This window comes from Anopheles arabiensis, chromosome 3, assembly GCF_016920715.1.
Source record: "Anopheles arabiensis isolate DONGOLA chromosome 3, AaraD3, whole genome shotgun sequence".
NCBI classification, from domain to species: Eukaryota; Metazoa; Arthropoda; class Insecta; order Diptera; family Culicidae; genus Anopheles; species Anopheles arabiensis.
The window spans coordinates 12,836,770-12,908,858 of NC_053518.1; the positions used below are offsets into that span (position 1 = coordinate 12,836,770).

The 72,089-nt window shown below is 43.2% G+C and overlaps 1 protein-coding gene across 2 annotated transcripts; it reads right to left on the bottom strand.

Moving 5' to 3' along the window:
* Nucleotides 1-478: 478 nt before the first annotated feature.
* On the bottom strand, nucleotides 479-52,623 carry LOC120904044 (T-box protein H15-like). Of its 2 annotated transcripts, XM_040313765.1 has the most exons (7): nucleotides 51,730-52,623; nucleotides 41,913-42,115; nucleotides 41,709-41,839; nucleotides 16,595-16,880; nucleotides 6,131-6,375; nucleotides 5,927-5,938; nucleotides 479-1,338 (listed from the first exon to the last, which is right to left on the bottom strand). In XM_040313765.1, exons 1-7 carry the CDS (start codon nucleotides 51,905-51,907, stop codon nucleotides 819-821), a joined length of 1,575 nt encoding a protein of 524 aa, XP_040169699.1. In that variant the 5' UTR covers nucleotides 51,908-52,623; the 3' UTR covers nucleotides 479-818. The 2 variants fall into 2 exon arrangements, with proteins under 2 accessions (XP_040169699.1, XP_040169700.1); XM_040313766.1 differs by lacking the exon at nucleotides 5,927-5,938.
* Nucleotides 52,624-72,089: the final 19,466 nt, after the last annotated feature.

Sequence of the window (72,089 nt, forward strand, 5' to 3'; positions counted from 1 at the left end):
CTAATTAACTAACTCATAGATTCTTTTCATCAAAAAGACAGTTGATAATTTCTAATACTATCAATCAATTGTTTAACAAAAAAGGACATAAATCATAAGTACTTATATTCTTTCGTTATATATTCCTTTGAGTTTTCTCCTATCACATCATATTTTATAGTAACATTTCTTACTTCAGCTGTTCCCTTTCAGTAAAAGATATTTAAAGAGATAAAATTACGGCTTGATACATAAAATTAATTAAACAAATGAAATTAAATTAAATCAATTAAAAAAATTTAAAAAAGGCATCAAAACAAATTAATTAAACATTGCATTTTGAACGCAACTAGCCATTCTAAGAATAATGTACGAAAATCTCATTTGAAGCAACTTTTACTTACCATCTTGTTATACCAAACACCTTTTTTCTTTCACGTTTATACAAATTTATTACATTAAAAACCAAGTTTAGCATGTAGAGTGTCATGGTGATATTTATTTACTGTCTTATAATCACAACTGCATCGCTTTTTTACAATAGTGTAGAACAATTATTGCGTAAATAATAAATATATCATGTGGTCGTAAAATGATTATGTCTTATAAACACATAACACATACAACATAAAATTACATTTTTAATCAATGCTGCCAATAAAAGAATTAGGTAAAATGCTATCGGTGGCTAAAATAAATAACAAGGTGTGATATGAAAAGTGCACTCAGTTCAATAGCACTTTGATGTCATAGAAACACCTATATACAACAACGATTACTCCATATCTACAAGAAAACCATTCCACTTAGATCTTGTAAACTCCTGCTAACGTACAGCACTAGCGTGGTGGTGTCCTGCAGCCTGACCCTGTTGGCTGCTGTTGGGCATGCTGTGGAGGTATCTGATAGGGACTGAACCGATTGCCCAGCTGCCGGGATCGCATCTCGCTCGGTGACGGTGAGCCAGAGCTGGGCGACGGGCTCGAGGCAGGCTGTCCTTGTGGTGGTGGCGTACGAGGGCTTTGGCCAGCGGCTGCCGCTACGGCCAGCGAAGCCGTTTGCTGTAGAAAGCCGGCTGGAATCTGTGGTGGCCACTGGCCGCCGGTGGCTTGCCAGAGTCCAAGATTAAGCGCACCGAGGCTGGCGGGAGGTCGTTGATACATCTGGGGCAGCAGCAGCTCGCTGTACGGTGATCGGCCCCACAGCTGCAGATGCTGACGAGCCTTTTCGAACAGCGCCGCCTGGGCAGAGCCGTCCGGATCTTGACTCGAAGCGAACTGAGCCATCGTCATCGGATCGGGGAACAGGCGCATCGGTGAACGGAGATGTTGCTCAAGTAGGAGGGCGTCCATTGGGTCCCTGTGAATTAAATTAAAAGTGCAAGGAATTTTACGATAATTAATTCATAGTAGGTGAGATTACAGACAGCAAGACTTGTTATGTTTTTTATATTAAATAAGTGAACAACATTTTCATAACTACAACTGATATGTCACTTTCTTGTTCCTAAAATCGAGCTCATCACATCAGAAGACCCTGTGACCAGATATTCGTTCCTGCAACGATGTAACAATTTCTCTGCAGAGTAATTTTAGGCTTCAGACACACCCACGGCCAAACCCCAGAAATCGTCTTTTCGCATCATAATCATCATCATCATCATCTTTTTGCAAGCTAATGTGCTCTGCGGAACGAGAACGATGCTGAGCGAGAAGGAGCGAAAGTACCGCGGTACCACCGTGGCCAACAAAGGACTTGTTCCGGCAACACCGATCCATTATTAAATAACTATAAACTTCGCTTCATTTTCAATTTCACACGACCATAAACCAATTCACGTGATCAGTTTGACTACGACGGTACGGCGATCGATTTTGATTTTTCTCTCAAGCATAGCCCGCAAGAAAAAGGCAGGATGATCATCATCAGGTGGAAAAAATAGGCTGGAACGGGAGGGGGAAAAACGTAGCAGTCTGAGTCAACCGTACCGTCAGGACCATCATCGTGTTCAAGAGCCTAACGTTGGGGCTGAATTGCGGCTTGTTCTGTGGAGGAAAACTACCCCTTTCAATGCTCTCTCCACCAGCAGAGTGAACGCCGTGCCACCAACTTGAAACTGGTGGCTCCGGGAAGGCTCGCAACGATCTCATTCACGGCTCGATCCCAAACTCACTCCGGCCAAGAACGGCCCACCCCAACCCAAGCACGTTACGGAAGGGTGAAGAAGAGCGAAAACTTCGGCAGTCACGAAACAGGATTCCCCCAGACCCAACAGTCTTTCCTGCCAATGCCACCATCCCAATCTGAATGACCGTTGAAAAGCAGCGAAACAAGGGAGGAGAGAAGCCATGAACATGAAACGACACTCGCCGAGCCGCGATCGCACGATCTGCCGCCCTGTAATTTACCGAATGCCGCTCTGGTGATGATATTAGCCTGAAGGGCTGTTCGCTCCTTTTTTTGTTGTTGCTGCTTCGATCGTCCGCTCCGGGTGCCGGTGCATGCTTGCCCAGTGGATAAGCACGGCGGTGATGCCGGTGAAGGACTTTTGGCGAAACACGGCGACTTCAGCAACAGGTCGCAGCGGCCGCCGAAGATTCCTTCACACCTCGCGTACAACAAATTAGAGCCTTCAATTATTAGCTGCTATCATCGGGTGTAATTATGAAAAATCTGACCAATTGTACCATGCTTTACATTTTGCCTTTGTGCTCTTCCGCGTGCTTTTCTCTCTTTCTCTTTGTGTTTGTGCTCTTTCTTGCGCATTGCGCTTTTGCAGCAGTCCGGCGGCTGAAGGATGCAACTGAACAGAGTGTTGCTTTTAAAATGTTATGCTATGTCCCCCCACCTCGAGAACCCTTTGCAGAAATTGGGGGTCCCATTCTAGATTGACAGGTCTTCAAAAGTGAGTGAGAAGAAAGGAAAACATACTTCGCTTTGGCATAAAGCCGGTATTCATGGAATCAGAACAGCGACGGTAAACCGATCAGTGTCTTCAGTCCTTTCCAATCATTGACCTACCTCTGCATTTCTTTATTATTTTTTCCCTTCAACTTTGGGATTCATCTTATCGAGATGCACTTTAACCTCTAATCATCTTCCGGTTTCACGCCTCACATGCCTCACTCAATTGGGGTAGCAACGGGATGGGGATCAGTGACTGTGGCCGACAGCCTACTGTGACTCCCGATCGGTCGATCGGTCCTTTAATTAAAGCAAAGTGGGTTTGCCGATACTGCCGAAAACTGCCGCCTTTGGCTTATTGAACTTATTTGACCTTTTTCGAGGGTTGGTCTCATGGAAAAAATGTCCATAGAAGCTGATGAAAAATTATGCCTTTGCCTTATTTTGAATTAAAGGCGAATAAAATTGTATTTTGGAGAACAATTATGTACAACGACTTAAATTAGTTCTGTGATTTCATGAATCGTCTGCAGCAAAAGCGCAAAGACAACTATTTAATTAACCAAACTAACGAATGTTGGAAATCAATTCGTTTATGTTTATGGATCCAGACTCTTTTGGGCATTGCCGATAGTATATTTTTTAAGACGTTTGTGTGTTTAATTTAATAAAAACACGCCCAGAGCCCAATTGAGGACTCATAGGAAAAAAAAAAACTATTTAGTTTGGGCATTCTCCTGACACGTACCTAGGATTCAATTTCTACATTATAATTAAATTTAAAAGGTAGGAATTTTGGTATTTTCTGTTCTTACATTTTGTTGACAGTTGCATATCGATTGCTTCCAAAACTTTAAGAATCTCATAAGCCGTAAGATGTATTTTAAGTGTCTCGCTGAGGAATTTTCTTGTTGGTGTGTCCTGCTTGAATGCTTGTAGTATTTCCTGCAGCATCAGAACATAAATATTTTGCTACTATACTACAAAGCAAAACTTTTCTAACATGCTTACGTCGCTTGAGGTCTTGTGATTGAGTTATTGTGGCTTCCTTAATCTAGATACTGACTATTCTTAGATTGGGTCCGATTGAACCATGCTGATGGCCAGTTGATGAGTTTCTGTCGCGTCTTCCAGACACTACAATACTTGATACTACACTGCTGTAATATGCCTCTAGTTATTGTACGACATAATTGTGGAATTTTTTTTATTCTTTAGTGATTTTCAACCAAACAAAAATCCTTCTTAACATTCAAGAAAGGATACCCAATCAAATTTTCCCACAAATTCATGTTCATCTTCATCTGACTGACGTTACAAGAGCCTTTAAGCGATCAAATCAGTAAAGTTTTGATTATTGCCTTATCCAAACTTTTGATTATGTACGTATAAAACAATTTTAAAATTTTAAATTTTGTATCCCATTTGTATATTTCTCTATCTCTGTATTTTTTGATAATCTTCTGGATTCCTCCCTATCAATCTCCCACGACCGCTTATCAAAATGTGTTTAACTTTGTGTTTAACTTTAAACATGTGAATTCCTTCGCTGGCAGCAAAATCATGATCGATGTGTTGCCTCAAAAGCTATGCATCTAATGTGTTGCCGTTTGACGAGTAGCAGGTGAATAGAAACAAAACCTCAGGACAACAGGCCCGAAGACACATACACACCGGATTGAATGGCTGGAAACATCAATCTTCCTTCCCAAAGAATGTGCTAACGGTCAAGTGCGGTTTTAAGTATGCTTTTATTTTCCCTTTTTTCCCTACTTTTCAGCTCAAAATGAAAGAAACTCTCAAAAACTGCAATTCTTGCTCTCTCTATCAGGGCTGCGTCTCGCTGTCTGTTGCAGCCGAGACTCGATTGAAACCCTTCGAAGGAGTGCACGCTCAGGCCACTCTTCCCGCCGACTGGCGGACATCCTTCCGTCGGTCGGACAGTCATAAATTATTACCGCCCGGCACGTTACGCTTTAGCGGCTCGAAGTTCATCAATTTCGTGTAAATTACTACGCAGCCCGCAGCTCTTGCGCTCTCGTGGGCATCTCTCGCCCTGCCGGTCGATTCCCCAAGCCGCACTTATTTTTGCTGAACGCTGGAAGGTGTTGTAAGGATTTTATCAATCATTACGCACATCGAAGGGTTTTGCGACCGAGGTTCGCTTTAATTCTCGCCGCGTCCTTTGACGCAACGCAAAACCGCACCGTCCGGCGGGGCTACGAAAAAAGGGCGCACAATCAACGCCCTCCGAAACTGCGAAACCTATGGCCAAAGCCTTCCATCGTTCCCTTCTGCTGCTTCTTTCCAGCAGTACGTAGGATGGGGCGGGGAGGAAGGGGCACACGCGCAAGGAAAGCCCAAGCTTCGCGTCGTCGACGACGTCTTGGCTGGGTGCCCGGAGGCCAGCGCAGCACAGTTGTCAGAATAATTACGACCACTTTTAACAGTCATTTAGCTCCGTTTTGCCTTCCTCCAGACTGTATTTCTTCAGCGTTTCCAAAGCGCTTTTTTATTTTTGCGCAACGCCTTCATACGATTTGTGCACCGCGAACGCTTTATGGAGGTGCCGAATGTGCCGCTCTGTAATCAACACTTTAGTGAAACGAAAACGAAACCAAGGCATCGAAACGGAGGTCCAGGCTCACACACACACAGAAGAACGGGCTGAGAAAAACGTCGTCATTTTATTTCTCATCTCAATCTCGCACTGGGTGGGTAAGGATCGGGTCAGTGCTATGGGGAGGAGACAGTACCCTCAAGGCAAACTGGTCGCAAGACGTTGTTGAGTTGACGAAGGGAGAAAAAATGAAAACCCAGCCACAAAACAGTGAGTCAATACACGGGGCTGCGTAAAGAGTTGTGCGAACTGCGGAAGGGTTGGGTACAAACAAAAGATCATTTAAGTAAAGGCTTTATCAATCATTTGGACTCGATGAAGATGCATTGACAAATTATCGATACGCAAATACGGCATCAATAATAATTTCAAAACAAACTGCATTTGTCCTTGTTGTTCAGCTTCGGCAGCTACAATACTTACATGCCAGAGTAGCTGAAAGTATAAAGGGGACTTAGTTAAGAAGACTTAATTTTGCTCCCCAAGAACCTGCCTCGGAGGTAACACACAATACTGGTTTCCACTATCAAGAGTGTAATAACTTTAAAAATCATTCAAAAGCTGTTTCTCACACAACTACACTCAAAATACACTCCATAATTGAGTTTTTAGTAACTTTTTACATACCTATCAAAATCGGTCAACCGTGACGAGTCCCGGAATCCTTTCGCGAACGGATTGGAATCGATCTTTAGCTTCGTTATCAGCTGGTTCTGGTAGGCCGTGACGGCGGTGAATACCGTCTCCGGGAAAACGTACGTTTTGTGGTCCACTTCCTGCAGCTCCTTGGGTGAGTTGGGAATGTTTTGCCCGGGGACGAGACGAACCAAATGTATGCGGGGTTGATAGCGATGCATCGAGTTCAGTACAATCTACAGCGAGAAAGCAAGACAAATGAGAAATGTTAGAGAAGAGTTTTTTTGAGGTTTACTCAAAATAGTCTTATAACGCTAACGCTAACAGAACGCTAAGGAAGGAAACAATTTTGAATTATTCGTGTTTGGTCCTTCTGCTCATTACTTTTCATTTCTAAAATAATTGAACATTTTCTGGAATTTTCAGCTGGAAGCTGGAACTATAATCAAAAACAGAACAATATGATTTTGCTTAAATGGTTTTGCTTAATTTTATATTACTTTAAATGAATTTCATGTTCGTAGCCTTCAATAATTTCATTTTTCTTGTGTATTTATCTAACCTTTTCAATACATTGGATTACAATACATGAAAAACTATATTTCTTAATAAATTATAGCAAACATACATGAACATCTTTCAAATCAACATTTCTGACTCGTTTCTTGCGAATTTAAAAGAATTTTCCTTCCACTTTTTCGAGACGAGAGTTTGTTCCGCCTGATTCTAAGAGCGAGATGAATCCTGAAAGTTTAATGCGCAGTAAACAACTCAACACAAACTCGAAAGCAACTTCGTGCCGTAGCTCGTAGCTACAGCCGTCCGGAAAATGATGGCCGCAATGGTGGTGCAAAATATTTTCCATCCACACACACACACACTACCCGCCACGCGTAAAATGGGTGTTTTGCGCACTTGCGTGAAGAATGTGTTTTTGGGCTGCCATTTCCTGCCAACGGGGAAGCTGTAATCGAGCACGTACTGGAGAAAAAGGACGAAAAACGTCAGCATTCCGCGTATCGTAACAGCATCCTTCCTTCACTTACCCACACAGACGCGCGCGCTCGCACACTCACAGACAAAGACACACGCAATCACCATAAGTGAACGTGGGCGCCTAACACCGTGCAAGGCGAAATATGATATTCCAGAGACGAAAGGGCCATGAATTTGACAGCCGGCAAGCTGCTACAACCGCCAGCAATGGGCCCAACACACCCCCCCCCCCCCTTAAACAACGGCGATGGCCACATCGACGACGACAACAACGACGACGACGACGAGCAGAGAATAAACCATTTATAAGGGGAATGGCAATCCATAAATTATGATTTGATGAAATTGATATCGTCCCCACGAGATACGGCGAGAGAGAGAGAGAGAGGGAGAGAGAGAGAGAATGGAGAGAAAATCGAGCTCCACGGCTACGGTAACCCTGTACCTGCTGGATACATCCCCCCTCCCTGTTGATACATACCCCATGGTGGAGTAAACGGCCCGGCCCGATTGGTGGCTGCTGTCGTGGACAGTGGGCAAAAATGGCGCGTCGAACGGTCGGTGCACCCGGGGGCCCGCGGGCCGAATGGTCCGTTCCGTTTGCGCCAAAAGGAATCGTTAAAGCAAATATCAATAATAAAGAGATAACGGACAAAAAATCGATATTTTCCACCAGCGGCCAACGTGCGCGAGCGAGTGGAATGCACCCCAGAAATGGTTCTATTTCTGGGTTCGTTTGGAGGACGAACCAAAAAAAAACTCCAGCAAGCTGAGCGGGCGAGAAGGTGTTGAGGGAACATCATCACCTTGGACGTGAAGTACATAAACGTGGATAGTTAAACAAATTTGCAGTCTTTCTTGCTGGTTTACTGTGGATTGGGAGTACATACAGTCTGGAGCAGGTTTTAATGTCCGTAAAGTAAATAACCCGCCACGCTGTGAGGTTTATGGTTTAGTGCCAGTAAAATTGAGTTCCTGAAGGAGAGGAGAACAACCTCCTTAAAGAAGTGCCATGTCTGTAGAGCGAGAAAAATAGTTTATGCCTTTTCTCTCGCTTACGATCGATTTATTTGTCCAACAAGGGACCAACTCCAGGGGAAAAGCTCTTCAACAGACACGAAGACACTTGAAACATTCCCCCAAACAATTCTACGAACGAACACTCCAACTCCACAGAATCTGCCAGGAAGGAGTATCTGTGTCTGGTGCAGGTATTAAAGCATGCTTCCCTCCTGGGAGCACTCGCTGACTCTCGCTTTGTATAGCTTTGCCTGCGACTAGACACCGGGACCACCACGTCAGTCAGATAACCCGCATAATTTATGGACGATGTTTTATAGAGACATTTGCCCGGTAATTAGTGTGAAGGCGGAAAGCGTGTTACAATATTCGCCGGTCGCGCTGCCAAGTACTGCCGCCGTTTCCGATAGCCCGACATCGCGAGTACATGGAACCAATCGACACAACTCGACTGTGTAAACAGTACTGGCCAGGTGCTTATGGACGGGTTGCAAAACCGTTCCAGCCCTCTCTGCCGCATGGTTTCACCGGTGACAGTACTAATCAACATAATTTATCGATACGAATGTACGGTTGGTTAGACGATAGGGTAGGATTTGCGTCAATATTACAAGCAGATGAGGCTTCGGGAGGCCCCACACACGGTTCCAGGGTTGTCGATTTGTAAGCACCCGTGACATGCTAATTATGATCGAGATGCTCATTTAGTGTCTTATAGGTCTGTACACGATCAATCAATAGGGTCGAGCTGTTTCGAGCAGATTAAAGACAAAGCTTACATAACGTCAGTACAGACCGGAGATACACGAATTAGAAGTAGCCCTCATCAACTAAATTCCTGTCGGAAAATAGATTCCCATTCCCAAAGCTCCCAACACACACACACAGCAACACATATGCACAAGCTTTCCAGCTCTGCACCAAATGTAGTAGAAAAACTGCTCACCGAGCGGGAAACCCATCACACTTCAACAGTTTCCAGCTGGTGGCCAACGGGACCAGTCGCACGGGCGTTACGGTGGAGCCCGGCCAGACACAGGGTCTGATGTTTCGTACCTAATTTATCAAGCTAACACCTCGCCACCATCGAGCACCGAAGCGGTCTCTCTCTCTCTCTCTTTCTCGCATGGTGTTGGCGTACACTTCACCACCACTGCACGGATGGAGCCATTTTTATGCTAAGCACCATCAGATAGACTAACACTCACCGACGCAGCTACCGGAGAGGGCGCGAAGAGGCCCGTGAACCAGGAGCACCGGGCATCCTTCGCACCACCTCCACGCAAGGCCTTCGCTTTTCCGCACCGCTTTACCCAACCGTACGGTGAAGACATGCGCGCTTTATCAGCTTTTCTAAATTTGCGTTCCTCCACCTGTGCGCCATGAGCACCCCGCACAAACGAACGCGAGAAAGGACGAAGCAGGCCTGCACCAACACAACCGTAGGCAGTAGGCACTTACACCATCGCACACTTACAAACACAAAAGCCAGTGCGACGGTGTGTGTGTGTGTGTAGTACACTTTCCTTACACACAGCTCCAAGGCTCACGTCCATATCCAAAGACAGAGAGCGAGAGAAAGAGAAAGAGAGAGCGCACATGGAGTGGTTTCAGCCCGGTGCTCGTTACCATGGTGACCGCACCACCATCACAGAAACCGCCCGGATCGGGTGGAGGCGCGCAGGCGAACACGACGGATTAACTGTCCACACACAGCGCTCTGTAGTGGTAGTAGTGGAAGTCCATCTTGACAGTGCCCAGGATTTGTGCCCAGGGAGCACTCCGTGGGCGAAAGGGGAAGGGTGCGGGACAAGTCGAACTGTGCTAAACTCGACGACAAATCGATTCTTCTAACAGCTTTTCACAGATCGTCTCCTCGTTCGGTGGAAGTCCGGGTTACGGTTCAGTGGCTTGGAACGCCATCGTCGGGACGTCGGCCTGACGGGAAAAAGGAAAAAAGGGAGCCGTCGCAATACTCCACACATACGCACACGGCCCCCTTTTGCCTCCCACTTGTGCTAATGATTAAGAAGAGCAACATTTTGGAAGATAGGTAGTACATCAGCGTGTACGTGTAGCGAAACCGAGCAGATGCTTCTGATTAAAACCTGGTCCCAGCATCCTTTTTCTAGATAACACTTAGCTCCCCAGTTTTTGCCGTTTTTCCCTACACCAACTCGATGCGTTGCTACTCACCTCCTGTTGTATACATACACACATACACACACCAGCACCACCACGACCACAGGCCACAAGGGTCGAGGATTGAGGCCTGGCGTGAAAAACTTGTCAGCATATAGAACGGTTCATTTTCAACGTTCTTAATTACAAGCTTTATCTTATCGTCACCGGATGTTGCGAAACTCGTTACCCGGAAGGTGAAGGAAGAGGGTTTCTTTGCTTCTTTACTACTTTTTAGGATACCCCTAAACATGGCGGACGGAACATAGCGCTCGTTTTGCGCTTTCGACGGCCGTAGCAGCGTAGAGTTGTTGCAATCGATTCCCGGGACCAGGCGGTGAACAAGCTCAGTAGCGAACAGTTTAGTGCCAGAAGGACTGCTGGCGTTCGCTGCTGGACTTTGCAACTAATAATGAGACGACTTGTGAATATTTGCCAAGTATTCACGAAGTTTTGTTCCGTGGGAGTATAAATTTGGTGTAGCGAATCTGGCAATTCTATGTGTGCTTTTTATTTGTTGTGAACTTTATTTAGCAAACACTTTCTTTTTTTTACGACGTGTTTGTTCAACCCATCAACATGGTAAATGTATGAGACTATTTTGGAAATTGTACATTGAATATCTGGAACAATTGGTCCAGTTTCTGATTAGCAACGAACTATTGATTTGTAAGCTATCAGGATATTGGCAGGACCAATATTGTGAGACAGTTTTAAATTTATTATAAATCAAGTAGAAAGTCTTGATGGCGCATAAAAAAGAGATAGTTGCTATCTTTTTGATTCTAAAACGTGCTTTAAGATATTTTGGAATTGTGGAGGGGCGTTCGACAATTATTTAAAAGATAGCAACACATATAACTATTTCTGGTAGCTCTGTATCAAAGGCTAGAAACACCCTTGCTGTCCCAAAATGCAGTATTCAATAGGCTTAAGGAATCAATGGTGGCTTAAAATTTAAAATTAAATTGGTAATGTCTGAGTACATTTAAACATCCAACGTTATTCATAAGGATAAAAGTGAAAGAGCCTATCCGTTTACATACCCTTGTACCTTATACTAGATTACAAGTTGAGGCATTTTGATTTCTACTCGTCAATTGTGTTCCTTCGCTATAAGTAGGTTGCAAATGCTGCAAAACCGTATAATGGTTCTAATATTTGGATGTCATAAACTCACATCATCTCCTGTTATACTAAATGTTTTCCAATGGAAGGTCGGTTGGTTGTTTAGCTTATAGAGACTTTTTCCAATGGATGTAGATATACAAGGTTTTCCATGTCAATTTCCAATGTCTACAACATTTTTCATTGCGTGCAAGATGTTTTCCAACAGCTGTCAAATGTTATATTTGAATCACAATAATGTTTCAGTTCTTCCACATGATTTTCAACACGTCTCAAGCTGGGTTGAGTTTGACAGTTCCATGTAATATGTTGAAAATCGTGTGTCAGAGCTGAAATGTCATTATGATGCAAATATTCACTTTCAAATGTAAACATTATTATTCAACGCGTGAAAAATGTAATTACACATACATCTGGCATTTCATTTCCCTCATAATAATTTTTAATTTCCTCAGCATGATTTTCAACACGATTCAAGCTGGATTGAGTTTGACAGTTCTTTTTTATATGTTGAAAATCAAGTGTTGAAACTTAAATTTCATTTTGAAGCAAATACACCAACTAAAGCTAAAGCAATTTTTGCTATTTATAAATATCAAATCAAATGTTTAAAAAGGCTTTTTTCTGGTTTCTACATACGAAAACCAAGAAAAGAGCAATTTTAATACTTACATTACTACAAAACTTTTTCTCCAAAATTAAGTATCTCTGAGCAAACAAATAAAACAAAAGCATACGAATCGGCAGCACGCGCACACCCATGGTGTGGTTTTTGGTTACGTGTGACAAACACATTCCAACTCCCGTTTCCTACCCAAACCCCCCCCCCCCCCCCCCATCACCCTTCCCCTGGCAAAGTATGTCGTTTCCACTTGAGCCGAATACTTTTTTTTAGAGACAAAAGTAAGGCCAGCAAACGCACCACCATCGGAGCGCCACGGGCGGTCTCTTCGATTCCAAAGCCCACCGGTGGCACGCAGCAGCAGCAGCAGCAGCCGCATGCTCCTGTCCATCGGTCATCGCAAGCAGCCCCAAACTCCTAACGGACATTCTCTAGAATGCTTGCACGAACGGGTCGTTTTGTGGATCGCAGCGATGGATCGGTTTGCTTGCGTCCCCGCCCTTATATGGCATGGTATATCATATAACTATAATGATTTGCTGGAGATTTTACCGCGAGACAACACGGGCAATGAATGGGAAGCAAATTCGATTTATTGCCTGATAAAATACGACCCACACATATGGAATCGGCCCCGTGCTCATTACGGCCGAAAGGTGCTCTCAGTGCTCCCAACACTTAGACGATGACATACTAGAACACCGGTTAAAGATCAGTTTCCGGCCTGATGGGGTGGCCGCGAGCTGCATATGGAATGAATATGGTATTAAAGGTGATATTGCTTTAATACAGAAACCAAATAAATTTAATATCTATTCTTCTATGTATGGAGATGTGTCCAGCACATACGCCTTGTCGCCTTAAGTCATCTTAATAACCACATTACATTAGCGTTGAATAATTTAATAAGCAACCAGTGTTGCAGCCTTCGCATCCAGCAGCTCCCCAGCTGGCCAGCAATCGTAAAGAAACTGTCGCCCTATCCAGTCCCAGCAAAGGCGACCCGAACCCCCCCCACTGTCCGAAGATGGCGCAAAACCGGTCGATCGTACGCACCCAGCCTTACGCCCCGTGTGGCAAAACCCGAGATTAATTAAGTGTTTCCGATAACGATCTGCAAATTATGCAACCCAGGTATGGTCGGAACCGCGCCCTCTCGCCCGTTCGCCAACTCGACGCCTTTTGCTAAGCACGGTGCAAGTTTATAGTGGCCACCAACCCCTCACCCTCTGGCTAACCCTACCCTGCCTGCCCGTGTCCCACTGATCAAGTCGATCAATTGCAGTCGGCGCACTCGCGCGGCGGATGTACCGGCTGTCAACGGGCACTCAGGACCGGCTCCCGAATGGAGTCATAATTTTTGCCATCGATTTGCCAGCTGCTGCTGCGGATGTCGCGGGCGCAGAATTAGTTATGCTCTCGCGCGTTCGCGAATCGCCGTTAGAGGCTAATTTAAGACCCCGCCCACGGGTAATGTGGCCGGTGGTAATTAATGAGCCATTGCCGTACAAACACACACAACCTCCCATCTCACTCTATAGCTGTTTTCGCGTTGATGCTTCTCCATACACACACAGAGAGAGTGAACACATCGCCACCAGTGTTTGGCCATTAAGTATTCCAATCCCATCACGGTGCATGAAACACAGCACCGTGGGTGAAATTATTCAAATCAGCGGCCCTATTTGCTCGATGAGGTTTCATTTTTATCCAAATCGAATCCCAAAAGCCCCACCGGGGAAATCAGCTCGTTGCAAGCGTTGAGGGGTGTACAGCAACGCGACCCAGCAACGTGATAAGGTGTCAAAATATCACACTCAACTCCGAGCGCCAAAAGTCGCTGAAAGTCCAGTTTACGTGACGTGGAGCGGTGGTGGCGGCGGTGTGCTCAAACGACCCCGATAAAGCGAAAGGAAAAAAACGCCCAATATGGCTGCCGTGGCCGGTACGCGGGGTCGGTAGGTTGCATTAATAATTCATCCACCCATCGAAATAATAGTAAATTATGTAGATGGAGAAACCGAGCCCAAAGTAGCCGGTGTGTGTGTGTGTGTGTGATCGTAAAAATAAGCAGCGAGGAAATAACCAACCACGCTACGCAAAGGTACTTCTGGGTTTCGTTCCTAGCTAGAACTCAAGCCCGCGAGAAGCACTGCAAGGGAGGCGAGGATATGGGAAGCAGGGAAAAAAAGGTGCGAATGTGTTAGGTCGACGAAATAATCACGAAATTAGGATTATGCAAATCGTATCCCGAACGCACCCACATACACACACACACGGTTCGGACGCTTTCCTTCCTTTGGCGCTTTCCTTTTGCGAGCGACAACACATTACCTCCGAAGGATTATTACCTCCATCGGCAAGCGGTTTGGTCCTGCTGTGACGCTCGCAGCGACCACGAAAGCGAAAGCCAGTGGAGAGAAAAAAAGGATAGAAAACCACCACGCACCACCAGCACCGACCGCGGAGCGAAGGTGTCAAATGGAAAAGTGTCATAAAGTGTGCGAGTTACGATCATTGACACTTTCTTCTTTCGAAGCCTTTGCGCACCCATGGCGGTGCGTTCTTGCACCACTTGGACCCGACCGACCGACCGACCGACCGAAACGCTCTCCGAACCTTTCTTCCGTACCACCAAGCCCTCTCCGGCGATGAAGCGACGCTGGAAATGTATTAATTAAGTATAACTTATGGCGACCGAGCTTAATTGTCTTCATAATTTCTCCACTCCGCGCGCTTATCATAACTCCGGGGTGGCAAACGGAAACGCTAAAGAGAGATGATGGCTGTGTTGGGAGGGGTGGGGGTAGGGTCACCCAATTGGTTGGCCGGTGGCCACCAATGGCTTTTTTCCAGTCTGAGGGCTTTGTCTGTGTGTGTGTGTATGTGCTGGTCTGTCTGTCTTTTCTTTGCTCCACGTGCCGGTTTGTTGGCGTGCGGCAACTCACACAGACACACTCTCGTTAAGGTACAGCGAAAGAAGAAGAGTGGGGAAAAATATGATTATTGGAAAATTATGGAAATGGGATACATTGTGCCACACGCATACACATATACCCAGACACGGTGGAAGGTGTTCCAACCGGTCGCGATGGAGCAATGCGCTGTGCAGCGAAGGAAAGCAGGCAACAAAGTTAAAGACGACTCAAGACGACGTAGCGTAAATTCGTGGCAGTGGATGAACGCGTTATCGTTGTGCCACTGTTGCAGTTTATAGTTGGTAAATTGTTTAGCTATGTTTATAGCGGGATTAGGTAATCGAGCATTACCTCGCAGAGAGTGTTTCGTGATGAAGAGCTTGTCGGGCTTCTTGTCCTTCAGATTTTACTATGATACGAGCATATTTTCCAATAAAGCAGAGAATTAAGAATCAATTTTTAAGCAACTGTTACAAGTCTTGAAATTCTGTTGAGCATATTTGTAGATTATTAACGTTTGCATTTAAAAAAATGACAAAAAATTTCCAATTTTCATGGGTCCTTCTTCTTCCGTTCTGACGAAATGTTCATTAATCTTTCAATATAAGTGTCCCATGAGCTAGTAGCCAAAATTTGAAAGCTCTTTCAATAAAAAAAAAGCGAAGCAACTTCGATCGGAAGCGTCACCCCGCCACGACGAATGTCCGGACAAATAATGATAGTCGGGAAAGGGTTCCAGCATCTTCAACATCTTGGCACTATTAGACAACAATCAGAGCATCGAAAAAAAGCCCGATTCGGGACGGCCAACAACCCTGAGCGACTAGAAGCTCCACAGGAAGCTGAAGAGGAGGAACTTGAAAAAAAACCCAATTCGCGTTTGCTTGGCCGAAAGGTCGATGCAACCGGCCAAAAAGTGACACAGACACATTCTAAATTTAATTCTCTAACTTCTGCTCGATTAATAATAATTTAAGTTGTGCGATCATTTGCTGAAGGTGATTTACTCCATTTACTCCATAATTTAAATGATAAAAAATTTATATTCGATCCCACACCATTACGTGCAAGCCTTCATCAATTCTAAACTAAAAATCCATAAAACGGGTAGAAAACAAACATTCATTCCAAAACCTGCCCAAAACACTAAACTCGTGCCCGCCGCGAAGAAAGCAGCGATAATATATTGTTTTGTTTTATCGAACATCATCACAGCGCCATCGAAAATCTTTGGCAGGATCAAATTTCTTCCCTCCTCCCAAAAATATGCAGCACGCCCAGCGCACAGTTCTGGCTGAACCTGACCCTGTGTATATGCAGACCAGGGGGTTGGGCCTGCTCGTTGTAAGATTAACCGTACCGGTAACTCCTTACCGGCTCGACTAGATCTCGTTAGCGCAGCAGGCGCCTGGATTGGGTTTAAATGTCGCCGGGCTACAAAACGTTCAGCTTTACATTTCCCCCCGGGCCCCGCTTGTAACGTAATACGATCGGGGGCACACGACAAAAGCCACGGTTTCGTCGTGATCGGGGGATTGGAGGAAGGAATGAAGGATCGAACCACTCGGATTACAGCACATTTCCACTTACTTGACCATTCTTGTCCATCTCGTTGTTGGTGAGCTTAACTTTCTCGAACGATATGACCTGCTTGCGGAGCGCGTCCGGCCCGATCGGCGTGTCCGGGTGGGCGTACAGGCGGGCGGGTGGCGGTGGGTCAGCTTTTCCGGCCACCAGCCAGGACGACCGATGGTAGGCGTACCGATAGCGCCGGCTGTCCATCGGTACGACATCGAGCAGCACCACGTACCGATCGGACGGTGTCGTTTGGCGCAACGGTCCCGAGAACGAGACGCGCACGGTCGGAAACATTCGGCTGGAAAGATGGGAAAGTGCATGGGGAATGAGAATGTTAAATTTTTTTACAAAAAAAAGTGCATTATATTATTTTTCAATTATTTAATTAATTTTCGAGTTCAATGTACTATAAAAATGATTCCAGACAAGCATGATGACACGATAATTGGACTTCACATCAAGGTAAACTGTACCATGCATCCTTCTCATTAGTTTAATGCGTTACGTTTTAAACACGTTTTAAATTATGCTTCTCGTTACTGAATAATATCTCACGTCACGGCAGTTCGAGAATCTTCTCTTTCTCCTAACCCCTCCTCCTCACCTCAATCTATTTAGATGTGCTTTTCAAGCTGCAACATCAACTGGAACGATCTTGCTCATTAACCAAAAAACTACGGGTAATAATCATGCTCCGCCAGGTAAGCCTTGCCTTGCTCGATGGAGAAAGGAAAGTATCCCATTATGGGGGAGGGAGAGTGTGTGGGAGGGGGGGGATCGGGATCATTAGCATAAGTAATTGGTATTGGCTAATGATAAGTGTGTGCCGGTGCCGATTCTTTCCGATACTTTGGTTTGTTTACTCTGTAGCTAAATGTAATCGACAACAATTCAATTTACACAAAAAGCTGCAGTTCGTGATGAAGACGGACGGAAACTACTCAAGCGGCTGTTTCTCTTATAACCACGATAACTACTTCATTTTTTTACAGCACTTTGCCAGCTATTGTGGAGCTTTGTTACGCTGCCCTCTTCGAGCCATGACGACAACGGATCACAACTGACATTTTGTACTTTAAATGAATTAGATCGTGGGGTAAGAGTGATCGACGGCATTACACAAATAACCCCTTGTTTTGGGTAAAGAGCCGGTCCATGTTTGACATCTGTCATTAGCTGAAATGATCGATGCATTAAATGATCGCCTTTTACAGTGCGTGCGGATGGACTTTAAATGATGATGGTACCCTCATCCAGAAAGCATAATTGTAACACGGGTTGTCTGTTCCTTTTTATTTATGTTTGATGGTTTTTCTCTGTTTCATCCTGCTGGAAATGTTAACTATTGGAACCATTTCATATTGTTATAATAAAAAAGCATGTAGTTACATATTGTGAGCTGCTAATAGGCTTCATTTTGAAGATAATAATATTTCAATTATTTAATCAGCAAAATTTGAATCAATTCATTTGTCAGCAATAAATCGTGTTGAACAGCCCCTGAAGGTGTTGTGGTCCAATCGAATACAGGTCGAACATGAGAAAGTAATGTTTAAAAATATCAACAACAACAAAAATAGTTTTTTTGTCCTTTTTCCTGGACCGTGCCATCCTTTTCTTTCCCATTCTTACTTTTATTCACATTCAGCCATTAGAGGCAAATCCTGCATATAAGATGATACGTCAATTTTACCCCAATTTAAGTGAATTAATATCACAGGGGGGCCGGTCTGGTGGTACAGTCAACTCGTACGACTTTACAACATGTCCGTGATGGGAATATCACATAAACATAATTGACATATGATGTAATACCATACAAGATTTGTTTGACTTAACTCTTTAGAAACCCAAACTCTGGAAGCAAATTTTGTATTGATTGGAGTTGTAGTAGCAAATTACAAAAATAAACGGTAAATTTGTCTTGCAAAATCTCGAAAGCCTGTATAGGTCAGCATGCCCGCGTAGGACGTTACTAATAGACTAGGTAGGTAATAGAAGAAGAAGAAATATACAAATTTTAACATGAAGAGTATGTAAGATGTAATGTAAGACTCTAACACTATTGACTCCTCAGACCTGCTGGCCAGAATTAACATCAATATACATCAACTATGATGTATTCTCAAATATTGAATACAGAATGTGCCAGTATAGCTTTCATGAGCCTGTGTTGAGCATGTCTTGAATTTTCAACCTGTCCTATTATCTCTTTTTAATCATCCTGGCGTCAAGATACGCTAGTTAGCAACAAATATTAATAGAATAGTATGATTTTTAAGTTGCTTAAGCCACATCAGGATCTACGCAAATTTTTTAAATAAATAGATACATCATGATATGCCTAGCTTCAATCGAATAATCAAATTATATCAATCTGTTTGCTGAATCTTCAAAACCTTCCAGACTGTCCGTCAGATAAATTAGGTACACGAACAAAGTTGAAAGGTGTAACTGGGCAGCATTGGTCTTGTGAAAAGCGCCAAAACCACAACAACCACTACAGCAGCAGCAACATAAAATGCAACGTCCTACTGGTCCATTGCACACCCGGGAGAGGAAATTGAGCTATATCATAATATTTAAGTACGTTGGTGGCCGCCAACTCAACGCCCCAGCGCGATCAAAAAGTGCCACGCGTAATGAGGTGAGGCAAAAACTAAAGGTGGGAACAGAAATTAATAACATCTGTCATTACTTTGTATGTTTGCCTCGTTGGCCACGTTGCCAGCCGATGCAATACAGACCCAGGAGACCTCAGTATGCAGAGAGAAGGAGAGAGAGACAGAGCGCAAAATGCACACAAAACGCCAACGACTCCCAAAGGTGTCCACGGAAGTCATTCACTTATTACGAACCGATGACTTCTGCCCAGCTCAGGGGTGCATCCGATGCTGATTCACTCGACCTCCCCCCACCACTACCCAGGGGAAAAGGATCATCTCTGACCCAGACGAGCGACACAGGAAGTGCATTGGCGCAACGGCCCGATGCACCATTTATGTTGCACATCGCCACATTGCAGCGCGAAATAAAAAAAACGATCCAAATTGAAATGGACTCACCGCGCTGCCACTTCCCACCGTGCTCAGCATGCTTTCTTGAGAACGTTTCATTGAGGAAAAGCGTACAAGAAATTAATGGTCAACTCGGTTCGAGGCCTAATGGAGTGCATGAAATGAGGTGGAAAATTGAAATCCCTTTTATTTTGGTTCACCTTTCCAGCCGGCAGTCGCATCTCTCTCTTCTTTTCCCCTTTTTGTGTGATGGGTTTATAGCAATGAAGTGGGTCCCATTTTTCATACGCCTTTCTCTACACGCGGCTGCTCGATTTAACGCCTGTTTTGTTCGCTCTATCGTACACGATTCGGTGCGCTCGTTCGAGTGTTGCATTGCATTGTTGTTACCTTTTGGGAAAAGAAAACCGCTGGCTGCCTGGCTGGCTCTAGCCGAACACTGGCCCACACTCTAGCGCGCTCTAGCCTAGGTAATCGATTCCGATTCACCTTCTAAAGTGGGTTTTGTTTGTACGGTGCTCCAGGCTTACACGCTTACGGGTGAGTAATTTGTTAATAATTACCAAGCTTGTTTCCAGCCCGGTGGCCTGCTGGCTGCCGCTGGGCCCGCTTAAGCGACCGATGAATTATGGTTTGCAATTTATTTGGCTTCATTTTCAACGTCAAACGGTTACACCCGCGCGGTCTCCGGAACAATTGGATTCTCTCATTTGCTTGCCTGTTCGACAGCGGGCAGCCGCATTCGCGTACCCCGTTTTGCTACTGCGCTTCCGTAAGCGTTGGGAAAGCAGGTTAGCATAGGCTTATGATGGAGAGAGTATGGAAAAATTAATATAAAATAAATACTTTCGTTCGTTGCTTGCTTTGCTAAATAATCTTTTCTAACCCAAAAACCCTAAATCCATAAAAGTTAAAAAAAGTCCCCACTACGCAAACCCCCTCTGCAATGTTTCATACAACTCAAAGCATTCGCAACAATGAATTATGATGTGCAAAGAAAATTTATTTTGATGGCTCTTTATTTGACTTGCGTACATCAATTTCAGCCCGCGTAACGCCCACCAAGGTAGAATGGGTTGAAGGCCCGAGAACATAATCCCAACGAACCAGCCAGCCAAACGAGAGCACGAACGCAGCAATCAGCAGTCTCGTCGCAGCCACATGCAATGCAAGAAGGACCGCCATTTGGTCTCCGATCTCTGTCCGTGTGTTGTTGCAGTATGTTGCTGCCTCTTTTCTGTTGCATCTTTTCCTTGGGCAAACACGCATTGCACGTCCTCGTTCCCGTGTCAAAGCCTCCCTCACATTGCTTAACCCTTTTTTCTTATCATCCTTTAATTCGTGCTGCAAAACGTTCCATTCGATGGACGAACCATTTACAGTTTACTCCACTTCCTCTCATGTCCACTGCGTGTGTGTGAGTGTGTGTGTTTGCACTGCATTTTGATTGATGCGACCAGATTAATCACGGGAACGAGTGAAACGCGCATAAACAGATACTTTTGCCATTTGTTTTGATGGTGCTTTATATGTGTATGTGTTTGTGTACGTGAATGTGTTGATACAAGCGCATAAATGTACCATGTGCAATACGATTTTTCGCTTGTTTGCCCTCCTTTTTTTAAACTTGTACAACAACATTATGGTTTTAAAACAGTTCCATCTCGCTTTGTTTTTCCACCACCCCAAACGTGCAGCTTGCAATCCTATGAATAAACCAACAAGCCAACACTTTTCCAACACCTCCTACCCTACATTACAATGCTGTCGATGTACTGTGTACATCGCTCACACAGTTCCACGCCGACCTCGTGTTGAACGTCCGCTTTATGCTCAGTTGCAGTTGCAGACGCGCGAAAAATGATTGATGAGCGTTTGATTCTGCCTTGCGGTTGCGGAGAGTACCGAGTCGAGTAGCATCAGTTACCGCTTGGGATAGCGCAATCGTGTTGCCCTTTGCTTGTGTTGTGTGTGTGTTTTTTGCACTCACAACATTTTCATAAATACGCTCCATCACCCATCCTCACTCATCGCACTCGCGATTAATGTGTTTGCTGGTGGTATTTAGCCCCCGATCGCCTGCTCTACCAGCGAGCGCTGCCCAAAATGTCCTTGAGCGAACATGATAATTAAACATTTTTCACAACTGTTAAGAGAGGCAGCACAGAGTGCGATTTGAATTTTTGATTAGCAACCAACAACAAACTAACGAAACTCATCCTTTTTTTTCGGCTGAGGATGTTGTCTTCGCAATCAAACATTATCAGCGCTGTTCTATCAGCTGGTACAGTTTGCTGTCCTGCTGCCCAAAATCGAGATCGAACGCAACGGCAAGTTGATTAAATTAATGCGATAATTTATGGCACATGCCCTGTTGGCGAACGAGGCTCACTGGAATTGAAGGGACAGAGAGAGAGAGACAGAAAAGGGCCATTTTTTGGAAAAGGTTGTCCACCGTTTTGTTCTCTACGTTGCGTGGAGCTAATAAATTACAATCTTCTGAAAGAAACAGCTTTTCGGACGCGTCGGAACAATGTAACTGGTCGTTTTAGTTGGAGATAAGCTGCAACAAACTAAGCCGTAGCGCCAGGTTACAAGATCAGGTGGTTTCTCTTTGCTGATTGAGCATATTCATGAAACAATATATAAAGCTAGAGATCAAAATTTTGAAAATAAGAGCTAATAGCAAATAAATGAATTATTTAGGAAATAAAGCTTTGAGTCCTGTATTAATGTTTTTTTAATATTTTCTTAAACTTTTTATTTTTCGTTCACATTCCTAATTAGGTTGTAATTCTAACAGCATTATACAATCATGTGGCATATTCAAAACAATCTAAAATTCAATATAAAATATGTTTTACTCAAAGCACCAGTATGTTTGCTTGATTTTACCGAATCGTTCACACAGCACACCGAATCAATCGAACAACACAACCGCAGCACAACTTATGATTTAATGCTTTGCCAGTCCAAGAATGATGTTCCCTTCCTTTTCACCATCCACCAGCTTCTAATCGAAAAACAACAATTACCCGATCCCCGGCTGCTAATCGAAGCACAACACAACAGACCGTTCACAGAACGATAAAACGTTAAAGCGCATTCATTTGCTAATGAAAACAGGTGTGTGCTCCTGTCCCGCGGTTGCCCAAGAAACCCAGGGGAGAAGGAAAGCTCACCCAGAACCCACACCAACAAAACACGTAAACGCAAACAACGGCGCGACCTGCTGAGCGAAAGCGAAAATGAATTATGTTAAGGTCATGTCCGGACAAGCAGTTTTTCAGCTGATTTTATGACTTAAAAGTGGAGAGACGGAGTGCCGCGGGTATACTTCCATACTTTTTTTTATGATCCGTATTATGCTAATTAAGCTCGCGTAGTAAGAATGGAATGGTCACATGGAGTCACTGTCGCTCGCACACCTTACCTTAACCTCACAAAACCTTCGCCTTGTTCTAAAACTTTGCCTGTATTTTGCTGTCTTTTTAGATTGTTTGTTTCACTGTTTCCAAAACGCTCATGTGAAGTTCCTTCGCAGTTAGATTGGTTTCCACTGGTGTGGGAACGGGAAAGAAAAATAAAACCGTGTCCGGTTCGCTGAACCAGAAGCATTCCCAACAATTGGACAAACATTTGGTATGCGTAAAAATGTGTAAATCATTCCCGGGAGCCGCCAGCACCACCAGCACTTAAAGCGCCCTTCTTCGGCCCTGACCAAACCAACACTTCGATCGGTGGATCCGATAGGTCTTGAGCAGCGTCGTAAAGCCTGCTGGTTATGGATACATGCGAAAGCATACTAAAACGCTTAATTCGCTGCATTAATAAAGCGGCAAGATATTCTCCAGATGAAACGGTTTCCACCGAGAATGAGGTGAAAAATAGTGCTGAGAAGCAATGGACAAAACGGGGCTGCATAGAGGGGGCAACATAAAATCCTTCGCCCGATCCTTGGTCGTGATCGTTGCGATCAGCAACCACAGTTACGTTAATAATTAGCACCCTATTTTCAAGTCACCACTCAGCGTGGTCATTCTGCCTGCCTGGGGTCGGCATTTGATTACATTACACAACAACAAAAAAAACGTTTCACATTAAAGCCAGGGTTTGCTTATCAATTCCGGAGCATCATCACCCCAAAATTAGCAATCGTTGAAATTATGTAAATAAATATTGAAATAACTGAAAAGCTATGAAACGAATGGGAGCAGCAAATGCCAACCCAATCACCATTGGCCTCCCACGTTTTGTTTTTTGTACGCTGATACAACAGTTCAGTTGCACATGCACAGGGGGGAAAGGTGCTTTTTTTTTCAAGGAACTCCCGTTTGATGACTGGGTGAGTTAGCACTTTCTTACACGCCATTACCACTTGAGTTTTATTTCGGCCCGAGCCGGACATTTCATATCGCTCCAACGGTGGACTTTGCACAAGCTGAAGGGTTATAAGGGGGCACAGAGAACAATAATACCGAATGGCCAATTCTGTGCCAAGAACAATGCGAGGATCATCATAAAAGCGGCCAGTAATGACTCGCTCAAAACAAGCACACAAATGGAACAGTTATGGAAACAGAAAATAAAGAAAACTTAAACAGATGGAAACGTGTGAGCTGATGTACGACGCACAACTGCTTGAGAAATGAAATTCAATTTCACGACGAATGGCTACGTGTTGCTTTTCCTCATTTCAGCTGGTTCGGACATTTTCCGGAAGCGTTTATTTTTCAGACCTCTTCGTAGACTTCGGGGGCCACTTTTTTGCTGCTGTACCTCACGACTACTTCAACGCGAGGTGAAGTTGATGGGTTTAGTTTTAATGAAAATGATACAACACTATTTCTGGCTCCGGTGGTGGCCAAGAGGGCGGTGCGTTGGGGCTGGCGACGTTCATTTGTTTTAGGACGTTCGTTACAACTCTTCGCCTCGGCGAATGGTTTTGTTTTGCCAACTCATCATTGCACCACCACCGATTACGGCCAACTTTATGTTGATGGATGCCCGCGTGGTGAGAAAACTGAAACAGTACGCAACGTACTGTAAAGATCACAATCATCGCAGCCCAGTGGCACGTTTGCATCGGGAGCCCCGGAGGCCAATCTGGATTTCCATTCGATGGTTTTTCGGTGAAAACTGAACAAAAAGACAAATGCTTTTCAACGGGTTTTGGGAGCAAATTTAAACAAAACTTCAGCGCCACACGGCGGGCCACGGGGAAAGCGATGACAAAATGAAGCCGTGACGGGGTGAAAAAAAAGTACAATATTTAAATTGTGTGGCGTCTTACTTTAAAATGCGCTATTGCTGATGAAATGTATGATTTGAATATTTCAGACGCATCATGGGTGAGACGCAAAAGTGTTAATTGTTCATGAGTGTAGGCGTGCACCAAAAGAGTCTTCAATATCTTAATGCTATTTTGACTTATTTTGTTCACTCTCGTAACACATTTTAGCTTTTACCACTAACTTGTGTAGCAATCTTGTACTTTTTATTGTAATTCATATATTTCCTGGCTCACAGGCTTTCCTGGAGAACTATATATAATTTGAAGATGTTAATATGTGACGCCTTTACATTTCTGAATTTCAAATTGGAAACATCATATTTATTGTCTACCTAGAACAATCATTAATTATCCGTTAGTTAATTAACGATTAACTTATTTCAATACAAACAGAAAATAAGTTAACCATTCGAGCTAATATCCAAAAATAAACTCTATAACGATATCTGCTACTATCAACGCACTTGTGACTCAATTTGACTTTGTGATTTTCATTTCCGTTTTCGATTTTCGTAGCTCCAGACATTGAAATTCCTTCTGGTAAAAAAAATCCAATCGTTCCTTTTAATATGAGCGTTCAAAGATGTTCAAAATTGGGTTTTCTGAAGGTCTTGTGCAGACATGTTTTGTTCTTTTGTATTTCTCTTTTCCAGATACTCAGTTTTGTGTGTTCAAGCGAAACAGATCAGATCGAAAATAAATCAGTTCACCTTATTATAGTAGAAACGATCTTCGGCATGATATTCATCCGAAGTCTATTCCAAAGATTGTTGAGAATAAATTAACCTGATTTCGTTTAGAGTAAGAATTAGTCTTTGCAGATCTTCACAACAACATGAGAACTACTTAGCTATTGTCCGCAGACTGACATGTTTACCAATCTCTAATTAAAATCTGCTGATATCACTGTTCTTTCCTTCAGTTTTGTACATTGAATTCTAAGATTTATAGTAACAATTTCATAGTTGAGAACAAACATTCCTTCACGAAACCTCCAAACCATAAGCCCATAATCTCCGGTATACACAAACACCACCAAACAACCCATTCAATTAACAAAACATTCACGTTCGCTTTCGGCCATCACCAATCGCTGCAACGACGCTCCAGCGTAACCGGAAACCAATCCTCAAATTAAACCTCCCAGCCTGGCTCCCATCGGGTTTACATCGGGCCGCCAGAATTGTCGTTTAACAATTCATCAAATTCATCACCATGATGGCGACTGATTTGATTTCAATAAAGATTCAAATCAGAGAAAAAAAACACGCACACTCTCAACAAAAAACAGAAATCTACGGACGCTCCCTATGAGATGAGGCCCAACTTACCTTACCGCTCCCGTACGAATTGTGATCTATGCGATCTCACATTCCGTTCTCCGGTGGGGTAGATAAAATGAAGCGAAGCGGGGGAAAACAATCGCAATTAATTAAGGGCCCCATCCAAAAAAAACGCACCGTCCTCCGTTTGGGGTGAGGCAGATACACGCTTTTACCGGGACACAGGCGATAAATCTCACGGTTCATCGCTTCCATCGATGCGCTGGTCCCATTTTTACTGCCTGCTATACCATCAGCCCTTGATGAGGATGATGAAAATGGCGGCAATAAAGCACCGAATACGAAAAACCGAGACCCAGCAAACGAGCTGCGCAACAATGCACGAATTAGATAAAGCAGCACCAGCAACTGTGGCAGCCAGTTTGGCAGCATCCGGGTCTAGAGCTGGGTCGTTAAAGTATTTATCGCAACGCAACTGCTGCCTCTTTTTTGTGTGCAGAATTTAGACCACCGGACTCTACTGGAGCATGAATGTTTCATTACATTTTAATTGGTGCCCGAGATGGGACGAGACAGGGGATGGAAAAAGCTGCCAACCATCCAGAAAATCATTGTAAAAGATTCTGTGACTTTGGACCCAGAAAAAAAATAAAATGCGGAAACATTGCTCTGTAGAAGAACACAAAAAACTCCACACACAATGTGACAAGAATTTCCAGTCCAGTTCCTGCCTGCAACCAGCATCAGCAAAGCTTCCCTGCTCCGTCCCTTCCCGCCGGCCGATCAATGGAGACAGCTCACGCGTCGTTACCGTCGCGGTGACCGTTTTGACAGCTTGACGTAGGCAATGAACCCAAAAACTACACACGCACAAATGCTCGATCATCCTCGTTTGGTGGAGGGTGCAAATGTTTTGATTGACAGATTAGCGCACTGGTAGTCGGGTAAACGTCGGTGATACCGGCAATTGCCGCTGTGTCATATTGGGTTCGCTTCTCGTTGCTGCGATCCACAGAAGACGACACAAGTACTCGCCGAAGTTCCGAAATTGGCCAAACCAAAACCCCGAATGGGTCTGTTCTGTGTGTGTGTGTGTGTGTGTGTGTGTGTGTGTGTGTGTGTGTGTGTGTGTTTGTGTGTGTGAGTGTATTTTTTTACCCCATTTCCTGGTAGGATGCCATTTTTCTCACCTTTCTAGGATTTCATGCACTTCACCGTGCTCCGTGTGTCATCCGTGTATCAGGGATGCGCGCGCGCACAAACATTCAACAATGCCCAGGCCCGTGACTGCCAATTTCACATGCCAATCGTTCGTCCATCACTTCCCGGCATTCCGGTCCCGTTTGCCGATTGTTTGACATTTAGCTTAATCAATTTAATTTGCGACCCACAAAAAAGCGGGCATCTCCCTGTCCCGAAGCAGTACAGTGAGCGCTCGAAGGTGCTCAATCAATTTTTGCGGTGCCGTGACCAGGATTCGACGATCGTATGGGAACCGGGAGCACGGGGGGTGGTTGGAAAATGTGTTGTCCAAATCAAAAGCCACAGCTTTGTGGGAAGTGTGCAAGCTGCTCGTGATGTACCGTAGCACCGTAGAAGGAAGATGGCAAACATTTATTCTTTTGGCACGTTGGTGTCGGTGTAGTTGCATGCATTTGCATGACACAAATTGGCAAAACACTCTTTTTGGCGGGAGTGGCAAATTGAATGATATTTTGGCGTGCCCCATTCTCTGCCACTTTTATTGTCGTTCAGGGTTGAGTGTCGGTTTGGTTAGGCCAAAGTCAGCAAAGAAACGATTGTTTATCGTATCGAAAAACGTCGTGCGTGACATGCTGCTTTGACTGACTTTGTTTTTGTTTGCGTTTATGCCAAATGCATTCTTCTCACAAAACTCCGTTTTATCAACTGCAGCTGATAGTGCTCCACTGTCTCATCAAAGCATTGCACTCACAGTGTAAAAGCTTCAATCAAACAAATTACTTGCTTATTTTGTCGTTACCATTTCGGGCTAATTTCGAACATTTCTGTGCAGCTGTCAGTTTTGGTTGGACTCAAAAGCCTAAAAAGAAGTGGTTCTGTGCATCGGTCACAGAAACAAACTCGCACCAACGCAAACGTTAAATGATATCCTACCGAGCGGGCAGTAATCTCTTAACGAACAGCGCAAACACTCCCACCATCAAATTGAATCGATACGTACTATTTCATACACCAGAGAAAAAAAACATACAGAAAAACGTCCCGTGAAACGCTCAAACTGTCATAGCAAGGATCATTAATTTCGGAAATTATGATTACCCAAGGTGGGTCCATGGTGTTGGTTGAGCACGACTTCGCTACGCTTCAATGGTGCGGCCGGCCTGGTGGGAAACGGGAAACTCATTGTCGTTTGAATTTTTGTCGCCCAGTGGCCATTTTTGTGTATCCACCACGGGCCACTCCCTTCTCCGGCCACCCTCAATCAATTGAGGGCCCCGACAGCGACACAGCGTATTGATTGAGCGGTAACTTGTGAAACGTAACCGAAAGGGAAATGATGTACAAAATACGGTCGCCCAAGTGCTGTAATAAAAATATAACACCGTCTTGCACGGGATGGGATAGAGAGAGAGGGACGTGCTGTAGTGGGGATGATGGGGGCTGCGGCAAGGTGACATGAACATAAACGAAAATTATGAAACAACCCTTTTTGCTGCCGTGACGCTAATGATCGATTTGCATGTTACAATCGATCGGGAGCGTCCATCGTCGTCGATGCCGTCGTTTGTCGATGAGTATTGGATTTTTCACTGGCGCCCCATATTGGCTCCGTTACGGGTGAAGGTGTTACGGAACGGGTAGGGGCACACTGGTGGCAACCGGATACGGCCCGAACAGGACGCGGAAAGGTGCTTCCTTTCGGTATAGAGGGGGTGGAAGGAACGTAGCGCACACGACAATGAGGTGCTTATGTGTGAAAAAGTGAACTGGATGAAGTTGTTGGGTTAGCGCGTAGGGCTTGGCTGCACCAAGGGCTAACGATGAACAATTTTGGCGCATATTGTACAAGTCCTTAATGTTTCTTTTTATCATTTTGAAAGAAAAGTTTGAACCGTTACTGTTCGTTTGAACCGTCAGTCTTATTTTACACAGAGAAAAGCATCAACGAAAGAATGAACCTTTCGGGATGGTTTTTTGACAATGTTCTGCAATGGATTGTGTTGTATTAATGTAATATTTTAACATATTTCAAGGTAAATGTAGCATGCAATCCTAAGAGCAACAATTTTTGGAAAAATACCAATAGCCTATTAAATTGGAAAAGAAACATTTACACACCTATGATTATATCATCTTTTCTGTTACATCTCTATTAAATTTGCTCAATTTTTTAACAAAATTTAATAGTTGTTGATTCGAAACTTGACGAATTCCAGACCTCTTTTTTATATCTTTATCTTTGATTTTGAATAAGTTGTTTGCAAAGGGTATTCAAAAGAATAGGTCCTTGACATTCGGATACCGTATATATTTTATAGAAAAAACATAGAGATAAAAATGATATTTATTTTATTTGTTGAAGATAGACGCTTAAATTTTGTACGTTTGATATAAAAAATATCTTAAATGATTATTTAACATGATTTAAAAGAGATTTAAAAGAACTCTGAACCAGGGATCTCCAAACTATGTCCCGCGGGCCGCATGCCTTCATTTTTTTTTTTTTGTTAATTGTTATCAAAATTTCAATGTAAAATAGATGTTCAATAATAGAAATTGAATTTTGATACATTTAGATGAAATTTTCTGATTAAAAGTAGATTTAATCGAGCATCCATTAGCTAAAGGGAACATCAGCCGATTTCGTGATACAGTCGTCAACTCGTACGACTTAATAACATGCCCATCATGGGTTCAAGTCCTAAATAGACCGTGCCGTCATACGTAGGACTTGACTATCCTGCTATGGGGGGTTATCCAAAAGTCACCGAAAGCCAAACCCACAAGTGGTACAGGCAGGCAGGCCTTGACCGACATCGGTTGTTGAGTCAAAGAAGAAGAACATCAAAACGACCCTCAACAAGGATATTTGTGAAGCAATGCGGCCCGTGAAGTGAAAAGTTTTTAAACCAATGCTCTCTAAAACATTGAATAGCAGTCTAAAGTCTCGCGCAGGTTCAATATTTAATATCAAATATATTTTTTCTTCTAATCTTCAAGTTTATATCAAACACACTATACACCACGCCTCATACAAATTGAACAAAAGTAGTTTCCGAACCACAATCCGTAAGATATTCAATTAGCTGCATTAAACAATCCAGCTAATCGTATTACGATGCTCCACATTTAATCCAGTGCAATAATACCAGCTGAATGGCGTTTGCTAAATGTGGTTCGGGCACCAGCACATTCCCACCGAGGGCCCACTAACCAACCGACCACCAACCACGGGAGCAAAAAACCTTAACCAAAGTGTTGACCGGGTCGTTAAAACCATCATCGAATGTTTGGCCTGCCGGACTGCCGGCAAACGGCAACTCAAAATATGCCCAATTAGTAACTGCGCGCCTTCGCCCAACACTCACACGCACACTGCACAGCGGGAGCTCCCCAGAAAACCCCCCCTTTGGCGCAGTGGTGCGGGTTCTCGGGTTTTGGTGATTATTATTATTTTTGCCCCTAACACAACAGGAGCGGAAGAAAAAAAAAAGCGTATCTGTGGCACGTTACTTCACAATCACGTCATCGATTGGTGTGGTGTGTGCGCGCGAAACCTTCCGCGCGAAATCAAAACCAGCAGGAGCAGGGTGGTAGAGTGCTTAACGAACAAAAAAACCCACCTCTCGAACTTTTCAAAACACACGCCAGACACCCCCCCCCCCCCCCCCAAAGACGGCAGCAAGCGGGCGAAAAAAAACAGTATTAGCAAACAGTCAGCGACGAGTAAACACAAAAAAGCCTCCTCGAACACTACTCCACACAGCCAGCCGAGCGCCATAATCGTATTATTTATGATCGGTCGAAACATAAATCGTGCCAGGCCACCCCCTGCGCTTCCGACCCCTTCGCTAACACCACCAAAAACTGCCATCGATTTGGGTTGGCTCGCTGGACCCCCGCACACAGCATCCTTCATCCGCACAGCAGCAGCAGCAGCAGCAGCTACCACGCACGGGCAACACACGCACACCGCACGATAAGGCAAAAAGGGCACGATCGCGATCGCTTATTTATTTATTTGCACAAGGCGTCCCCCAATCCCCCCCCCCCCCCCACAAAAACCGCACACGCGGGAAGCAGATAACCAACAACAACAACAAAAAAGGCTCAATCTTTTATCACCTCACGCGCCTCCCTTGTGCGGCAATGTTGTGAGTGTGTGGCAAATGGACGAGCGCAAAAATGTGCATAATGTGACACCCCAGCATAAATATCATCACTTTAAACTGGTGTAAAGAAAGGCCGGAGCAAAAGGTAAGATTTACGACGGACGATGGTGCACGTTGTGGAGGTGTTTAAGGAAGAAGAAGAAGAACAAAAAATCACAAACCACATTCTTGCGCGAAGTTAAGCTACAGGAACGATATTTACGAGCCCTCGCCTGCTAAAGCACCTTTAAACAATGTTAGCGCCATTGCGCCCACTGCAACACACTCAACACCATCGGGCAAGGACCAAGGGCATCCGTTCAAACCAACGGTTCTGCAGTGCCGACCAACGAAATCTCCCCCCCCCCCCGCCACTCTACGATACACCGGGGCGTCCTGGAGAGCTTAGACCGGCTCCGCATTAGAGACCTGAGCTGTGGCGTCCCGTGCGGTACAATTAACCGGCACCGAATAAATTTTACACCCCGAAAAACATGACCATTTGCTGTCGGACATTCAATTTTCCTCACTTCCTTTTTGGTTGCGGTGGCACGGTAAGGCAAGCTTAAAGCGCGGGGAGCTGCCGTTTGTTGCAGTTGGGGCAGACTTGGCAGCACTGGTGCGAATGGTGAAGAAAGCGAACGAAAGACAAATATCCCCTAGAGGTTTGCTAGAAGCGAGTTTTGATATTTAATTTATAATTCAACATGTGCTGAATCATGCTCTGAAACGATGGTTGAAGGATAAAACATGCTTACAATATTATTGTAATGTTTTAAATTTGCTCTAATTTTCCGATGTTTTCTCTTAAGTTCTAGTCACATCATACTGCATTTAACAGTAACCATTTCACCACCGTGCAAGGGTAACATTCTCCTTGCTCAGGCAATGCATGTACGTTCGATAGCAATCTACCACCGGGGATACAACACTGTTTGGCCCAAGAAGCAGCCGAAGGATGTCCCCTTTGATCACAACGACCAAGCACACAGTCATACAACCCAGTTCCCTCAGCGCCCTCTCTGCCGAAGAAAGGGTGTGTTAAATGTGAAACAAATGCACGTCCGATAACACCGTGTCCGATGTATGTTGCGGCAAATTACCCATCCCATCGGGGAACACCAGACCCCCGATAAGCACGGTCAGAAGGAACACACGGATAAGAGCGCGTACAAAGTCGCGCTCGGCGATTAAGTTCGAAGCACGGAAGCTACCATCCATAGCAACCGGTTCGAATCGGCCGGTCCGGTTCATCGTGGCGGTGCAGCACGCACAGAAGCGATGTAACGAGCGTGTTTTCTATCGACTGCACGATAAGATAAGACACCACACGAGGCTCAAAAGGTGTGTCGTAACCGTTAGTTGCATTCCGCGATCAGGTGAAAGAAGAGCAAGATAGACGCAGAAAACCGTTTCAAGACGCTTGCTTGCCATCCTTCGGTCGCAGGTAGGATTAATTCATTCCAGGGCGCGCAAAAGAGGTGTTGAAGGCTTCAAGTTCTACAGAGAGCATGACTGTGAGTGCACATTTGCATAGCTTGGCCTTGCTCGGCGATGCACTGGGTGGGTGGCCTCCGGTCCGTATGCCCGCTAGCCCAAGAACGCCCCATTTGCAATGGAACCTTGGAACAAGGTGCCTGTGCTATTGTAAAAGAAGAGATACATCATCTCTAGCTGCCAACTGACCGCTTGCGGCTGTACACTGCACTACACCCACCGCGCGCGCACAACCCGTAGCAAATTCGATCTTGTTCGCGCAACTTAAACCGGCGCAGCATAGAAAAACAGGTCACAAGTTGTTTAGGGGAAAATTTATTACCCTCAAGTGGGTGTCCGCTAAAGAATGTCTCGTCAGCCGGGTCGCATTCACTTGCTTTCAATGGGAGCCTTTTCGGAAGAAAGCTCATTTTTCACGGCACAAACGAGTGGTGGAGGTCAGTGGGTGTCAGGTTCGTACTTGACCGATCTACGATCCTCTGCTCATAATCTGTCCGCTACTCTCGTTACGGCCGGGCTCGTCATGGGAAGTGAACGATCACCAGAAAAAGCGGTCGCTTTCCGTGGTCGCTCCGTTTTGTCTGGGAAAATATGATGCTGGATCGTAGCGGTGAAGTCGTGGTCAAACAGAAACTGTCAGCAGTTCCCGTCGTGGTGGCGTAAGTGCGAGCACGACATGAAGGGAAGTGGCGACAAACAGCGAGTGAAAAGCCGTTTAGTATCCGTTTTATCAACTATGGGAAGTTTTTTTTTTTTTTATTATTTTGGTGTCCGGATTTGCCTTGGGATCATCAAGTCATCGTGTCAAGATGCCGATGCCACTCACAAACACAATTGCCGGCAGTGCTGTTATATGATCGTTGCCTGGGACCGGAAGTCTCATGGCTCAGCCCCGTTCGACGGCCCGTCCGATGGCCTGTGCGTATTATGATTTCGGAAGCGTGCGAACGTAGAAAACAGGTTGTAAATCAGTTTGTATCGTTCTGCTAATCACACAGCCACTGAATTCTCGTTCCATGTTTAGAGGAGAGCATGAAAATAATAGTAAAGCGAATATTTCTGGAAGACTTGTGGCGTTATGAAGTTTCTTTTTCGATAAAGGTATCTAATGTATGATAAATATAATAATAACAAATATCTAATGTTGATTGTTTACTTTTTGTAACAGGACATTAAGAATAATCAAACTACTGCTTGAATTGAATGACGTTTTTTTTTTAAATTGATAAAAATAGCCGAAATGTTTAGCAAATACTTATTTAGTTCCAAATTACATGCAATGTAATTATACATATTATTAAATATCTATTGATAAAATATATTTTTGGTGATGGATTTCTTCTTCTATTGGGCGTAACGACCTAAGTGGTCATGCTGGCCTATATAGGCATTCGAGACTTATTGGAACCATGTAGCAAAAGCAGTTAGTCAAGCTAACTCATTCCTTCCTACGTAGGGATGGTCCATATGAGACTTGAACCTTCGATGAGCATGTTGTTAGGTCTTACTAGATGACGACTGTACCACGGTACCAGCCGTGCATTTATACAGGTTCAACAAGAGAAGCGTTTGGCTTGATTCGCATAAGCGTAAGATCACATTCAGGCACTAAAAGCTGAACATTAAAGCTAAAAAATGATTCTTTGGTTATATTTCTTTAAGAACATGCAGAAATGTTAAGCAATTTGCGAATAAAACGATGTGTAGATCAAATACAAGATGGATTATATTGCTTTGATCGTTGGGCACCAAGTTACTTACAGTACACGAACATCAACAACTACTGCGTTTATTAAACTTATGATATGTTGATGTTATTATTATTTGTTCTTTATACGATAATCGAGAAGAATTAATGCACTTTCCTCTAGTTTTTCGGAGCAAACCTTTTGATACGACTATCGTATATATCGATCAATGTATGATAGCTTTTAGTTGACCAAAGCAAGACTAATAAAAAATAACAAAAAATAAACTTTGCAACCGTTTTTGTGTTTGAGCGTCAGTGAAGCATTTATTTTAACATCTGCTATTTTAACATTCATAAAGCATTATAATCGAATATCTTAGATGTATCGTAAGATCCTACAACTTCCTTATTTTATCATACGTACACCTTCATTTCTGACCATCGATTTATCATCAACAATATAGATTCTTATCATACAGGTACATCCTTGTAAATCGACCGCTGAACTGCTACCAAAGCGGGCGTTCTTCGTTTAATGGCCATGTTATCATTGGCACACGGCGCCCAGGAAGTTCAGCCGATTAACACATCGGATAACGCTTGATCGATTGTACGGCACATTTTTCCACCAGCCCAGCTTGTAATGACACGCGTAAAGGGTGTCCATTAAAGTATTTCGCTACACACCGTTCCCGTGGATTCATTGAGCGCTAACGCCATCCTGCTGGCTAATCTCTTTCTCTCTCCCAGCCCGGTTTCCTTCCGTTGGCGTACACCATCGATAAGAGTTCGATCAATCTCGCTTAATTCGCAGCGTTATAATTCGATCAAGCCGGCAGGTGATCGTGTGTCCTTCGAGCAGCACGGCCGATTGTTCGATACAGCCGGCGCCTTCGCCAGGACTTGCTTCTTCCGTTGGGCATTCAAATGCTTCCAATTTATGTACAGCCACACCGGAGGAGGACGGAATGAGACATTGGTGGGCAAATATTTACCAGCCTTCGCCGTTCGCTGTGCCTTTCCTCGGTGCCAATTCACACACGGCACACGGTGCAATAACTTCTGTCTTTCGATTTTTGTGGTCTTCTATGCCACACAAACACACACACTCCCATGTGCTGCTTTTATCTTCCGTGTTGCACCTTTTCCTTCATTTACAGCCCGTGTGCTTTGTTGCTCAAACCACCAACCAAGCCAAGAAGTGTAAAATGCCCTCCAAAATGGCACGATGGCAGCGCGAAGCATTCGCAGCGGGACGGACGAGCACGGTTGAAGAAGCTGTTGCCACCGGAAGATAAATCAAACTAAATGACTGTTTATTTATTTAATGCACTGAAAGCCATTTTTGCGGCCCCCTGCAATAACCGGCCTGCTGCCAGTGTGTGGTGGTAGTGTCGGGGATAAAACCGGGAACGCTCACAAACGAACCTCACTCGTCGGTGTGAAGCTGGGAAACCTCCTTAGACTGGAGGACTCACTGCACTGCATTTCTTTATATTTTTAACGCGCCGTCTGCCCTACCCTTCGACGGCTGTCCCGCCGGTCTCTTGGCCCTTCCGCTCCCTTTTGCCACCGCGGACCTCCCTTCCCCAGCACCCCAGAAAGGTAGAATATAAATTGTTTATGTGGTGTAATTTTGCGGTCCATTCATGATCGGAAATTTATCTTATGAAATCATAATCACGCCTTGGGTTTCTTTTGCCCCTTCCTGCAAAAGTGTCACACATCTTGTGCGCGATCTTGCCCAGCAGCAGCTTGCCCCGGGGTCTCATGTTGGCAATTTTCGCTCGCACAAACGATGAGGCGTTACGGGTAGGTTGGCCGTCTAAAAATAAGGGTCTTAATTAGAAACTAGATGGCAATTTGCGCAAGACACGTTGCGCACGCTGGATGGTGATCTTTTTTTTTTCTTCTCTCTTTTCCAGCATCGCGTATGCTCTTCGTCATCTTTTCTCAGACACACACACACACATTCCATTGGAACGCCTGGTTGAACCGGATTCGCTATGGCGCAAAACATAGGTGGCCACCGGGAGGCTGGCAGCGATGGTTAACGATTTTTTGGATCAAATTTCTTACGACCGCTTCAAAAGGAATGCTGCACCCTGACGACGGGGTCAAAGTGGGCTTTGAATGCAATCAAATGAAGGTGTTTATTTCGTGATGGCGTTTAACGCCTAAAGCAACGCAAACCCCGCAGCCAGGCGCGTCAGCTGCTGCCTGGCGCGGTGCGCCCAGGCTGAGACTTCCCTGGAAGTCTTGTGTTGTTTGCTCCACTCTGCCGCCGTCAGCACCAGAGACTACACGCTCTAACATCGATCGTATGCTTCGATGAAATTAAGGAAATTAAACTAATAAAATTAACAGGAAACAACGAGTAAACCTGTCATCGAACTGATTATCGTCTCGGATGGCCTATCGTCGTTGGCTGCTGGCCGTGGCTGCTTTCGGCAAGACGCGATGAGGCACAAAACAAAGCGAACGTCGAAAAAACGGCTTCTCGTAAAGTCACTTCTCCAGCTTGAAACGTGCACCGGACCTGCGAGATCGATCTGCGGGCCATCGAGAAGAAAGCAAAGAGGCCAGACAGAAAAGAAGGAAAAAAACGGACACTATCGCTTCTGATCATCTCACCGGCATCCATCTCCCCCGCTCAGCACCTTCCTCGATCGAAAGGTGGGGAGGAATGTGCGTACGACGACGACTGCGCGCTTGCAGTGAATGGAAGATGGAATTCTTTTATTATCTTGTTTTGTCACTTTCGAACGACACCGAATCGATGATAATCTTCGTGTTTTGTGCCTCTCTTCGTGGTGTTTTTTTTTTTTAATTTGTAATATGATACATAAATTTAATTTTAATTACATGCTGATCGACGGAACGGCGATTTCGATCGAAGCTTATCATTTTACCACTGCGGTGCTCGATAGTCTACCGATTTGCTGAACAATATCGGGCGAACCGCCCAGGAGGTGAGCTGACGAGCACAAAACGCGGAATTTTACGACGGTGAGGAATGTCGGGTCTACCAGACATTGGTTTTTGATTTTAATGTGCTAGGAGTAAACGAGATTGAATTTATATGAAGATTAATTAAATTGTATGCGCTAGCAGCAGATGGAATTTTCGATGTGAATATTGTAGTTTTTACTATTTTACTTATGGTTGGAACTCATTTTTTAGGCTACCATAAAGGTTTTTGAGTGTAGAACCTCTGTAATGAATGATTTGATCACTTTGGTGTTGGCACCGGAAAGATAAATTATAACTTTTTCATTACTTATGAAGAATTCGATGTTTTAACATAAAGTACCCTGGATGGATCCATTTGTTTGTTCTCATTTTCATTCTTATTTTTTAGGTATATTTTCTTGTACAAGAAATCCCTTTGATTCCTATATTGGATGAAACAGTTGCCATACTTGTAGGTTTTTGTTGATGTACATAATCATTCATTTCTTATTTTTTATAAGACGTTACATTTAACATTAAATAGAGTTGAAACTACGTCATGTGTGAACTACGTCATGTCATGTTCAACATTGAGCATTTCAACGTTACTGGTTGAGATAAGTTCATATGTATAAGCTCATCAACTCTTACAGGGTTTCCCACGATTTATTGGTGGGTTCCCATTAATTTTTGGTGGATTCCCATATTTTTTTCGTGCGTTCCCACGATTTTTTGGTCGTTTCCCAGAATTTTTTGGTCTAATTGTATTGATATCCAATCGGAAAATACCAATAAATTATGGGATCGAACCAACAATCTATAGGATACGACCAAAAAATCGTGGGAACGCACCAAAAAATCATGGGAACTGACCAATAAATCGTGGGAAACCCTGTAAACTACAAGAATACTCAAAGATTGCGGACCAGCAAACCTGATTTACTCGGAAACTTCCAAAAAGTTTCAGAAACTACAAAAGATTCTTATATACAGTCAGTTTTCATCTGAGAAATCAACTATTTCATCTATATTGTGACATGCTAAACCCTTTAATTTTAAGCATTACTCTGATTTGTTTGTTTGTTCTTTTGCAAAAAAGCGTTGATATGATATGCGTTGCAGAACCTAACATGCCATTCGCATTAATAAAAATATCTATTTTCCACATTCCTGGTCTCAGCCTTTATAAGAAAGCTTACCCATTGTACAGCATTGACGTTCACAGCCAATAAATTCCCAGTTCTCATGACTGCTCCACAACACGAGCAAACTCCACCTTACGACCTGTACCGAGCACGGTGACGATTGAAGTATGTAATAAAATCATCCCGAATCGGTGACATGCAGTAAATACCTTCAACCTGGTTTTGAAATGAGACAACGACACGACAAAGGAAGCCCTACCCCCCTAATCGTCCCGATAGCGTCTCAAACGAAGCGCTCATCGCTCAGCCGAACCAAAACCAATAAACTAGAACGTGTTAAACTCATAAAAAAGCGACTTCACGATGCTCGTGGTGCTAAAGAGCGACTTTACCGTGGTCGCGCATAACAACGGCCCCACAGCCGCTCCAGGAAGCCCTGTGGGCTGTTTGGCGAAACCGGGATGGACACTGGCTTGAGTGTGAGATACAAATAATAAAGCAACGCCAAACACACCCGACCAAATCAAAACGAGGAAACTCTATCGGCATAAATCTCGCTGGTGCTGCTGCTGCTGCTTTATGCTTATTGATTTATTTCACGCCGTGGTCGATGTTTTCGACGTCTCCCCCTGTGTGCTGAACGACAATACCTTCCGCCTGGGGAGGCAGCGTTCCTTTGGGCAAGCGTGAGTGTACTCGCGAAACGGCAGGCCTCGGCAGCCGACAGCCGCTGACAGGCAAAGAGGTCCACCAGAGTGAAAGAGTATAACAAGGGCAGTGCAGGCAATCAAGCGGGAACCGTAAATTATGATTTTATTCGAAGAAATTGAAACGACCCCCCGGTAAACCCGTGTTAAGGAATTTCTATGGCACCCCTTCGCGCGTGTATGTGTGTGTGTGTGGTCATGCTGACTCCCCCAACGGCGAGGACACTATGAGGTTGGGTTCGCTTTGTTTCCTTCTGGGTTCCAGGTAGTGTGTGTGTGTGTGTCCCAAAGCCAAAGGTGACCAAAGTGTTGTTGTGCATCCGCTAACTAACGATAAACCTGTTTAAACCCCTCCGGATCGGATGTAGCGACCCGGTATTGCATGGCAGGTTCCTCTCATCCATCGTCATCATCATCAGCATCATCATGAGCCATTGGCATTTACATCGTGAAAATTTATCACTTTCATCGGCTGGATTAGCGATTTTATTGCTTTATTGCGGCGACGAAAAGTTGTAAAAACAGACCCGATCACCCGATCGGCCAAGGCCAAGGTTTTGGGCCCGTGTTCCTCTGCTTCGATTGGGACCTTACCTAACTCGGCTCGCAAACCTGAACCTGATTATGATCCGTGATCTTCCTGGCTGCGGGGCGATGTTCGATCGAATGGTTCGTTGTTTTTCACACCTCCTAACAACCGGCTCACGGGGCGGAACACCGGTAACGAACTTACAGCCCGGGGATGGCTGTGTAAAGCTGTCGCTTGTTTGCAACCCAGCTGGTGAGCTGCAGAGCCAAGGCCTGGCCACCCCGGTACATCGTGACAAGCCATAGCCGTGTGCTGATCTGCTGGACCCCGCGCAACGTACCTGACATGCTCTCGTGCTCGTAAAGCAATAAAAACATCGCGCATTCAAAGCCGGTTGAGAAAATTCGAACCCTGGCGTGAGAAGTCGCGGGACCGATCAGCGGGACAGGAAAGCGCTTTTACACACCGGAGCATTCGACCGGATTGTGCTTTGCTTCTGACGGATGTGACTGTAGCGTTGGGGGTCGCTTCAATGAGAACGGTGGACTTACAGCGATCCAAGACATAATTCTTGACCGTGTAGCGTTGATGTCTCTGACCTTGCGTACGTTGTGGTGATAAAACCAGTACAATGCTCTTGTTGCCTGGTGGAAGTTCATGATCTCTTTCAGGAGGATCGTTAAACGTAGCCCACCTCTTCGAACCTCTGGGGCATTACGCTCTGTACACATTCACAAGGGTTTGTGTCCTAATCACACATACAGAAAAGCATACATTTGCGACATAAATATTGAATAATTCTACACTATCATTGATCCACAAATGAGTGGTTGATCACTGTGATCTCTCTCCGCGCGCATTGAGCCTACACAACGCCTCTAAGTCACGTCATGATGTCGCCTCCCAGTGGCTGAAAATGACTGGTCAAAATAGCCTACAAAATTAGTGTCTCATACTTCAGCTTCTCGCAATCTGTTACGCCTGCCTGTAAACAACCCAAGCCCTCGCACTACCTATCAAGCACACACCATCTCCGTACTCAGACCTCGACCGGTACCTCGTCACACGTGTCTCATCGTACCCCTCCCGCACACATATGCTCAGGCGCGGATCACCCCGTAACCGATCCTAGGCGCTGGCTGGGTGTGCTAATTGCCCACCGATTACAAACTCATTTGGCCGCAATTACTGGCTGCTTGCGTTGCCGCATATTTACTCACAAAGGCACACACACACACACACACACACACATCAGGTCACAGGGTACAGTGTGACCGTTTTGCAGTAGCGGCGGCTGTATTACTCCACACATGGTCTATCCAGCTGTGCTAGCTTTTTTGCCACTTGTGCCAGCTTGTTCGATGTCACATTTGTCAGCCATTTTCTTTGCTTTTTTTTCACTACTACACTGTTGACAGATGTGAGCTGCCGGATGGGGGGGGGGCCGACAACGTCAAACAGACCGCCATACATACTATGTGATTGACACAGCTGTCAAAAGTGCTCGGTAGCCAGGGTCGGTAGCGCCCTCTCTAGGTCAGTGTGCTGTGACACCGTCAAACTGTCAGTGCTGAGTGCATGTCATGGAGGACAGCTCCCTCTAACAAAGAATATGTGTTTGTGGGAAGAAAGAGAGAGAGAGAGAGATCATCAACTTACCGGCCCGTCTTGGTGATGATCATCTCGGTACCAAGATCGTGAAACTTATCCCACAGCTCCTTCGTCTCCAGGTGACACTGTATCGGGCGCATCTCGTCACAGTTGCAAGACCCAACGATCGTTGATTTGGACTATGGAGAGAAATTGGAAAAAACGTTGTATTAATGGACGTTTCGTAGTTTTTTGTTTGATGTTTATAATTACCTGTGCCGGTTCTGGAGTAAGCCGCTCCTCGTCCGATGGAGTGCCAGTAGTACGCGTCGGTGATGTAGCGCCCGTTCGCGAGGAACGATTCTTGTTCGACGTTCGATTCGAGCTGACCGGTGCCTCCGAATCACTACACTGCTCCACATCAACATCGACATCGTCATCTGGTTCAGGGAATCGATCTCCAACCGAAAGTGGACCTAGAAAAAACAAAAATCCCGTTTTCTGTGTTAAAAAACCACAACAACTTCATTTTGCACTTATCAGATGCTTGTTCGCTGTAGATAAATCATCTCCGAAACTGTTTGTTTTGAAGTTGCAAACGTTATCTACACCTTCTCATTTTCACACCCTCCACTGGTCTAGGCCCTGCTAATTGTGTGTATGTGTGTGCCATCGGTGCGCAATTGTAAGTTGGAGCTAATTAAATTTGCATCTAAATTAACCGTGAAACAAACTCGCTTCGCTGGTGCGGTTTGCTACTTTCATACATGCCGGCACACACAAGCCGAGCGAGCGCTCGTTCTCTCAATATTCTAATGAGCTGTTTCCGCTTTCTGTGCGCCACACAGACATCCGGCCGTGCGTCCAGAGCATTTTCTTCGCTCTTCATCTACCTTATACCTTTCTTTCGCAGATTGGATGAAAAACTTTGCCTCTCTCGCACCAGCGGGTAAAGGAAGTACGATAAGGAATTATTTTCCTTCGCGTCGAACGGCACAGACAGCAAACCCGAGGGCAGTAAATCATCGAGCCATACTGAATGATTTATGGGTTTCGCCTTGCCGTATCTCAAAGGGACTGGAAAAACTGTGTACTTTCCAATCGTTCGGTGGGGAGAAAAAGTAAAGCTCACCAAACTTTGTTTAATGCATAACAGGGCGCTTCTTTTTTGGAGGATCACCATTTGTCTCGCGAGGTGATAAGGTTAGCAGGGCGATGTGTTTTTGTAAGGTGCGATATTTTCCCCTACAGAGTACATTTCCCTACATCGTTTCTCTTTTCCCTCCGCTCGATTACTCTATTAAGTCTATGCTGGTTAATGGCGGAGCAAAATGGTTGCTATTCTAGATGCCTTATTATCGCATCTTTTTAACTTAAAATCGTGCGCAAACCTATGTTTAATTTCAAAACGTTGTTAAACGTATTTGAGCAGTTTTTTGCTCGCTAAACGGTTCCATTTAAACCAAGCGCAGCTAATGAGACGTTTGATCAACCCTTTTGCTTACAAAATACCAATAATCATCCATGGTTTATTACTACTTTTCCTCATAGTACTTTACGCCATTACCTGCAAGTGCCCCAAGAACTTCTTGAGCCTTTTTAAAAGCTAAATAGCGTCAGCTGTTTGAGAAGAATGCATCCCAACCCGAACGGTAAGAACGAGCTCGTTCCTTAAAAAATCTGATTTCTGTCCTTCCGGAAACCCCTTCATAAATAACCTCAACAACCGCTTGTGGTAAGGATGCTTCTTACCATTATCGCTTGCCTAAGTGCTGGCTGTTTCGGCAGCGGGTTCGTCCCGTTTCCCAGCCGCCCTGCCCTGCACCGCAATCTGCGATCGGAATGGGGAAATTACCCTTTAATTATACAATTTATCAAAATTAGACACAAAATCATAAAGGACGGCTAGTGACATGCACGCACTGTGGATGAAGAAAAAACACGATCCCTTTCCACGTCGCACCATCCACCTCAACCTCAACCCCTGTAATGGTTGCTGATCGATTGTGGCCCGACCTTTGGTGTCCTTTTTAGCCACACTCCGAGGCCCTTTCGGTGAGGGAAAAGGAAGTGAGCAATAGTAACACACATGGATAATGATAAAATAATAACCTGCTTGATAGATAATAACAGTGCTGCCAGCGGATCTGCCGCTTCACTTACCCGTGAGGTATTAATCGGGTCCCAGAAGGACCACAAATGCGTGCGAGTGTGCGTGCGCGCTGTGGTACGCAGCTATTTTTAACGCTTTTTTTTCGCCCGGGCTGCCTCCGTACAGACCACACAGCACAGCGCCAACAACAGATGGACGAGCCTGTTTGGGGACGGGATCGACAGACGACAAAAACGCGACACTGAGAGACGGCGGATTAGGGGGAGGATTATGGCCACCGTTATGGCCACCACACTCCGCATGCTCTCTTCGCATATCGCCACTGCGCCCGAAAAACCCCAAAACGAGCTGTCATTCAATCAACGCGGACAAACACGGACTGCGACTGTGACGAGTTGGGAAACCGAGGTTGGTAATGCCGAGGTGAGCACAGTCCAATTCCAATTTCCAATTTTCTACGTTCTCGCTCGTGTTGTTTTTTCGCTTTCGGCCACCACGCAGCGAAGGGTGGTAATACGCACCGCGGAGCGAACTGGTTTTTGGGTGGCCTGATCCTGATGCGACCGAAACCATAATTACCATACGATCGAGTCGCGCGTGCACCGCCGTGGCCGCACCGCAAAATCTCTCACCTGGGTTTGATGGGAATTAGTAGTTCCCTCTTCTTCGCCTCTTCCACCACAAAACACACATACACACACACACACGCGCACACAACTGGTAGCGGTAAACGTGTAATAGAAAATTATTAGACAACTCGACAGGTTTCGGTGCTGCCGTTGCCAGGGTGACACGGTGGTTGCAATTAATCGAACCTCCTAGCGTCGAGCTGCCAACAACTCGATGTGTTTATGTTGATTTTTCTGATGGCTACTACCACGCCGCATTCGCTTCCTTCTCTCTTTTCCCCCCTGCTTTGCTTGGTGCACGTACTCGCTGGTTGAATTAACTTAACCATATTGCTGCAAGGGACAGGAGCAACCGTGACTGAGTAAACATTTAAAATAACCTCATCAATTTGTGGTGTGGATCGATTTGCTGATGAAAATTTTGTGCCACGAGGTCTGAAACAAAACCACAAAATCTAATTAAACATTGCATTTGAAATGGGTGAAGTTTTATGAATTATGAACAAGCTTCATTCCAGTTATTAATGCCTTTAGATGTCCGTAACAGACATTACATTTTACTATTCTCAGGATAGTTCAAGTGTTTATAGAAATTATTCAATACATACAATTCATTGCGTATCCTTAAAAGTATCCTTTAAGTACAGGAAAGATGCTCTTATTAACCTAAATAATAATACTCTTTGATATGATACAAAAACTGAAAAATAAAAAAAAACTCTTGTGTGATGCGCTAAATGTTGATTTCAGACCTAAGTCACTATTGAACACTGACATTTAATCAACAAATTTCAGATCCAGCCATCCCTTTATCTCAATTGACTTTTTTGGTGTTTAGGTAATAATGTCCTTTATAATTTCACCACAAACAAGCAGAAGATGTATGTAAGGTTTAGTCTAGAAATGTGTTCTTCGTGTAGCTCCTTTCTTTCGCTTTTTAATCTGTGATGTGTAAGCGTGTGTAATGTGTTAACATTTTATCTATTTTAGTTATGAAGTGTAAATTATGATTTGTAAGCTTGCAGAAGTTGGATATTCGAGTTCAATGAATATGACACACAAAATACAAAGCTTTGGTTGAAAATGGTTTATGCAAAAATCTTTAAAAGAGCCTTATAAGTTTGGGATGTTTTATAGTATTATATTAGGTTTAAGCTACTAGAATTAAAGATCAAAGCCGGCATCTTTTTGACTTTGACTTCATAATCGTTTGTGCAAATATGTTAACTTGATAGATAGAAAAACGTTTATTTGTGAGAAAAAGAAACGTATAGGAAAGCAATAAGGCATTATAATTTTAAAGCTAAAGCTCTCTGCACGTAGACGCTTTTGTTTACTACAAATAAACATTGATTCCCAAATTTTTGTGAAACTATAATTTCATAACATTAATCCAAAAATTGTACTATGAGATAATCCTTACATAAGATATTATGTCAGTCGATAAATTGTATTTTCCAGCATTCAAAAAATACGTTATATTTTTCATCAATTTTAAAAACTCAATTTTAATGTAACTCACGCAAATACAGCCGATTGTACAAACCTCCAAAGTCCCCAGACATGATCCAATATCCCGTCCTTTCCTTTCCTTCCCTTACCACCCAACCAATGCAAATTCCATTTCGGATGCGCACACACTCTCGCGCTCCTTCACTGTGAACTTACGCCAGTGTTCACTGCTTGGCACGGTACCGAGCACTATCAACCCTAATTACTGTCTGACGCACTAATGAAGGCGATAATCTATTTTAAATTAATTTATGCATTTGTTGCACCGAACCATCAGCACGCACAAAACGGCTCAACATGCATCTAGCGGCAGCAGACACACGGGCGCACGCAAACCATACGCCAAACAACGAGCGCCAATGCCTTTTTTTTTGCGTGCCAAACCCACTTCATACTTCGCATCTAAATTATCCTGCCATCCACCAACCACCAGCCCATCCGGGGCGCATATTCACGAAACTACCACTACTACTACTACTACTGCACCCGTCAGCGTCTTATCTTTCCACCCAATGAAAGGTTGTTGTCTTAGCTAATGGAAAACAATCTCCCTCTCTCTCTCTCTCTCTCTCTCTCTCTCTCTCAATCTTTCTTGGGGGATACTCGGCAAGCTGGGAAAGGGGAAGCTTTTCGTCAGCAAAATATCAACCCCGTTGCTGTGTAAAGTAGCTGGCGCAAAAGCGTACACGATCGGTTATTAATCTCCCCGACACTTCCCCCCCGGTTTCGAGCAGCAGTTTAAGACGTAGCGCACACGCGGGGACACATTTTATCCCACGCGTGACATCAACGCGTCATCGCAGAATTCAATCCACGGACGGCGAGCGCATATTTCGGCTTACGAAATAGAAAACGAACGCCTCGCCGGCATCGTCACGGATGGTGGCCGGAAATTTATGACAACTAACGGATTAACTCCGGGCTTCTGTCGTAAATTATCAACGGCGGCGGCGACGGTGGAGACGAATGGAGCAAAAACAACAACACAACCACCATCACTATCAAAGTGAAGTTTTCGGGTAAAGGAAGAAGCCGAACCGAGCACAGAGTACGATGAAATCTAGTGCCAGACCTAGGCTGCCGAAAGTGGTGGCCCCAACAAGGAAATGACGAACATTCGTCCGTACAGTGCGTTTTTGGGGAAGCTGTAAGATTGACTCACGTTTCACATTACACGTGAACGCAGGCCGCCGCCATTGGTAGACGAGGAACCCACAACGGAAGGTGACAAGTTGGATGCGTTAAACGGTTTCTGGAGGAATCGAAGAGGAAAAAGGGAAATAAAAAAAAAAATACACGCACACCCCAAACACGGCCACCCGAAACCACAACCACGACCCTTACGGCGACATCGATCGCATCTGGTGATGAATAGTTGATAGATACTTTTCTGCATAATTTGCCAACAACACAGCAACAAAAACGCAAGAACGCTCCAAGAAAACGTAGCTCCCTCTGCTCGCCCACGTACGATTTCGTCCGCTTGTTCGTTTCGTGCCATGGAGGATGGTAGCTGTTTTATGATCCGCTCGCCGGCGCAGACGAAATCCGTCATCAATCGGAAACGGAATGGTGGATGGTTTATTGCCGCTCCGGTGTGTAGGCAGGAGCTTGTTAACAGAGAATACAATTTTATTATTTTCGGCAGAGTCCGGAGTGAAATTGGTATGGATACCGAATGGTGGGTCGGTCAGTAGTTGGGGCATGCATTTATTTAAAGCTTTTCAAAACACACAAAGTTGCTTGTAGATGAATCACAACAGCGTCCCTGTTTTTGAATTTAGTAGGTTCAGATTTTGGCAAGAGTTTTGTTTTGAATTTATTCTTTCCACACAACAAATCTTCTTTTTAAACAGTCATTTAATGTTTGAATCAAACCAACCTTTACATAATAAAGTTTAGTAATTGATGCATCAATTTAATACAAGGTTCAAATTGTGTTCTTGCCTCTAGTATACAGCAGTTTTGCGACTAAAATCTTCTATTTTTTTAATCAAATATTTGTCGTTATCAACATCCCCATACGAATTATCAGCAGACGATGCTTACTGTAATTTTGTATGCAAAGCAATATGTAAGTTTAACCTATTATTCTGCTAATTAATTTTAAAACATTTTATGTCATGAATACTACTTCCAGATATTAATCAATTATACAAATCATCCTTCAAAAACTATAAACCTAATGATAAAGAATGCTCGTCTTGAATCATCAAACAAGGTGAGAGCAATTGCACAAACAAGAAACTGCCACAGGATGTTAATTTAATAGTTTCATCAAATCAGCTTAATGTATGATTGCACATATTGTACCTTAAATGGTATTGTTAAATTATAATAGATAGAAGTCACCTATTCTTCAAAAGCTCTCGAAACAAGGTCACAAGCATGATTGTCTAGATGTTTGACTTATATTCCTTTTCAAAGTGACTTTTTTTTTATAATTTGATTGCATATTTTAACTGGTGACTTCACATATCTCCACTAAAAACCACACATAGGTCGTATATGTCTTCAAAAGCTCGTTATGTATATTTATATACCTCACCGATGTACAATTATTACATAATTTGGATTGGATTTGTCTGTGTTTGATATTCATAGACCCTAAAATATATTTGTTGAATAAACCGGATAAAAACTAGAAGCCTTAACCTGCCACACTAATTTAGGCCCCACTCAAGTGTCCAACGAGAAGGTTAATTGAAGTATTTTCAACATGGTAAATACTTGTTTCCTCAGAAGTTTTGTACGGCTGAGATCTAAACAAAAAGGAATTGTGAGTACCTTTCTTAAGAATAATTCGACAACTTCAGAGAATCTTGAATTCGACAATCCTGAGGACCAAGAGCTTTGGATTTGTTCAAAGTCTGTGGCACCCAAAGGATCTACATCTAGTATTGATACAACGGATGCAACTGTAATATAGAGAGAAAACTCGCACATAATCTAAAACCACTTTCAATACCCCCTTTCAGTATGAGAAATAGAAACCACCGCCAAGCAAAACAATGGTCCCGGAAAATTCGCGTCTGCAAATCAACGCATCACAGCGAAATGATAACCATCCCCAAAATGAAAAAAAAACCACAACAACCCCATTTCGCCAACAGTGTACAAATAGCAGCACACACAAATCAACCCGTCAACCAAAAAGGCCAGCAGCAGTACCAGCAGCACCACCCAACCACTTTCCTGCACATGACATGGTGATGAGAAACATGAGCAGCTCATTTTCACCCAGTTTCTGCTGTCGCCATTATCCGGCAGAGCGAGGGCTGCCAGGCTGACCGTAAATCATGATCTCATTCAATCGCGCAGCCGAACCCGGCAGGCATCTCGCTTTATGACACGGATAGGGGAGCGTTTAACTCCCTCCCTCTCTCCCTCTGTGCAGTAAAATCGGTATCTTCAGTGTGAGAATGGTTCTGCACAAACAGTAGCCACAAACAGAAACTTCCATTACTCCATTAAGACAACGGGGTAAAAGGTAAAATATATTGCGCTGCTTTGCATGAAACAGCGTCGTCGAGCCAAGCCAAACTGCACAAAGGTAAGCCAAGACATTCTCAGCCTGAAAACATACCTTCACATCATTTCGGTGCATGTGGTTTTGATGTACAGATTGTCCGAAAATTATTCCCATCACCATGAACTTCGTCTTGAAAAGTGTGCCGACGCTTCTCTCAACGTTTTTCAATGGTTATAATTCATACTCGTGTTTTTATTATTTTGTTTTTAGTGCTTCCCTTTTGCAAACAGGAAGCTTTCCTAAACTGCTTCCTCTTACTCACCCTGTTCTGTGTTTGATGCTCTTTCAAGCATTGCGAATTTGTTCCTTTGGACAACTAATGCTCATTTACCAAAGCCAAACGATTGTGTTTCTCGCATGCTTCTGCATTGCTTACTTCAGCCATTTTAAAATGAATATTCTCTATACACTGAACATCTAAGGTAAATTCAAACGCAACGCATTTGCTTACAGAACAAGTACCCAAAAGCAAATAGTCCCTCGGCGGCTTTCAATGTGGAAGAAATAATTACAACCATTGAACGTTACAAAACACCAGCACACATCGTGACATCGTGGTGGCTATCGCGATCAGGTGATCTGTGATATCGAGCCATCGATTGCTACTACAAAACTACCCGTGTGTTCGGTAGCAAACATATCATTAGGGTGTGTAAATTGTTGGCGTTATTTTACCCGTCCCCGTCATGATGTGTTCTGCCCATGGGCTGCAGTGCATCGAGATTAGCGTATTAGGATGAGCACGATTTGTTCCGATTAGCGTAAAGAAGCGTGGCAAGAGTACATGGTGTGTTAATGCAGTGAAGTTGTGCAATTGCTGACGTGTGACGGAAAATGCATCAATATTACATTGTATATGATGTCAGGAAGCAATAAAACAATGGCTAAGAAGTTGTTTTAATAACAAAACTTACCAAAACTCAAGAAGGCAATGGCATAAAAACGTTTGGCATAAAATGAAGCTCTTGCTAAAGCTAAATTAAAGAAAATCGTTTTTTTTTTTTTTGTATATTGTAATATTTCCTATAAATTACATAAAAATCTTGTTCTTCTTAGAATGGGATTTGCAATAGTTTAGGGTCAATGTTTCATATTTGAATACTACTTTTAAATCATTATCCTTACCCATTATCCCTTTAACCATTATCTCTCATCATTTTGGATTTACAGAACAAACAAGCTTAAAATGTATTAACCTATGATAACTTTAAAACAATATTTCTGCCTACACCATAATATTTATAAAATAAATCACAAATCAAGAAAAACACCAATTATGTCTTCTTTTAAGTACAAATCTAATCGAACGGCCATTAACAATACATCCAACAAAAAAAAACATGTATTTCAAAACCCCATTCAACCACCATTTCCCTTTGATCTCTTGTCTCGTTTGATCTCTTCAGATGCCCTAACGGTTACACATGCTTTGGAGTTGCATAAGCTTAACCGTTTTTTTGTTTCATTCCCCCTTCAACGACCGTACGCCACAACTCATTTCGGTGTCGAGTTGTGTGATGATTGCTCCAAATTGGATTTTATTCTGCTGTGTGTATATGTGTGTGTGTGTGTGTCTTTCCTATGCCGAAAAGAGTTTAAAACTAATGTTTGTGGGGTGACTAGCGTTAAACAAATACGCTCTTCACAGGCTAGTGATTGCGTGATGCAGCATGATGACAAAGTTGAATATTAAATTTTTCCTTTAGATTGTTTGCTTTTGGGCTCATTTTGGGTAAAATGAATGTTTTTAGTTAGACATCGGTAAATTCCAATAAAAACCATAAATTTGTTTAGTATATTGAATGAATTCAACGCAAATTTTCCAAATTTTGTTTGTTTGAAATTAGTATAATTGTGTATAACTTATGTTAAGCATTACTTCCCCATGTTCGTTACATGATCACTTCATATTAGCGTACAACATGTTTGTCTGTTCGCAGCAAATCCGTGCCAATTTCAAACAATGTTTCACTACGGTTCGATTCGGTTGCCTTCAATCAACGAGCGCAATCAATGTTGCGTATGGTTTGCTGGTCAGGAAACAAACGAGAAAGCTGTAACGCAACTACATTTTGAGCCTTCAACAGTAAACCATAGCCGAAGGCTCAGCCCTTTGTTCACTAAGACCTCTATCATTAAGTAAAATACAGACAAAAATCCTTAGAAAATCATAATTAATTGAAAATGCTAGTTGTTAGTATGATAAAGCATCTTCGTCACATTCTTTCCAATTAAAACCTAAAACCTCTGTAAGTCATTTGAGACGCACTTTTGGTGCGACAGCCCGCTTCCCGATCAACTTACTGCTGCTTCGCTCCGATGGCTCCCGGCTCGAGCTGTTGCCACCGCGTGCCATAATGGCGGCGATTGAAAAATCTGTCCCACTGCTTCCCGTTTTCGATGCAACCAGTGCTGCTGCTGCTGCAGCTGCTGCCGCTGCCACCGTAGCCGCTCCTGCGTGTGTTTGCGTTCCTAGCAACATGTTTTTTTTCTGTTTTGTTTCTTCCTTCTAACCCCAGAATATCGGCCACCACAATTCTTCACTATTCACTTCTGCACCACTCGACGCGTCAACAGGCGGGAACTGAATATTTTTCTTTATTTATTTCCAAACCTCCAACTCAACACAAGAACGAACAATCACCTCTCGGTATGTTTTCTACTTCAAACAGCGACAAATTCAATAGAGCACAGCAAAGCATCACCGATAGAAACCGAACCACTCGATAGCGCCAAAGCCAATCGTTTCAACACATCCGCGAGCCATTTTCCTTTTGGAGAAGTTTAGCGGGAGGGGGGGAGGGGTCAAATATTAATGGAACTTTTCGAGCGCGGTCACCACTCCGCCTGCCCGCACTGATAATCGCTGCCAAACCGGATTTTATTTATTTATTTTCTGTTTATATGTTCACGCAACCGAAAATCAGCAGAGATACCGAACAAAAAATAGCTCTAGTTTTGACGCTGCGACGCTGAATGTGTGAAAAATTCGGTACCAAAACAACGGAGAAATAAAAACAACCACACACCCTTAAAAGCATACGCAAACGGCAAACTGCCCCAAGACAGGGTAAAATAATACACACGCGCGCGCGTCCAGTTCGTACGTACTCCGCACCGTTGTAGTTTTTGCTTCGCGGATACCTTTTCGCGCGACGGGTACGTTCGCTGCGTACGTGTGCTTACGTGTGCGCCGGTAGCAAGCAAACTGCAAAGGGAGAATGCATATCATGGCCGCCATTCGCAGGGTGCGCTCTTCGCGTTCGCGTACCGTGCGAGGAGAGCAACCAGCAAAACGGCCCAGCGACAACGAAGCGCAAACCATACACAAACAATTTTGCCCCCCCGTGGGGGGGGACTGGTGAGTTTGGATTCTTTGCTTTTTCGTTTATTTTTTGCTGCTGCTGTACTTCTTCTCACTGCAGAAACTGCTCCGAGCAATGTTGCTTTTCCAACCCGTGTGCGTGTGTGTGGGCTGTGGATTGACGTGCGCTGGTGGTAGTGTCCATTCAAAGCTACCCCCAATCCTAAATAAGGGGAGCATATTTCGTTCGGTAGGGTAGCGCAACGGACAGCGCTGACATGGCTTTACACACACAAACACGCCGCTACACGGTTGGGAAGGGCCCCGACAAAGCAAAACACTTATTTCAAGATTGTGAGATTATTTTCTTCTTTTCTTCTTGTGTTTTTTTTCTATTCCTTTTGTGATGAAAATTGCATTCCCGTGTTCCACGCAATAAAACGAACGAGAAGGGCTAGCTCATAGCTCCGCCTACTGCGTGGAAGAATGCGCTCACTTACTCTCTCGCGTGTGTGAGTTCTCAGCTCACTCTGCTGTGAGACGCGTGAGTTCAGTCTCACTTCTCACCACTCACCTGCTCGTTCGCTTACACTGGTGAGCGCCTTAAGTTTGACACCCGGATTGCAATCTGAATTTGCTTTTGTATTCCTTCAAGCTGATGAATGATGCTTTAAATTAGAAATTTTTATTCAAAATATATCGGTAGTGATTTTACTATATCATTTTGACACATCATTCTGCAATTATTTCACTTTTGTGTTTTATTTCTTTTATTTTTGTGCTATTTGTACGATTTTGTCATTCGTTTTTGATTTTAATTTATGTTTCCTGACAATAAGAGCTAATATTTTCTTACTCTTTCCTTACTTATAAAATATTTAAAATAAATTTCAATATTCATAGCGTGCTTTATTGCTTTTCTTCGCATAACACCCCATCGTTTCCTAGCAGATAACGTTCCCAATAGTCACCTCTTTTTAGACCCCCCTCTTGTACCCTTTCCCCCTTCGAACACGCTTCAAACACATTTTTCAGCACCATTTCTCAACAACCCGTGTTCGTTCGCGGCCATCGCTTCACCCAACACCCCATTATTATTACCTCGAAAACGGTTCTGTCGACGATGGCAAACCGTGTTTTCGAGAGCCACAGAGTTTTTTAATGTGTTCTTCGCGTCTCGTAAAATTAACATTCACATTTCGCGAGCATTACCAGCGCTCCCCGGTGGAGCAGGACATTTCTCAGTCTATGTGTGTGTGTACGCATTCCAAGCGAAGGATTCTGGCGTTCATTTACTACCGCTACGTGCCCGAAATTCCGTAACCGAAGCGTGGCCTCGATCGACATTTTACACTTTTTAACGACCTCGCTAGCGTGAGGTAAATTGTCGCTAGATGGTGCTAGTCACACAACAACAGCAAAAAAGTACGTGAAGATAGCTTCTGCAAAGAACCAAGCGGAGGAACGGGAGCTGAACGGGCGGGAATATTAATGATCACATTTTTGCGAAAATGAAAACACATACCAAGAAAACAGACACACGGCGTACACGGTGTCAGCCGGTTGTCACTTTGCTTGCAGCTCATTTCGAGGTGCGAAGATGAGGTGACATTTAACGGCGCGTCTCGTCCTTTTTAGCTCAGCGAGCGCCGTAGCTGATTTCTTCATTCGTTAAGTATGTTTTCCCCTGTGTGCGGGACGGTTCAACGTTGCCGCGCCCCAACAGGTTCCATCCGTAGGTGGCGAAAGGTGGAGGGAATACGCTGCCGAACGCTACGACGGGACACGGCAGCTGGGGATGGTATTTAGAGAGAGGCACCATTGGCAAATAAACACCAAAGTGAACAAGCTTTCTCGGGATAAAATCGAGCCACATCAAGCGGAAACATCGTGATGGCGCAACGGTGCGAAACGGTGCTCGATCGACCTGATGGGTGGTAAGGGGTCGAAGACTGTTGTAGCTACGCGCCAAATTTCGGAACGCGAACATGTGGCATTAGGTTGGTACTGGAAAATTCTAACACAGATATGAGATTTAGTTTTTTTAACGTTTAATCGATTTCGCACCTTTAAAAATACTTTTAAACATTCAAACAATAGGTATTTAATTTCGAGTATCTCTAATTAAATCATTTTAAAAATCAATTCATATTTTGAATGTACACAACCAAAACTATAATTTCCAGAAGAATAATTCAAGCTTGGAATATTTAACCATCGTTATTCTCATTTTCGTATTTAATAACCAGCCTAGGTACGGACGGAGTAACCTGGAGCATAAAAACTAATAACTTCTTCTATTTGGCGTAACGTCTTACGTGGACATGCAGGCCTATACGGGCTTTCAAAACTTAATTCATTACCACACAGCCAGAGAGTCAATCCTTGCTATGGCGAGACGGTCCATTCTAGGTTTGAACCCATGACGGGTTTGTTATTGAGTCGTTCGAGTTGACGACTGTACCACGGGACCGCCCCCGCATAAACTAATAAAAAGAGTTTGAATTTGAAATACAATAACTTGCAACAAACTTTATGTGGATATGATAAAGCAACAAACTTCATGAGGATCATAAAAGAGACGGATAGTTGAATATTAAGAATATTAAGTTTTGAAAGCCTGTAAAGGCCGGCATGTCTGCGTAGGACGTTACGCCAAATAGAAGAAGAAGAAGAGGTTGAACATTAAGAGTCCTAAGAGATAAAAACATCTACTCAGCAGAATTAAAGATAAAATACCAACAAAGTCCTTGAGATAGGACTTGTGTAATTATGCATCTAAAGTTATTTAGCATGCAGGCGTATTCTATTCTAGTAATATATATAATATTTCGTGATATTAGGACCTCAAGTTTTTGACAATTTGTATCTTAAGGTTCAACTCCGAAAAACACTATTCATCTTCTCAATCTGGATACAGTGTGACAGCGCTTTGTTACGCGTTGAAAATCGTTTAGGAAAACTGAAAACACATTGTTACTGAAATAAAATAAATGGCAGTTGTTGAAAACTAACTCGCGAGTAGTAAATAATGCACAACACATTGGAAACTGACACTGAAACACTTTATGTGTAGTCCTCCTTTCAATAATGCATCTAGTTTTTTAGCTTTTTTAAATTTGAATTAGATGTTACTTTGAATAAAAACTCATTTCCTAGTCTCTACTGACACTGCCCGAGACTGCAGTTGTCGACTACGAAAAAGAACAACCATCATATTGAGCCATTCCGTGCGTAGTATTATTCATCGTTGGCACGAGCTAAAGGTACCGTTCCAACGGTTTCTAAGCACTGTATCGATCCAGTTCCATCGGCCTCTACCCACGGCACACGGCTACCCCAGCCAACTTCCATTAATATCTGTCAACGGGTGGAGCCCTCGTTAGTTCTCCGGCAGCCGAGACCGCTAGCGGCCGCCATTCAACCAGGCACTGGGCTCCGAGTGACAACTTACCAAGCCCATTTTCATCAAATTAACAATCCCATCCTCCAGTCAGCCGGCCGATGTGTGTGTGTATGTGTGCTTTCTTCTTCCTGTCTGTCCTTCCTGGGTTTGCCCAGATGCCAAGCGCGACACCGCAAAGCGCAACGCAAAACCTAGGTGACGCATCAAAAGCTTGCACATTATACGCACACCCCTCGAAGACGTGCCGGTGTGGTGTGTTGTGTGGACATTGGCAAGACCCAGCCAACTGCCACTGCCAAGGAGCATCACTCTTCTTCACACTCCACAGCATGCGGTTTTGCGTTTTGCTTTTCAAAGATGCTGCCTTTACCCGCCCGATCCCAATCGCTCGGAGGAGGAGGAGGAGAACAAGAAGAAGAATGGCACCGGTAAACCATTGTACTCACAACATGACCGAATGTGAAGCCCGAGCGTCTCTGGCGTGTTCAAAAGCCTATCCAGAAAACAATCCCCGAAAAAGGTGTGATCTCCTTCTGGCGGCGACCGCTCCTACCGCTGCTGTTGTCTTCCAACTCCAACGGGGTCGGGGCTTTTGGGCCGGGGTGCCTTTATTTACACTTCAGACCATAAACCACTCACCGGAAAGATTTACGATCACTTCCTTCTCCGGTGGCTCCTGCGTCTTCTGGTGTGTCAGCGGTTTGTGTGTTTGTGTAAGATTCGTGTTTTGTTTGCCCCCCGACGAATAGAGTACGCGCCACAAACGCGCGCGCTAGGGTTTCTTCACCTTAGCTTTGACTGTAGGCTACGCGCAGCCACACAGGCACAAACTCTTGTAAAGCACGGTGCATAACTCCATTTTGTCGCCGAAACGGCGTAAGAAAACCCTCGGCCATGGACCTCTTTTTGGTACTGGGAGACAGAACCGCGCTTAGAAGTTGATTCCGTGCTCGAAATTCTTTCAGCAGCCAGAAACAACGTTCCCGTTTGCTCGTTCTCGAAGCGCTCCAAATCCTGAGCACACAATAAACAAATGAATCAAACTATTTATGATTTTATGCTCTCCTTCCGGGTGCGTAGCAGTAAAAACGTGAGGCAAACGTGAATCATGCGAACGAACGTGTTGGGCTACAACTTTATAGCATGGCGTAGTGGTGAGCTTGAGAAGCAAAGATTCTTGAAAACTGGTAATAATGAGGGCAAGATTACGACCTAGAAGGCTGCTTACCTGAGATCAAAATTTCAACCAAAGTCTAGTCTAGCTTCTGTAGCAGTAAATTAATGACATTTGGTGGATTTTTGCCATGAATAGCAATGAATAAGGTTGATTTTGTAATTTGAATTTGGAAAAAGAGGGAAGAAAATAGACCACATCTAGTTGTAAGTAATGCATTTTAAACATTTACAGGGAATCTTGTAGGCGCACAGTTATTGCAATTTAGTACAAATAATTAATTTAAATCAAAATCATACATAACATCCATTCAAGTATTTCCATCAAAACATTTATAAACGGAATTCCACATTTTGGTGTGTTAATTAGAGGCCGAGGCAAAGTTTATACATCATCCTTTGCCTCAAGAAAATGCCACACACCATAATGAATAGCGATAAAGAATTGCTAACTACACGATCTTTTCCCACATGAAGCAATCAACCAAGTGTTGTATATCAACGTTATAAAATAATTTTACGTAAACTTTTTGAAAACAAAATTAAGAAAAATGTATAAATAATACGAAATTTTCCTATATAGAATAATGAGTCGTGGAAATTTGTTTTAAGTGTTTATTCGCCTACGGTTGGTTGGATTCGCCTGTGTCTAACAGTCAGTTGGGCAAGGTTATACAGTGCTTGTATGACATTATACTGGTTTGGATCAGTTTAAATTATACCATTTATAACAATATAACTGGGCGGTCCCGTGGTACAGTCGTCAACTCGAACGACTCAATAACATGCCCGTCATGTGTTCAAGCCCAGAATAGACCGTCCCCTACTAGCAAGGATTTGACTATCTGGCTGCGTGGTAATGAATAAAGTCTCGAAAGCCTGTATAGGCCGGCATGTCCGGCGTAGGACGTTATGCCAAATAGAAGAAGTAGAACTATGTGTTTATTATTGTTCATTAAGGTGACAAAAGGTGCATACATTAAAATTATTTAATAGGAAGTCAGATCAGTTATCCTATGCTTAATGCAAACTTTATAACATATATAAGTTTCCTTTTCAAAATAAAATACATGCAACCAAGGTTCATTTTTACTCTTTTTTACGTTTATTGTAGAATTGTACTAGCAAAATCCAAGAAAAAATTACAAAAATATCATCATAAAGAACTAAATTTAAAATGGCTAGATGTTTTTTCATTCAGTGTTAAAAATTCTACATGCAAGCTAGGTTTCATTCCAAGTACTAAGCAAAATAAGTAAAAACGTTTCATTTTAAATCGCAACCTGAGCAAAACTATGTTTTCAACCAAATTTGACCCGCATTCAGCGAACGCTACTAACGGGACCAATATGGCGCTTATCTTTTTTCACATAATTTATACATCTTCTTATTCAAAATAAACTCTTCCCGCTGCTCTTCCGTTCACAAGACTTCCCCTTTCTACCAAAATACGATTTTTCATACCCCTTCGCTTTCCAGATGGTGGAAAGCGTAAAAAAAATAGACGCTCTAACTTGCCAACGCTCCAATCGTTAAAAACACTCATCATTTTCTTGATGTAGAAAGAAGAGGAAAAAATATCGAAACAAAGCAACTACAACACACAGTCACGCTATTTGGTAGCCGCTTCGGGATGATCTGATTTCCGGGCTTCGTTGCTTATTCGTTCAATAAATACGGATGATTCCCGGAGTCATTTCGAGTCACTTTTGGGTACGACCACGCTGCTGCAGCTCTTACCGTGATCACAGGACATTCCTATGGCGTGGACGCAAAAGAGCCGCTCGCCCGGCCAATGATGCCGCTCCAGATTAAGCCGCCGCTAAATGCGCTGTGGTGCAATATCAATAAAGTCCAAACCGAACTGGTCGACTGGCAAAAGGGGCCGTTCTGGAAAATGGAAGAAAATAAATAAGCCCCACAGCTGCTTATCGGTAACGAGAGACACAAACACACATACACGCGCCATGCCTCTAGCCCATGAACACGAATCCAGATGACGTGATTTTCTTTTCCATCCTGTTTCCGTTCGTGTTTTTTTCTTTCTTTGGATGGTTCGTTTTTTCACCCCTTGAAGCGCTGTTTGGTTTCAGATACCCATGCACAGGTTTCCGCTGGCAACATCTTGCACAAAACCATCGGTTCTTTTATCTTGCCCTGCCTGGATGGACCAAGCTGACCAGAAATGTTGTACATTGGCGATCAAACATTTCTCAAGAACACTCTCCACGGAGTTGGACGCCACTTACGATCGACAGCGCGCCCGGTACGCGCCCTGGTTTGTTTTGTGGCCCATAACCAGCCTGCTGATCGAACTGCTGGGGCTGTACCTCTTGGGCGGCGTGAACACTTCAATCTCCAGATGATTACCATCCCTGACACGATGCAGGACTCTCCGCAACGCTCGCGCAATCTGGACGCGCAAATAGTTAAGTTGGTGCTGCTGCTTTCGTCTTTCGTGCGCCGTGAACATTGGTAGAGACAGTCGGCAGTGAAAAATAAATACTCTAGCAGTGTACCAGTAAACGTAACCACCCTCAAGCGCACGCACACTTGCACATATACCATTAGCTGTCATAAAAATAGATCTCAATAGGAGCCGCCATCTTAACGCTTTAACGCCACCAAGGGGATCGCCGAATAGAGCGTAGATAAGAAATTAATTACCTACCAGCTTCATGTATTCCTGCTGCTAACCCACACGCATCTTTCTGCTGTTAAGTGGTTATGCCGCAGATAAGAACGCTGAAAGCAGCAAGTTTGCTGGTAATAATTGAACTGCAATAGCGTTTATTGATGCTTTTGCTTTTTTATGTTTTTCATCCACAAATTAAACTTTTTTGTTGGTTTGCTGTATTATGTCTATGTTTTATTGAACATGGGTACATCTTGAAAAATAAACAGATACGATTTTAAAACAAAAGCAATCAATAATTCTTACGAATTACTAAAAGAGTATATTTTAGCTCTAGTAACTCCAGAATTTCATGTTTTTTTTTTTTTCATTTAATGCATGCTTTAAATTTAATTTATATTTTTATTCAATGCATGATCAGCTATAGGGACTCAAATTCTAGCCGGAAGTCACTGTAATTATGTATAAATGTTGCTTTTTGCATATCCTTTTGAAATTTAAAAAGTGTATATGAGGCTTTGAAGGATACTTAATCGTGTACTTGATTCAATAACAGAATAATTTCAAAAACCAAAGTGTAAGTTAGTTAACGATGTACCAAAAGAATAAGTAATTGTATGATTCTCAGACTATCATTTTAAAGTGATGAAAGAAGCCTAGCTTTTGATATTAAAAAATGATATTCGATGGTTTTTGTAGATCGTTCATGATTGACCAATTCTTTAGATATTTTATGACATCTACAAGGATCTGTTTAAAAGAAATCTATTAGGATGTTTTCTTTTTCTTCTTCTTTTGGTTCAACAATCCTTGGGGTTTGGACCCATGACTGGCATGTTGTTGAGTCGTATGAGTTGACGACTGTACCACAAGACCGGCTATTAAAGGATGTTGTAGTATATGTTAAATTTTCCTAATTTTCCTAAATTCCTATGTAAAGAGTTATATATTTTGTTTTATGGAAAAAGCTTATGATTATTACTCAAAAATAATTGAACTTGACATTTAAAACTTTTCTTGACTGAAACAATTATAACTAATGTCATATTGGAGGTAGATTGTTGATACCCATGAGGATTATTAAGGAGTAAAGTTTATACATTAGTTATCCTTAAATAAAGGACACTACAACATGCTTTTCAAAAACAATCAGCTTTTCAAAAAACAACAATAACAAAGCTTCTTGTAAAATCTTTATTACTATCAGTTCACATACCAATTTCCGTCATTTCATTTACCCAACACGCTAATGATTGACTTGATGAGATTTCCGTAACCGTTGCCACTCTGTTAGCAAACCCGCAAATTTAATGCCATCTTTTGCGAATTTTCTCCTCCCTTCATCTCTCTCTCTCTTTCTCGTCCACCTTGTTCAAGTTTTCCCTTCAAGTGACCTCATCTTTATCGACAACCGCCGTGCCGCCTTTGAAGAGTGCCGCACGCCGGCACGAAGATGAAAGGCCCGGGCTGTCGATAATGCTGAAACTAACGCTTTAAACACCTACAGGCTGTTTGGCTGCAGGGGCAAAAGAGCGCGGCCCGGGAAGGGAAGCAAAATTACAAACATCTTCGATTGATCGTTCGCCCCTGCCCCCGTAATGGGGGCATTCCCCCCCTTTCCCCGTCTGTCTGCACGCTTCCTGATTCGCTGATCGCGAGCGTGTAATACAACAACGCCGGGCTCAATAAAACTGCAATCGATTAGGTTCAGAAATTGAAACTAAATAGGTACATCGCTCTGGCTCTCTGGCAACAGGTCGCTGGCTATCTCGTGCAGGCATACCCGCCCCTACCAGGGTGCCTTTGTGCACCTTTGGGCGGCTCGTGCGGTTGACCCCCAAGCGCCCAACGGCAACGACCAAGCGCACTGCGAGCTAATTACGTCCGCGGGGCTCAACCGGATGACTTACGACGAGGAAAGTAATGAGCATGGCACTTTTGCTGGTGATGGTGCCACAGGAAGTCGAAACCCTCTCGGGCGGTTTCTTTGCCACTTGTGGCGTTGCCAACTACGAGTTTTGCCGTTTGGAAATCGGTGCGAAAATGCGTAAACTCAAATCGAATCGACAGTTTCGCAAGACCGACCCCTAGCACCGATCGACGGCACGACGGCAGCGCTTCCCTTTCGATTGGCTGCGAAAGCTGCAATTTCTTCTCGGGGCTCGGGGTAATTTATCATGTTTTCGCATTTAACCTTCATTAGCTGCGCGGCATCGTAAACAGCGGCTCGATCGTATGCGTCAGTGCGGTTTAATTTTGAGACAGAAAAAGGGTGGATTATTTCTCTTCGCCGTTTTGTTTCTATCCTTCCCGAAAGGTTCGGGAAGGGATTGAAGGGGCTTCATGTTATCTGATGATAAGCCGCTTTACGCTTCCCACTGCCGTGAGCTTGCTGTGCGGTCCCGCTGAACCGGTACGTGGTGCTAATCAATCGACAGGTACGCACCGTTTCTGTGCGTGCGTGATCTATATGTGTTCTTCCGGCTTAGCGGGCTGCAGCAGGCGGCGAAAGAAGAGTGCAGCATTATTTTGGCCGCTTCCGGCTGGTCGGCACGCCAATTGGAATGCCGCTTTTTGATTGTCGCTGTCGGTGTTGTTACAGCAACCGCAAACAACTAGTGAGCTAATTTGCCAACGTCTCTCTTTTGCTATCCGTTTTATTTTTTATTTTCTTTTCTTTTTTGCCTTAAGCCTCTTGGGGAAGTGCGTAAAGTGTGAAAAAGTAATAAGCGGGTTTGATTCCATTAGCGCTGATGCTAGGTGCAATCGTGCACTTCATTAGCATTATGCATGCAATTAGGGTGCAGTTACAGGTTGCGTCTTGATTGTTTTTTGCAACAGCCGTGTGTTTTTGTGACCTTTTGGAAGAATGTTATTACTTTAGCAAGGAAGGGTAGATACATGTTTGAAGTGAGTTTAGTCCAATGTGGGTATGTTTTATTACATTTGATTGAAAATGATATCAAAAATGACTCTTTTAATTTTAAATTTCGAACAGCGAAATAGCATTAATTAGAAGCATGACAAAACGAAGTCAATCGATAGGTTGATACTCGTACTTTTTAGTGTGTAATGTTGCGTTATGTATGAACATTTGTACTGCTCTAATCGCTCAGCACATCATTTTTAATACCAAAACAATCTCGCTGTCTATCGTAATCAAACAGACTTATGCTATAGACACACTAGCATAAATCATCTTGGCCAACGTTCCATTATACTGGTCTGCGTGTGTAGCTGTGTGTGTGTGTGGTCCAGTCCCGGAAGCAAACTGATTAAATATTATTAAATAATCCCGCCACAGCTGCAATCACTGCACCCAACCCAGCAACGGAAATTGGAAATCAAAATCATACGAATCACCCGACAGGTCGGTAAAAGGTGCCACTGTGGACACCTTGTCAAATTATAGGGCACACGAATGCCGCCACAATGCCGCCGACAAACAGCACGGACACACACGGATATTGGTTCGGTGGTCAACAATTTAAAAAACGCAAGAACCACCCAAAACAAACTTTCTTTTCTGCTTTCTTACCACCTTTGGAATGGCTTGAAGTGACCTTTTTTTAATTATCTAAATTCTGTACTGTCACTTTTCTTTCCGTGCACATGCACCGACAAAACCTGCTCATTATTACCACACAAAATACCCTCGGTGGCGGGTATAGTGTAGAACAAAGCTAAACACGATCACGTCCATTGAACCGGTTTGGGAGCATTCATTTGCCTCCTATTGTATCAAAAAGTGACCTTCGTGATTTGACAATTAAACAATACTCTGCAAAGAAAGTAGTTAAAAAGATGTTCATTCTTTTCCACTCTTTCTTCCATTTCATCACGATCCAACAGTGTAAACTAACGCATCTCTGCTGTTGACCGAACCCGCGGTTACCGTCAAAAGAAATACTGAACAAAAAAAAGTAGTTCGGCACGAGGACACTCCACGTTGCAGCTGTCCAGCGGAGCCTATGGTGGTCGAAACACAACTGTCCTCAAACAAAACAATAAAAAAATACACCACAAGCCCAAAACAAACTGACCCTAGGGCTATTGTGCGTGGAAACAGTAGATAAATAATGTAATTATCCTCTTCCTTTGGATTGAACGCTTTGCCAAACTTTCTCTGTGGTCCTTTTCTTTGGCTCTCTTCGCTTTAGGTATTGTTTTCTAACGATTTAGAGGCGGTATCCGTTTCGAAACCGGAAATACAAATCAAATCACACCTTGAATTGCAGAAATCAACCGTTAGGCAATTAAAGTCCACGTTTTGGGGCAGGAAAATGCGTAACGGTTGACCAATTTTCGCGCGTTGTCATCTTTAAGGTGGAATCCGTTTGATACGAGTGTTAGGCAAGATATATAGCATTTATTGGTAAAATTGTTTGATTATATTCGAGTGGAAAAAATAACAGAGGAAATGGTTCAATAAAATGTACAAAAAACTTGCGATGCTGATCTACAATATCTTCTAGTGATTTACGTTTGGTAATATGCATCATAAACGAGACAAGTACGAGAAGCTGGTCGTAATATGGGACCTAGTTCCATGAACTAACTGACTCAGGAAACCACCGAGACTTAATAAGACAAAATGTGTGTCTTTGTTTGACTGATATTGCAGATCTATCTTCTTCTTCTTTGGCTCAACAACCGATGTCGGTTAAGGCCTGCCTCTACCCACTTGTGGGCTTGGCTTTCAGTGACTAATTGATTCCCCCCATAGCAGGATAGTCAGTCCTACGTATGGCGGCGCGGTCTATTTGGGGATTGAACCCATGACGGGCATTTTGTTAAGTCGTACGAGTTGACGACTGTACTACGAAACTGCCTCAATTTGCAGATCTATATTTTTATTAATATTTAAACATCTTTGCTCATGCAATATTAATGGATTGTAATATGTTAATTAGGCAACTTTGTAGAAAAAAAAGAAGTAATCCTCTAGTAATTACATGGAAAACTATAATACTTCACTGATTAAGTTGTTTCGCCTAGTTCGTTTGCTCCAGTAAAGTAACGAACTCACGTCAAACCATAATTGCTTTCGAAAACTTCCTTTTTTGTCCTTTCCGACATCATTGTGGCCAACAACAATAACAACAAAAAACCAGTAGCAGTAATTGTGATAGCGCTATTAACAAGACATCTAGGGAAAAAAAATCACTCCAAGTGGATGATAAAAACTTCCAATAGGTACAAGACCGAGAGGAGAGAGAAGAAAAAACACAACCCCCTACATATCCAATCTTGTCTAGGAAGAGAAACTCAACGAGCGCGAGAGAGGCCATTACGATCGCGTGGGCCATAACGTTGATTGGTTCATTTTTCGCAACAATCTGCTCCCCATCGCCCCGGGACTAACTGGTCCCCTATTGCCGGCCCGTCCCGTACGTACCGCACACAAAAAGCGCATAAATAATGCACACTCGCGAAACTATTAATTACGAATAATTTATCGAAATTACGAACCACAACCCACCGCCGCAACGCGGACTGGCCGCCAGACGGGTCGCTAACACAACAACATCACAACCCCCTCTACAGCATGCTCCAAACCGTAAGAAATCATCGCATAACCGCTCGCACATTAACCACCAACAACACAGACCCGGCTAATGGGCTGGGAGATGGGAGAGTTCGCCGAGCAGTATCATGGGCGCCATTTATGCGGGCGCCATTTTGAAGACGCATGCACATGCACTTTCACCCGTGCCTGTTATCTGCTACCGTTTCCAAAGGATCCTGCCAGCCGTTGAAAGAAGTTTATTAGACAGGCAGCTAAAGCCTCTTATTTTCCCTATTGCACCTGGAGATGGAAAAGCTTGCCCCGGTAAACCCATTGGTTTTAATGCCATTTTTTCCACCTTCCAAATGGTTGCAATTACAATAAAAACAACCAAACGTTATCATGATGCCATGCCAACTGCCCTAATTGATGCTCGACGTAAACGAGCTTATCGAAACTGAATTACTGTCGGATTAAAGGTTCACTTTTCGTGAGTTTGGTATCGCATCGCATGTTGCAGTGGTGCATGGAGTAGAGAAAAACAACCCCGCACATGTGCAGCAATCCAAATTCATTTTCCCTTAATTGCAGTGTCTGCAAACACATTTCCAAGTGTGCAGGTTGCTTCAACGTTAAAAACTTTGCCCTATAGCTCGGTTCAATTGCCAATTAATTTATTTTCCAAATCTTCAGAAACTCCTAATATAAAAGAGAGGTGCTCTAAATAATAAACTCACTAAGATCATTTAACGCTTTACCAAATCATCTCAGAAATATTCTTCAGAGTGCAAATTGTTTATTTACTTTATTTTATTTATTTCCTCGTATTACTGTCGCATCTTCTCGTTTCCCCAGAAAAGGTGAACAAATACATAAATAATTGGAAAATAAGGAAACGTGTACCGCACCAACACCACAGGACTCGCTGCGGCAGGTTTGATTAATGGTGACTTTTTCTGCTAAATCAACCGTTTGCTCAATCCCACAGAATGTCACACGATGGGTGTTTATTCAACAATCGCAAAGAAATGCACGCATCTTGTCGCACGAAGTAGGTGGGCTCCATTATATTTCTTGTGATTTACCATTTCGATTGAAGCCAGAGCGATTTTTGAATATCCATCCTGGAGATCCATTACATGGAGCTTGTGGAGCAAGTGATCGGTGTTAATGTTAATGTCATTTCTCCGGTTTCTTTATAGGTTATTGATTAATCTACATTTTTTTTATTTCCTGACAAACGATCCTTGTATTGTTGTACCATCTCTTTGCTAACTTGTATCTTTGAGGAATAAAAAGGTCAAAAGTGATATGCAGGAAGAAGTCCTAATCAATCATCAATTATTATGCTGTATTTATTGTTCATCAACAATAGCTACTAAGTCTTGGTATTTTTCATCTTGTTATTGAACTAATTTTAATACAGTCAAGCTATAAAAGTACCAGAATCAATACATAGAATATCTGAATTAGAAACAAGCCGAAAGCAAAGTGAGGGACATTGAGATTTAAGGAAAATGTATTGTGATCATGAAATTGGTCCTTTACTGATGCTGCGTAGCAGCGTTTACTAATGTAATCACTTCCGCCTTCCCTTCCTGCTGTCCTCTCCTATCCTGTCTACCGATCCCGTCTTCGCTCCTTTTCCGTACCATAAACTCTTTCCTACTCCTTCGTGAATAATTGTATACTATAGTCAGTAAGCACGATTGCTGTAACCCAACGTGGCCGAGCAAATAAAAAAAAAGAAAAAAAAAATGACACGATCAGTTCCTGAGAGAGCTTAAGTTCAGTTTGATACCAACCGGGTTGCCGGATTGTACTCCGTTACCATACATAAGAGCATTAAATCAAAGGTACTGCGATTACATTGAGATATCCACATCTGTAAAAAGTATAGCAACAAAATGTATACTTTAAACCATCTTTCTTATACAATTTACTCAAAAAAGAAAAGCAATCACTCCACTAATCAACGATTCGTTCGCGGATGTCTTCATTACTTTAGATTTGTATTATTTTATCTTCAACTTACGTCAACTCTGACTCTCTGTTAGTCCATCCAACAAAGACCACTCCCACCAGCAACAAAAACAACTGCAAGTCTTCCAACAATTACGCTTCGTTTGTCTGTGAACCTCGACCGCTAGCTGGCAATTAGCAGGTCATTTAATTACATTTAATTTTCAGCCCATTCGAAAGACGCACACGCCAATCCATGCGAATCTCCTCTCTTGGCACAGTTTTACACACAGCACATTTAATTCACTTCTAGCGTAGAAACTTTCCCCCCTTTAGACCTCAAATGTACTGCAACTGCACTCCAACCCAACCGATCTGTAGTTATCGAGTCGCAGTCGTCTGTCACTAGCGCGGCAAATGGCGTCCGGCAAGCACCTTTTGCCATTCCCATCGATTACTGTCTGATTAAGTTATTAGACTGGTTTCGTTCACCTGGTCCTGTTCGCGAACTCTCCACCCCACACCCTGAAGACGATGCGTTTGGCGAAATTACTGTGTCACACTGTTGATTTGCCAGTCGATAGCGTACGATGGTGCTTTATATGCTCTTCACCATACGGCCCAACCCAACAGACGACCCCCCCTCCCGATGGATCACCAGGAGCGGGTCTCAGCTGCCAAATGGGGCAGCTCACCCAAGGTTCAGGTCCGAGTTTCCGGCCCCCAGCCGGGGTCCGTTGTTTGTTTTAGAACCGAATCCCCGCCGTGCAACGTGTCATTAGACGGGGTGGGTCGGTCCGGTACTACGTCCCCCCATTTCGAGGATCTGCGTACCGTCGTTGTGTCGTTGTTTCACCCCTTGTCCCCTTCACCCCATTTTCAAACGGGAGGAGTCTTTGTGTGATTACATCCCTGGTTGGGTTTTTTTTTGTCTTAATTCTTCTGTTACTTTCTTTCCTAGACCCGGCGAAAGGCAACATAAAAGGGGTTGTTGGTTTGGCTCTGGTCCGGTTTGTGTTTTTGAAAATAGGAAATTATCATGTCTGCATTGCCATAATGACAGTGTGAATCGCTAAAGAGGGAAAATTGAGACTTCAACCCAATATCCGACCACCCGTGCGAGCGGACGCAAATGGCGCACCGCCATTTGTAGCTTCACGATCGGTTTCTTCTCTATTGACGAACGCTTGTTGAGAATGGGAGTGTGTGTGTATATGGTGTGTCTAACGATATATTAACAGAAGAAAGATAGCTGGTTCGTTACACGGAATATTTCAAAGAGTTTTTCACTCATGAACAACGAGAAGTATTACAGTGGGATACTTATTTTGGTCAAATTTACAACTGTTCAGAAGTTTCAAATAAGTAGGAACTTTTACTTCGTAAATTAAAATCATATTATTACTGTGATAATAGGCTTGATTTTGCTGTGTATTTTTTTGTAAGTCATCTTAATTAGGTCTCGTTGAGTATTAAATTATAAATAATTATGTTCACATATTCTAATTAATATATGAGTTACATTTAATGCATCACGGTCCAGCTTAATTTATCAAAGTATGAAAAATAGAAAAGGAAAAATGATTAAAAGTCAAACAAAACAAATGACTCTTAGAAGATATTAGAATATTTAATATAAACAAAAATGCAACACGTATGAAAACATTTTAATTATTTTTATTTTTATGTTAATGTCTGTATGAAGTAGTTTAAGCAGTAAAAATTAACTTAAGTATTCAGTCAAGGAGTTTTTCAATTCCAATTGTAATTTTCCCCTAACCAAATTTCTCATTGATTTTGCAATTATTATACATTTATCTAGTTCTACCAGCCAAGATTGCTATTAAGAGTTAAGATATTAAGATGCCAAGATTACTGGAAATTGAAAAAAAACTAACTAACTATGGAAACATAATTGTCATATAGATACTAGGAAATGAAGCTAACATATATGAATAAAGAATTAATAAATGGATAAAATAAGTGATAGATTATCACATGAAGCATGAAAAATAAGAAAAAAAAGGAATTAAACGAAAGAGAGTTCGAATAGTAAACACATTAAAAGGAATAATGTACATGTACAAGATATGAAAACGACATTACACAAAGGCAAGACATGGACAATGCAAGATGCTTCATTTGAAATATTCAGACTAATCAAAAGAAAATTTCCATATTTATAAATGTATTCTTATCATAATAATTTAATTTAAAATTATACACTTAGGCATTCTAATGTTGTGTTAAATTAATCTCTAATCCTGATTAAACATAAACTTCTGTAGTCATGTCATGAAGTCATGCTAGGCTGCAGCCCATTCCCATCCACTTGAGACGTTTATTCGTTCAACATCTTTGCTACTGAAAATATAAAACTCTACTTCGCTACACTTCTCCACATTCGCAAATCCGCAATAAAACACCATAAAACTACACGACTGCATGTCAATTCCTATTTCACGCTTGTCATTTACCCGCCATCCTTCGGAAAAGTGCCGTTAAATTAGGGGACGCATTAAAATGCAGTACCACGTACAATTTACTCCGCTCCTTTTCTTAGACTGTCACATCTCACGTCCACTTCATCGGTGTAAAGTTGGCCACAAAAACTTATGAGCTGGGCCATAAGTAAGAAAAGGTGCTATCGGAGTCGCATTGTGCAACAGTCTCATTGCAGCTTGCAGCCTTTATGAGGTCACTCCAACAGGGGAGAGGTAAATAAACAATGCGTGTCATAAATAAGGCTTCCAACAAGGTAGAAATCAGCAAACTGTTGCCAACAAACCGCCGGAAGCGAAGGGGTACACACAAAGCATCTACGGTGCGATCAATCCAGGGCCGAGGTTCTGGTAAATACGTTCTTAATTACGCAAAAGTCTTCCTGCCGATGTTTCTCACCCTTAGCACAAAACGTACACGGTCTGTTTTCGTTGATCCTTGCTCTATTGTGTCCTGGTTACTTCGTTGTTCTTTCTTGGTCAGGACCTCTTTGCCAGGAGCTTACAAGATTGCACCGTACCATGCCGTGCCCGTCATACGTCATCTGGAATGTCAAAACAACGATTGAGGAGAGAGCGCAGAAAGCAGGGAAACGAGCTGCTACCTTCTGCTTCTCGTGGGTCTCCTTAGACACCCATTAGCTCTATTGTTCCCGCGTCTGTTCTGATTTCATGTGGATTGTGTGTGAAAAATGTCTGCCCTGGCAACAAAAAAAAACAAGCCAACACGAGAGGTCGTCGTCATCTTGTACCGTTTCACTCAACAAGCGCTGGACCGTCAATTCGGCAGCCTGACTGATCGGTTTGGGTGTAATGGGATCGGTGCCGACCATTCTCGGGCCCGCTCAGTTAACAATGTCTCAAGTTAACAATTCATCACGCACAACGTGCGTATCTCACAACAACGGGACCACACAGCACCAGAACTCGGGGCCAACCGATGTTTGACGTTCGAATTAAACCGATTTCAAACAAACCGAGGGTTGCAGCACAAAGGCGCAAAAATCAGGCCAATCTTGGGCACGAAATGTGACGTCTGTCATCTGGTCATCCGATTGTTTCTTCACTGATCACCGAGCGAGTGATCTGCGATGCGTGAAAACTCTGATTTTTCTGATCGTTCAGTTTTGTCTGAGAAGCGTTAAATTTGGTTTCATGCCGGAATGTGGGCTGGAGTTGAAATTTACGAACAGGAAAGTTAATTAAACCGCACAATGCATTGGGACTGAACGTGAACTGCTTCTACATGGTGTATTGGGGCTGAAACTCATCATCCATTAAATGAGGGTTTAAATCGTTAGTTTTATGAATCTGTTTTTTGAATGCAAGCTGAACGCTTCTTTGGTTTTTATTGTAAATTTAATAAAATCAACAATCTTTGCGGGAAATTGTGCAACACAAATCACATCCAGTGGCGGATTAGAATTAGTATTGAGAACATGTTATTTCTTTCTAAATCTTGCTTATAAACCTGTCAATGATGTTTGTTAAGTAAAACACGAGACAAAAAAGTAGCATATTTTTCTCATTTCTCATAAGAACGGCCTAGTTTATCGTTTGATTTTTATAAAATAATTTATAAAATACTCATTTTGATTACGGTTATGCTAGTTAATTGTTATATTTTGTTTAAATGACTGACAGTTTTGTCTACTTTTACATTTCATCCGTTTATATCCATTTTTTTCCCTTTTCCACTTAAATGTGCCGTATAATGCCATGAGCCTTTCGTGTTCTTATGCTATAATATTCATTTAATTTCATTTAATTTCATTTAATTAGATTCTCGTATAGGCAGAATCAGGTATTGAGCTTGATATGGTTGTCGTGATGCTTTTAGAACTTACAGTAGCTATTTTTCCATAAAATATACACTTTGCAAACTTGTTATCAGTAATTTATGAAGCAAAGTTTTCCTATGTATGTTAGGACAAATCGTAAATTTCAAACTAGAAATAAAGTTTCCGCTCTCCTCATTTACTCTGAACATCAAAAGTAAAACAATTAATTTCAAACAAATTAATTATACGATCTAACTGATACCATTCCCTCGCAACATACCAATCTCCCCAGAACAAATAAACAAATCATTTGCTATCTCTTGCCTCATACACAATGCTATCCTCACCAAATGTTTTTTTTTTTTTTTGTTGGGCAATCATTCACGATGGCGC

What these genes read in the sequence shown, in the direction of transcription:
- LOC120904044 (XM_040313765.1), bottom strand. Translation starts at nt 51,907, where the DNA reads ATGTTGCTAGGAACGCAAACACACGCAGGAGCGGCTACGGTGGCAGCG. An exon ending in TTACTCCAGAACCGGCACAG is followed by an intron (nt 41,840 to 41,912) that starts GTAATTATAAAC and finishes TTCTCTCCATAG; the next exon opens with TCCAAATCAACGATCGTTGG. An exon ending in AGATGGACAAGAATGGTCAA is followed by an intron (nt 6,376 to 16,594) that starts GTAAGTGGAAAT and finishes TTCTCGCTGTAG; the next exon opens with ATTGTACTGAACTCGATGCA.